Below are 72,089 nucleotides of genomic sequence, written 5' to 3' on the forward strand. Positions count from 1 at the left end.
CTCTCTCTCTCTCTCTCTCTCTCTCTCTCTCTCTCTCTTTCTCTCTATCTCTCAATCTAACTCACTAACTGTCTCACTCATTCTCTCACTCTCTAATTTAAATTAATCTGCAATTTTACTTAATTAGAAGCTACTTCAGATTTTAATTTTGTAATATATGATTTACTACATTCACATACATAAATACATGTACGAAACATAAACGTACATACATTAATTTATTACCTAATTTTCTATAAATTTTCTACCTTATTCGTTTCTCTCATACGTAACTTTTTTCGTTTTTACGTTTTTCCAATAAAAAAAAAATTTTCCCCGAATATAAAACAAACTTAACCTAATTTCAATATTACTTCAAACAATTCATCAACTCTTAGAATAGTAATCATACATGTACAAATAATAAATAAGTAACTAATTACCGTCCTTTATTCTTCTAAAAACGTTTTTCTCTTTTAATTCTTTTTACCTTTCTCCAAAAACAAAAAGAATCTTCCTTCAAAATTCAATCGCGCTGACAGCCTGTCAAAAATAAACTACCCTCTTTTATCGTTTTGGCTTCAAAATCAAAAAGAATCTTCTTTTAAAATTCAATCGCGCTGACAGTCTATCAAAAATAAATTACACTCTTTTATCGTCTCTTAGAATAGTAATCATACATGTACAAACAATAAATAACTAATTACCAACCTTAATTCTTCTAAAAATGTTTCTTTCTTTCAATTCTTTTTATCTTTCTTCAAAATAAAAAAAATCTTCCTTCAAAATTTAATCGCGCTGATAGCCTGTCAAAAAATAAACTACACTTTTTTATCATTTTGGCTCCAAAATCCAAAAGAATCTTCTTTCAAAATTTAATTGAGCTGACAGCCTGTCAAAAATTAATTACACTCTTTTATCTTTTCTTAGAATAGTAATCATACATGTATAAACAATAAATAAGTAACTAATTACCGACCTTTAAAAAACCTCTCTCTTTCAATTCTTTCTTCAAAATCAAAAAGAATCTGTTTGAGGATTTCCTCTCACACTGGGAATAGCTTAGGGAGGAATTAATCTCGCCTGGTTATTATGACGAGAGTAAACGTAAGATAAGGGGCGTGAAAAACTGAGGACAGGATTCTGGCAGGGAAAAGAATAATATAGTCACCGCACTTCTTTGGCACCAATATATATATTTCCGAACACTCTTAACAACGTGACGAACACGATCAACGCTTGTGCATGGAATTCGTATCCCTAACTCTCTTCCTTCCGCTTCACGCACGTTCGTTCCCCTCACTCCCTCAACTACTGCTACTTCCTGCCGCCGGGGGGTCTCCCGGTGGCAGCACATGCGTTCCTCAAACCAACCGCTTGAGGCCTTAGGCCGCTATCGCTAGCGCCGTATCGCGCAGGCGCTCCCTTGGTCGGGAGCTTATGGCCGCATCCTCTTATTGGGGCTTACAGCTCGGCCCGCCTGAAACTCGCATTCGTCCCGAGTGCTCGTCGGTTGCAAGCGAAACAATAGTAATTCTTTCTCTTTTGCTTTTAAATATAAACTATTCTTAACCTAATATTGATTAGAAATCTTAACGCTAACGAGTAACATAACCAATGAGATCTTTCGAGTATATATATATATATATATATATATATATATATATTTATTTATTTATTTTTACATACTATGACAAAGAAATAGGATATAATTAAATTAAACAAGGGTATATAAGTTTTTACATGGCTAGTTAATTTGTAATGTTCTCGTTTACCTGAAGAACTAGTTTTATCCAAGGTTTAATGCGGTCCGGCGAGAGGATCGAATTATAGGAACGCGAACTCACATTATAGCCTGGGATATCCTTAATCACGTACCGATTTTTATTCAGAACTTTGTCTATCAAGTATGGACCTCTATACGGGGGCTTGAGCTTTTTACTTTCTCCTGGCTTAATGGACGAATCACGAATAAGGACTAGATCCCCTTGTTTGTACCTAGTAGGTTTTAAATGCTTCTTATCATAATATATTTTGTTATAATTCTTCAATTTCTGAGTAGCTTCAATTGCAGCATTCCGTTCCTTCTGACGACTTTCATCTGTATACAGTTTGACTCTGGCGATTTGCTCCAACGATTTTACCAATAGCGCATCCGCGTGGCGCCTTTGGTCAAATCTTAACAAGAGCTTCGAGGGGGATGATCTGACTGAGGAATGAAACGAATTGTTTATTATGTACTGAACTGTATCCAGCACCGACACCCACGAGTGCTGATCATCTACCAATTTCCTGAGGGTTGATTTTAAGAATCTATTCACCCTCTCAACCAAGCCATTCGCCCAAGGAGCTGCGACCGCAATTTGTCGATGCTGAATGTTTTTTTCCTTAAGAAATTCGGCGAACTCTCGAGAGGTAAAAGCGGTACCACGGTCTGAAACTATCTCTACAGAGTCTCCGAACAATTTAAATAGTTCTGTAAGATGTTTGATTGTTTCTTTAGAACTTGTAGACTTAACGGCATACAACCAGGTAAACCTCGTAAATGAGTCAATCACGAGTAGGATATACTTAAACCCCTTTTTTGCTTCGATGATGGGGCCAAAATGGTCCGTATGCAAAACTTGGAATGGAATTGTTGGAGTTTCGGTTACCTGCATCTCGCCCTCTCGTGAGTTAGTTCCGTAATTAGCCATAAGACAGATTAAACAATCATTAATATACTCTTGTGTTTTCTTCCGCAACGATGGGTACCAATAATTTGCGCTGATGCCTTGCACAGTTTTCTCGACGCCTACGTGACCCATATTATCGTGATAGATGCGTATCACTTGATTAATCATAGCTTCGGGAAGCACGAATCGAGGCTTGTCTGGGCCTTTTCTAAAAACCAACCCGTCGATGAGTTCGAACTTTTCGTTATCGTTAAACTCTAATTCTTTTGCAATAGACTCCAAACGTGCATCCCTAAGCTGACGAATCTCTAGCTCCCGCTCTAACGGTAGAGCTTTTATTAGCGCTACTATGCGACTGAGCGCATCTACATAAGCCATTTTGCGTCCAGCGCGATGTGACACTTTAAATTCATAATTCTGGAGCCGTAGTGTCCATCGAGCTATTCTGGGGTTTAAATGAGCTTTATTGATTGCGTACACTAGTGCATGACAATCTGTAATCACCGTAAAATTTATTCCATACAGGTATATGTGGAATCTTTCCACCGCTTTTACCACCGCCAGCATCTCGAGCTCGAAGCTGTGGTAATTGGCTTCGGACTTATTTGTTACTTGACTGTAATAAGCCACTGGTGACCACAAACCGGATGCCTATTTTTGAAGCAAAATTGCAGCTAAAGCTGTGGCACTAGCGTCCGTGTGTAGTTCTGTATCAAGGTTAGGGTTATATAAACTCAACACTGGACGAGAAGTTAACTCCAATTTGAGTGATTCGAACGCTTTTCGACAGTCTTCATTAAAACAAAAGCTAACATTCTTTCTAAGCATATTGTGAAGCGGCTTAGCCTTCTCGGCGTAACCTTTGAACTTTCTAAAGTAATTTGTTAGCCCCAAGTATCGCTGAATTTCGACTACGTTCCTTGGTTGCGGAAAATTTCGCACTGCCTGCACGTGTCTATCGCTAAGCGTAATGCCGTCCGCGGAGATGATATACCCTAAGTATTCTACCGTGCTGCGCAAGAACATACTTTTCTTAAGGTTAAGGTTAAAAGCATACCGTTTGAGCAACAATAGGACTTCTTTGAGCGCTTGCAAATTTTCCTCTACTGTTGAGGATGCCACCAAAATGTCATCCATGTACACGATGACCTTATCATTTTTTATCAGGGGCTGAAGCACCTGGACTAGCCTACGCTGAAATTCAGCGGGCGCCTCGCAGTAACCAAAGGGTAAACGTGTGAACTCATATTGCCCATCGGGCGTGGCGAATGAGAAAAAGTGAGTATGCTCAGGATGGATTTTGATGTGATAGAACCCATCCCGTAAATCGAGAAGTGAAAAAACTCTCTTGTTGCTCAGACGCGCCAAGCAGTCTTCAATAAGCGGGAACGGGTATTTCTGTTTTTGCACCCTATCGTTAAGCGGGCGAAGATCTACGCAAAGTCGCAGGGACCCGTTTTTTTTTTCGAACCGGAACGACTCTCGCACAATAAGGTGAGGTGCTATTCTTTATTATACCTCGCGTGAGAAAGTCATCAATGATTTCGCGTATTTGCAGACGCTCACCCCACGCAAACCTACGCGGCGCAAATGCATAAACCGATTCGTCCTTCAAGAATACCTTTACGCAATGATCATCCTGGACCGGGTCAACCTCCGCATCCTCTACTTCCTTGAACACGGCTATTAATTGGTGCTTGTATTGATTACCGAAGTCCGTTTCCGCATCCTCCAAAGGAGAGATTGAGACATTTGCTACCGCCTCCATAATGTTCGGCGATACTACTAAAGATAAAAGCTTAAGCTTATTTGGTTTTACCTCTGGATCATACAATAATTTAATGCAGTGCTCATTCAGAAAATCGCGTCCAATAATCATATCAGCTGTTATCGCGTCGGAAGTGAATATATGGAATCGAATTTTCGCGTAAAGTTCTGGAATAGGCTCTACAACAATGTCCGCTAAAATAGTACCCGATATGGGAATCGGTGTATCGTTTATGGCCTTATATGAATGATTGGCGGTTACTATTTCCGTGCCCGAGTCGGCAAAGTAACTCTGAAAGACTGATGCTTTAATGAGAGAAATGGGGCTGCCCGTGTCCAAGAGACCAAATAAATTACAACAAATTCCGTTTATGCTTACAACCTTAACCGTAGAGTCGTTTGTATCTATCGTTCTGTTGTCTACTGCGTTGACCAGGGCCACTGTAGAATCTGTCTCCGATGGCTTCTCCTCTACTGCTGCCACAGATGACGATAAGCCCGTTGCAGCGGGTTGAGACCCTTGCTCCTTTCTCTTCAGCTTAAAGCAGTTTGCCTTAACGTGTCCTTTAATTTTACAGTACACGCAGAAATCGTCCTTCCTTGATTGCGGTTGACTCTGACCCTCCGTAGCAGCTGAGCCGGTTACTCCATTCCTAGTGGAAAACTTGTGACGTGGTGGTGGGCTTCTTTTGTTTGAGTCGTTGAAAGCCTGAGTGATATCATGCATCTCCTCGAGAAATTGGTCAACGGACTCAGCATGTAACGCAACGGCCGTGCCTCGGAGAGAATTGCTGCTTATGCCAGCAATAATATAAGAGATTGCATCTCTGTCTGGAAGTCTAAGTCTTTGCATCAACGCCAGCTTCTCCATCGCATAGTCTTGAAACGATTTTTTCATATGGTTCCAGCGGCGAGCTTCTAACTTCTTCATGACTGACTGGAAAGAAACCGCTCTCTTAAAGCGTCTTGACAATGCGTCTTTGAACACAGGCCACGACACGTTTATAGCGCCCGTACTCAGGTCGAACCACTTTCGCGCTACTTTCGATAGTTTACTTGTAGCCGCTAGAAGAGTGACATCTTCCGAAACTGCGTGGATGCGTGACACGCATTCAACTTTCTCGATCCACAATTGCACATCACTGTCCTCCGAACCGGTAAAATCCGGTAGTTGACTGGCGAGCAGCTTGACCGCCTGAGCCGGCGACACCGTAGACATCGACGTGACGCCCGGGGTTCGAGAGCGATGCGGTGGAATATCTGTGTTCATTCTATTCAACTGCGCGGGCCCTGTAACTGTCCCTGCAGGTGAGAGCAGCACTTGTGCTGCGGCGCCATCTCCATTTAGGCGGGAGAGCAATTGCGCAAGCATACCACAAAGCTGCGTTAATTCGGTCGGCACGCTATTCACTGCGTTTGCTGAAGCGGAGGGGAGGCCGGTATCTGTTGAGCTCGCTCCCGCGACGCCGTCTCCTGGGGAGCCCAAGCCGGAAAAGGCGGGAAGGGCCGCGCTGCCACCCTGGGTGACGCTCGTGCTGGCTACAAGTCCGTTGTTTTCTAGATGTAGTAATATCGCGTCAACACACCCCACGCGCGAATTAGGCACCGAAGTAACGCCGTAGCGACGTGCTTCCTCTCTAAGCTCTTTGAGCGAGAGAGACTCTAGATGCTGCCGATCCATTGCAGTAACTTCCACGTGCGTTCGCGTAACGATGATGGCGGACACCGCAAGGCGGGAACGCCACGCGACACTGCCGGTGAACGAGGAACTCGCGTAACGATAATGGCGGACACCGCAAGGCGGGAACGCCACGCGACACTGCCGGTGAACGAGGAACTCGCGTAACGATGAGTTGGATCCCACTTCTGATATGGCTGTAAGAGGATTTCCTCTCACACTGGGAATAGCTTAGGGAAGAATTAATCTCGCCTGGTTATTATGACGAGAGTAAACGTAAGATAAAGGGCGTGAAAAGCTGAGGACAGGATTCTGGCAGGGAAAAGAATAATATAGTCACCGCACTTCTTTGGCACCAATATATATATTTCCGAACACTCTTAACAACGTGACGAACACGATCAACGCTTGTGCATGGAATTCGTATCCCTAACTCTCTTCCTTCCGCTTCACGCACGTTCGTTCCCCTCACTCCCTCAACTCTTACTGCTACTTCCTGCCGCCGGGGGGTCTCCCGGTGGCAGCACATGCGTTCCTCAAACCAACCGCTTGAGGCCTTAGGCCGCTATCGCTAGCGCCGTATCGCGCAGGCGCACTTAAATTAATTTTACATAAAACAAAAATACTTTTTTAAATGCAATTTTGTTGTTTTATGTAAAATTAATTTAGGAACTTGACTTCCTGGAAATTGTAAGTGCTAAAATTACAAAGCATAGATATAATTATGAAGGAAAACGATAATATTAAAACGTATATAGTCTTTTTAAACTTCTTAATATATTTATAAATCATACTTATTAATAAATCAATCATATTTATCAAAACAAAGAATACATAATACTTTATATATAATAAACCATATAAACATTTTTTAACGTGTCATGCATATATATGTAATTATCAGTAAATATATAATATTTTAAAAATAATTTTTTAAAATATAACAAACAAGGTAAGATGAGAAAAAAGTATAAAAAATTGATAGGAATGAAACCCGTTAAGACATATATAATGTCAGAAATATAAATTGTAAATTACAATATCAGTCTACTTAAATTCAGATAATACATTTTCCTTGTATCACATCTTCAGGTACATTTTCCTTGTATCAGTCTAAATATCTTCAGGTACATTTTCTTTATATCAGTCTACATATCTTCAGGTATATTTTCCTTGTTATCTCTTTGTTGTCGTTGTTTTGCGAAACGTAAACTTACATTCTGCCATAACGTTTTCTAATTCTGCCTGTGTGAATGTTACGTGACGTGAAGTAACTTCTCCTAAAAAAGAAAAATAAAAATAAATTAATATAAGAATATTTCGACATTTTTAAAATTTAATAACATTTCAAAACATACCTTTTATTATTTTTATTAATTTTAAATCACAGATTCAAAAATTGTCTTTTCTTCCTTTCCAGGAACAACTTATAGCACATTTATTTGTAAAAGTGTTTTTTATAATTCGTTGGATATTATCTCTCGGATTGTTTCCATCAATTTTCGATACAAATTTTTTCTGTAAAAGAATATTTTTTGTTTGTTTATACATTTTATGTACTAATACTAAAATTAAAATTTTAAGATAAAGATAATACATTAATTATATGTAAAAGAATTGTTTAAACTCATATAAAAACCCTACTTTAGATAGAAAATTGCAATTTAGATGTTATAATTCAATTAGAACGAAATCGATAAAAATCAGTCGTAGTTTTTAGAATGTATTTTTAAAAACTTTTTTATAACTTTTTAGCCAAATATTTTTTATAAAGTACGAAAAAATTGCAATTATTAAATTTAACATTATTGTATACATTACAAATATAAAAACTAAACTTACAAATTGCGTCAACGCTTTTTCATTAGTCTTTAAAATATCTTCAATTTTTTAAATATCTTCTATTGTCTTGAGAGGAAAAAATTGCTCAATAAAGCTATTATCGTTTTCCATCGATTGTTGTAATACATTGCTTCTGATTGCATCCTCGGGTTTTTTTAATTGTTCAGTATTATTTTTTAATATGTTATATTAAATATTGCCATTATACGTTTTATCTCTTTTCTATAATACAATTTTTTGTAAATATATATAAAAGATAAAAATGTACAAATAAAAATTTAGAAAAATTGTGTACCTTGAAAATTGTAGTTTTGATGTGCACGACGAGTTGACTAAGAAGCAGAATCTAAAATATTTATGTGTTAGAATCTAAAGTATTTATGTATACTATTTTTAAGATCAAGTTTATTTTAAATACGTACAATGTAGTGGACTTGTACTCTTTTTACTTGTGCTAGTCTTTACTTGTGCTACTTTTACTGTCTATCATTTCGTACGTCTTCTGTACTTTTATAAAATCCCAAATTGTCAGGACATAGTAGCATGGGTAAAAGATCTTTTGTTTGAGTTCGGTTTTCTGTACAAAAAGTAATAAATATAAATATTATATGACGCTCACTAATACACTAGCAATAAACTTTCATTTTAATGATAATTTTTTATTATTTTAACTTAATTTCTGACCATATAGTTTTATTGAAGTAAATCACTTAGGAAATATTATTATATTGCTTACTTTAATGTAATCAAACTAGTAAAAAATTACAATTAAAATAGAAGTTTAAATATTACATATTATCTTAATAAAAATAAAATATGATAGAGCATATACATATATATTATACACATACTCTTGATTTTTTAATGTTTATATTTTCAAGTTCATCGTCAGAACTATAGGGCTGATAAGGAACATATGGTCTTTTTCCTCGAACCAATCGTTCCTTATCTGCTGTACTATAATTCGAATCTGCTGCACTTCTTCGCGCAGATTTAAGAGAGTCTATAATAAAAATATGAAAAACAATTTTTTAAGTTAAAGAGAGAGAGAGAGAGAGAGAGAGAGAGAGAGAGAGAGAGAGAAAGCGCAAAGTATAGGGTAAAGGCGGCCATTATGGCCATAGTTTTTATTTAAAGTCATAATTTTCAAACCGCTAGTTTTTTTATTTTGTAACTTTCTAAAATTCTAGTGTATTTAATAAGCTTTGATGACAAAATCAATATCTTGATCAATTAAAATCTATCCATATTCGAAGAAAAAAAAAATCTAAAAGCATGCGTTTTTGCCATATTAAACATGGGGTGGGTAATATGGCCAACTATAAGAAAAGTGTACAAAACAGTAATATTTTGCAAAAGTGAGGTAATTTTTGATCGTACAGAACATAAATATTTAAACATTTGAAATATACATATTTGAAAATAAACATTTAATAAAAAAAACATTGAAAAATAAAATTTGTTGGAATCATTTATTCAGAATGTTAAATCTGTGCACCCGCTATTTTTGCACGCTGTCGTGCTCTCACAATCACTATTTTCTTGCTTCGCTGTTATTGTCACTCTCAGCACTGGCGTACTCTACACTCTGTTATACTCGCTGCTCTCTCGTTGCACTCGCTGGCCATATTAGCCGCCGAGCATAGATTTAATAATGTGCATTATAATTACAAAAATATTGGGCAAAGCATAATAAATTTATTATAAAAATATAGCCAAGGTTCAGGTTTTGAAATGTGTAATGAGAAAAGCCAAAATTATTTTATTTTAATTTGAAAATCTTACTTAGTTGGAAGGACGATTTCTGACTTTGACGTATATATTTTGATGGTTATGGAGAACAATGAAGCACACTAAACCAGAAATAACAACAAAATGGAGACGTTCTTGTTACCAAACTTCAAGAATAGTTACAATAATTGGTTTTTATACATTATCAACGTTTATCAATGTTTAGAATGTTTAATACGGACATCGTGGCCATATTACCCGCCTGGCCATAACGCCCGCTTTTACCCTATAAGTAATGAAAAGGAATATTTGATAATTGTTGTATGCATCGGATTCACTTGCATATTCGCGAGCTATTGTAAAAAATATTTTAACTGTTAACGTTCACATTTTTTAAAAATCTTATAACGTTCACAGTGGGGTATAAACCCCGACCACTTAACTGCTGACTGTAATAAAGGTATTGTTTTAAGTTGAAAAAAGTACTGAATGATCTTTGAGTATCCTTTTTTAAGATGTAATAGATTTTTGAAACTTGAAGTATAAAGAAAAAAATTGAGAAGCAAAGAAACTGAAAAAAAAAAAACGACTTATTATTTAAAAAATTCATAATTTTTACCATTTTTGATATTGTAAGCTAACAATTTAATAAGATATTTTTTAGATATTACGCTTTAAGGACAAAAATGATTTAATTCTCCGTTTTAAGTAAGATATTTTATTTTGAAAATTAAAGTGGTCAATTTTGGGTTAAAAATACGAACAACTTTTACAAAGTATATACAATTGTATATTTAATTATTTATTTCTAAAAAAAAAAACGTTTTTATTAATATCAGTATATACAAAAGTGTATAGGATGAACTTCTTGGAGTCTTTTAAACTTAAGTAAGTGAACGTTAAGAATTAAATAAGTTTTTAAAAATAAAATGGAAATAATTAATTTTTAATTTTATTTTAAAAATGGATAGTTCAGTAAATATAACTGTATCAAAGTTTATAAAAAATTCCTTATTTCAAAACAAATAAAATATATTAAATAAGTATAGAATACTTACTGCAATACTTTATAACTTCTATTTCAAAATTGTTCCACAAATCATGCTTTAGTTTTGCACAATTTGCAATTAATGTTGCATTGTTTGATGATCGTGGTGGCCACCAGCAACGGTAAACATCATTATGTTTTGTAATCCAATTTGTTGGGACTTCTGAGAATGTTGAATCCGATAAAAATTTGACCACTGCATATCTTTTTGTATGCATACTAGACATTTTTCTTTTTTTTTACGTAAAAATTTATATGGATTGGCTCTGGAAAAAAAGACAGATAATTTATATAGATTGCCATTAAATTTTAGATATACTAGAACACAACATTGCGCGCGCTTCGCGCGCGCCACTTAGCATTTTTATATTGAACATTGCACTTATTCTTCTTCTGTAATATTACTCTCACATACTTTATCATATTTAATGCCCTTCTCTATCTCACGCTCCCTCATTCTCCCTTTCCCCCTCTCTAAATTATTAATTATATTATTAATTATATTAATTATATTATTTTCATATTGTTCAATATTACTCTTACACACTTTATTTTCTTATTTAATCCTCTTCTATATCTCTCACGCTCTCTCATTCTCCCCCCTCCTCCCCACCTCTCTCTCTCTCTCTCTCTCTCTCTCTCTCTCTAAACACAAATTATTAATTATATTATATTTGCATGTTTCTTAATATCACTCTTACACACTTTACCTCCATACTTAATCCCCTTTAAATAAATTAAAAATTATAATATATTATATGTAACGTTACCTGTTAATTTTCAATAAAATTTCAAAACTTTCACTTTCTGGCTTTCTTGTTTAATCTCTCTCAATTATAATTTCCTTTCATCTAATCTCTTTCCTTTTCTAATCTCTTTCGATAAAACTCACTATCGCTCTCTGACCATTTCAACAACTTCTGACAACAGGCATCCAACAACTTTAAAATTAAATTTTTTAAATCTTATGCCTTAATAATACAACATTAAATTTAAATTTTTAAATAAATTAAAATTTATAATATTATACGTAATGTTACCTGATAATTTTCAATCAAATTTCAACACTTTCACTTTCTGGATTTCTTTTTTAAACTCTCTCGATCTCAATTCTTTCTCTTTAATCTCATTCCTTTTCTTCTATTAAAATACACAAAATGTCAAAATAATTAAAACGCAAATGATATTTAATGAGAATAATAATATTTAATAAAAATTGATAATTATTGAAAATGATAATTAATAAGAAGTGAGAATTAAGAGTTTAAGATTCCTTTTTTTCAAAATATTTAAAACGCAAATGTTACCTTCCCGAAATCTCGCACTCTCTCTCTCTTTTTCTCTCTTAATAAGATCTTCAAATTTACTTAATTTCTCTCTCTCTCTCTCTCTTTCCTTCTCTCTCTCTCTCTCTCTCTCTCTCTCTCTCTCTTTCCTTCTCTCTCTCTCTCTCTCTCTCTCTCTCTCTCTCTCTCTCTCTCCTTCTCTCTCTCTCTCTCTCTCTCTCTCTCTCTCTCTCTCTCTTTCTCTTCTTCTTCTACCTATCACTTAATTCTTGCAATTTTTTTAAACTTTTTATTTTTTATAAATATCTATATAAACACTGGCGCAAAAGAAAACGAGACAAAAGTTTTGACCGATTTTTAGGCAATCTTCAAAGTGATGCAACTTTGCGAAAAATCATCTAAATTACATGTACTTTTTTTAAATTAAAGGGCAAAGACTCTACTTTGAGAATCCCTAGGTGAAAGTTTGATTTGTTAAGTGCTAATATAACATATAGTATTGCATTCAGTAGGCAGTCCTCAACTACATATCTCATTGGATACATTACATTTTTTTGCAGTGTATATATGGTTTTACGTCCGTATCAGCTATATTAATTGATTTTGAAACAGCTATAAGAAAATCAATATATCTACCAGTTTAGAGTCAATGTTAATTACAACCAAATGATATATTGATTTTCTACCCCTGACATTCATTAATATTATGTAAATTTTTATTTCTATTTTATGTATATACCTCTTTAATATTTCTTTTTTTCTTTTCTTACTCTCTGCTTCCTCTATTTCTTTTTTTAATATAATGTTTATTTTCTTTAACCTTAAATAAAAACATTTATATATGTTAAAAATAAAAACGCAATTAAGTCATTAAAAATTCAAAATTTTGACAAAACAAGCTTTACAGCTTTTTAAACAATTATTAAATACCTATCTCGTCTTTCTTCCTTTTTTCTCTCCGCTTTTTTATGAAATGTCTTAATGTTTATTAATTTAAAAGAATTGTGCTTTTTGAATCTTTTCTCTCTTTTCTTTTTTTCTCTCCTTTCTTTATCTTTTTCTCTTTCTTTAATCCTCTATCCTTTATCTTCTGCAATTTTGAATAAAAAACGTGTAAGTATAATTTTATAAATAATTACATAATATTAGATAAAAACATTTTTATAAAAAATTATTATTTACTTAATTATTTTAAATTTTATTTTTTATTTTTTTTTATCTCACGCTCTCTCACTCTCCTTTTCTCCCTCTCTCTCTTTCTCTCTTTCTCTCTCAACACAAATTATTAATCATATTTTTATGTTGTCTATATCTATCCTCTATCTTCTGCAATTTTGAATAAAAAACGTGTAAGCGTAAGTTTATAAATAATTACATAATATTATATAAAAACATATTTTAATAAAAATTATTTACTTATTTTTTTTAAACTTTTTTTTTATAAATACACACACACACACACATATGTATGTATTTATTTAAAAAAAGTTAAAAGAATTAAGTAAATAATAATTTTTAATAAAATATATTTTTATATAATATTGTGTAATTATTTATAAATTTACATAATTTTACACACACACACGCGCGCGCGCATACACAAATATACACACACAAAAAAAAAATTAGCCAATAATATATGTAATTGCGAGCTGCTAACTACATAAAATACTCAATACAATAATATTTACTGTTAATGCTCTAACACTTTTCTTTTTCTTCTTTCTTACACTCTCTTTCTCTCTCTCTCTTTTTCCGCTCCTTTCTATAGAAGTCGCTGTTTCACCTTCTGTTTTCTTTTCTGCTTCTTCTTTCTACAAAAGTCGAAACTCTCTCTTTCTCCTACCAATCTATTTCCTTTCCTTCTTTTTTTCTAAAAGATTATAAAATTTTAAAGATATTATTGTTATTTCCGAGAGAGAGAGATTATATTATTACTTAATATATCTCTTTATTACTTACCTTATTACTTACACACTTTTGATATAACCAATTTTGATTTGAAAACACAACTGTCAAACACAACTGTCAAACACTACGAAGCATGCGGCTCAATGATCAGCGAAAGAACCAATCAGCATCGCGGATTAAAGGCAACAACTCTTCGAGACTTTCGAGATGACTTCGATACATTCGATAAATAAATAACATATCTTTTTTAGAAAAGGAAACAAAACAATTTTTGAAAATATTGTGTAATAAATATTGCTTCAAAGAATATACATATTATTAAATATGTTTTAAAATGGTATTTTTTTAAAATAAAATAAAATAAAGAATATTAATAACTTGATATAACATAAATAAAAAAATTAATAAATAAAAAACAAATATTATTTCTTCCTCACCTTCTGAACATTTCCCATCTTTTGACATCAAGAAATACAATATTTATCATAAAGACAAGTGATCAATTATATAGTTAGAAATTTGTACTTGAAATCAATTATTATGTATTCACAATTAATCTAATCATTACTATGTAACATAGGTATTATCACATATGAATTAACTTCGATATTACTCTTGATTTTTAAACATTTTTTCTTGATTTGTGTTATTGGAAGTTGAATAATATCTGAAGTAGTACTATTTAATATGACATATATATCAAGTTTTTCTAAGGCAAATGGAACAGCAAACAAAGATTTTGGATTTAAAAACCGTTGTGCACCAATAACTATTATATCATTCTTTTCAAATATATGTGTAATAAAAACTATAGATTTATTATAAAACAAAACACAATTGTCAATTGTGTTATTGGAAATTTTAAAGGTTTTAAATTGCAAGTGAGAAATATCCTTATTCATTGATCGTTGTTTATAAATAGCGATCGAATATTGTTCCATACGACATTGTTGAATTGGAATCTGTAAATTTTCAAATACGCGATTAGACAGTTCTTGTAAGGGTTTTCCGGATTTACATGAAATTTGTTTAATTTTTTGCATATAATTTTCAAATTTAAAACAGCTAAAGTTTTCTAAACAATCAAATGTTTCAACATCACTGGCAAGATGAATGAGATTGTGAAGATTGTATGACAGATACTCAAAACCATAAATATCTTCATAGTTTGACACAAACCATAATAATAACAAATTCGCATAAGCATGAAATGTTATACATACATAATTGTAGATCAACTAATATTCTTATAGCAATACTTAAAGAAAGAAAATGATTACAAATCGTAGGTGCTATTACAGACGTCAAAATGACAATGCCAATATACAGTAAAAATTGGCGAAACTCCATCGCTTTCCTGTCAATATCATGTAAATGTCTAGGTTTTCTTGCAAATTCTGATGGTATACAAGGCTTAATTGCAATTAAGTAACGTGAAATTGTATCAATATTTTCTGCTGGTAATCTAATATTTTTGTTACCTCTAACCCATATGTGTAATAATCGTTTTATAACACCTAAACAAACAAGATGCATGTAATCTAACGGTACACTGAAAAAAAAAATACTAGATACAAATAAATATTTTTCTGAATAGTGCAAAGAAAATATTTTATAAAAAATCAATAATATTTATTTAAAACAAGTACTAGTTTTCTATAATTTAAAAAATATTACTTGTTTGAAATAACTGTTATTGATTTTTTATAAAATATTTTCTTGTCGCTATTCAGAAAAATATTTATTTGTATCTAGCAATTTTTTTTCAGTGCATTTGTGATACCATACCAATATAAAGCTTTTCTAGTATAGAATTACCTTTATGATGTTCAATTTGAGAACACGATTTTTGAAAGTGTTATTTGAACGTAAAGTGCAGCGAATTTCAGAATAAGTTACTCTATTACACACAAAATCGTCTTCTTGTATACATTTTGTACACGCAAAGTATCCAGTATGTTTAGTGTATGTGATATATGATCTGGCTGGAGCATCACAAACTATTGCATTAATACTGCAGTATATTTTTTGTTAGAAACAATTAAACCATATTGAGAAAGATAAAGAAACTCATTTACAAAGTCAGTTAAAAATTCATTTGCATTATGAGGTTTAGACGTACCATGATATATACCAATAACGAATGGCGATGTGTAAATGTCAATATTTTCAATAGACGCCATAATAGGCCAAAACTGACTGCTAGAACTTTTAGAAAGAGATAAACCATCTACATTAATATTTATTTTTATATCATTACATTTTATAAATGCAGCATACATTTGTATACATCGCTTTAAACCAGAAAAAATACCGAAATGTACATACTGACCATTACGCACAGATTTTATATTTACGGATGCAATTCTTGTTCTCATTAAAACCCGAACATCAGAAGGTAATTCAAAATGACTGTGTTTTTTTTTTAAATTGTAAGTATTGCATTTACAGTATTATGTGGAATATTGTGTTCAATAACCAATGTTTGCAAATCTTGTCTTAAATTGTTTTCATCGGTATTGTCAGTATCTGTTAATTCAACAATATCTTTTTGCAATTTAAAATTATGATGTTCTTCATGGCTTTGTATATCAGATTGCAATGTTCTGTATCAGATTCTGTATCAGAATCTAATACTTCCTTTGCTTCAAGTGTAACTTTCTTTAATGTATTGCTTGGACCAAAAAATGCATTGGATGTTTCAAAAGTAATTGCTGTTTGTTTTATTGTACTAGGTGTTATAGATTGCAAAGAAAAAGAATCAATAGAATTTAATTCATTTTGAATTAATTGATTAAATCTTCTTTTAGATAAATATCGTAGTTCCTTAGGCATAATAAATTTTTCTAAACAATGCTAAAAAAATATATATGTACATATGTATATTTGCATATTGTAAATTGTATTTTTTTAAATAACCGCTTGTATTTCTTACATTAATTGATCAATCGCAATTACTTATTATTATACTACATATTCTAAAAGTATAAAGAATATATAATAAGAAATAGTTTATGAGATATTATATTTTATTTTTAATGTCAACATATATTATACTAAAGTATAAAATAAGTTATATATCTCGAATTTTCAACTAATACTTTTATATGCATAATATAATAAGAGGAATGTTATGTAATCATTTAATATTTTATATATGTATTTAGTGGCGCGTAACTAAAAGAAGATTATGAGGACTCAGGCCAAAGATTTTAAATCAATGACTAAGTCCCAAAAGAAAATAAATTATTTTATTATAATGGTAATAATTTATCCTTATTTGTTCTAGTTTTTATAAAAAATCCTTATAACAGAATAATTTGTACGGCAAAATTGGCAATATATATTGGCAGAAATCCTGTAACATAAAATTATTTTTTATATGATACGTTTTTATAATTTATATTTATAAGTTCATAGCCACCTTTACATATTGCTTGATTTACACATGTGCTATGTGACTTTCGCAACTAAGAAAAATAGATATAACGTAGAACTAGTAACCCAAATAATGAATTTATTAATTTACTTGAGAAATATAACATGATTTAAATATGAAAATATGCAGTTGTGTGCACCAAATAGGGAACATATTCCTATGAATTTCAACAGTATAAAGCGTGGTCTACAAAACATGAAGTATGCAGGGAGTAAAAAGTAACAGTAGGCGTAAGCGGAGTAAATTAATTTTATTTCTTACTTCTACTTTTTTACGGTTATGCTCGACCAATTAGAGCACAGAAATAGTTGCAAACAATGCCGTTAGTTTTATAAAATTGTAGAAAATTATATTGCAAATTGTTACTTAATTCTACTCTTACTCCTTACTTTACATTTACTTCATGTATTGTAGACCAGGCTTAACAAGTTTGATAATCTAAATAGTTTTAACTTTTAACAATTAATTTCTTACTTTGCGGGATAGTGATACTTTTTTCTTCCAAATTTATTTTGTACAAAAATTAATCGAATAAGCGTAATTTTATCAAAATTGTATATGATGGATCTAAATTAATTGTACAATTACTGATGTATGTCAATTTCACAATTTTTAATAACAATTAATAATATACACTAGCACAAAAAAAAACAAGACAAAAATTTTGACCAATTTTTAGACAATCTTCAAAGTAATGCAACTTTGCAAAAAATCATCCAAATTACACGTTCTTTTTTTAAATTAAAGGGCAAAAACTCTACTTTGAGAATCCCTAGGCGAAAGTTTGATTTGTTAAGTGCAAACCTTTTGTATCGCATGAAAACCAAACATGTTTTTTTTAATTAAAAAAAGTAAAAGTTTGTTATCATTTTTCACAAGTTTCTCGTTAAAATCTGGCTAATATTAATCCAGATTCTGAAAGTTAATTCTTTTCTAAGTAATTTCAAAAAAAATACATGTCGATACAATGTTTTTTGTTGATTTCACACGAGTTTGAAATTTGCACTGTATTTTAGGGCATTTTAGCGAATAAATACGATATTTTTTAAATATCATGAATTTTAAGTATCAATATGATATTGCACATTGATTTTATTTGTGTTTAACTAATACCGCCATCATTAAAGTGACCAGATATGCACCACATGGAGAATGACAATCGGATTTTGTACATTGTGTGGCTCTGAAATTTATCAGTAGAAATTTGTACTTACTGATCTGAATATAACGGATAACTGACGCACCAATTTCACTGAAGTCAACAGAAGATTACATTCCTTTATACTCATAAACTCACACATACACGTAAACATACATATACACATACTCATACATAAAAAATAAAAGTTCAAATTTTATTTTAAAAAATCAGCCTTTTCAGGGCCACATGATGTACAAAATCCGACCGTCATTCTCCACGTGGTGCACATCGGGTCACTTTGATGACGGAGGTATAATTTAGTTAAACACCAATAAAATCAGTGTGCAATATTATATTAATACTCAAAATTCATGATATTCAAAAAATACTGTATTTATTCACTAAAATGCCCTAAAATGCAGTGCAAATTTCAAACTCGTGTGCAATCAACAAAAAACATCGTATCAACATGTATTTTTTTTAATTGCTTAGAAAAAAATAAACTTTAAGAATCTGGATTAATATTAGCCAGATTTTAACGAGAAACTTGTAAAAAATAATAACAAACTTTACTTTTTTCAATTAAAAAAAACATGTTTGGTTTTCATGCGATACAAAAGATTTGCACTTAACAAATCAAACTTTTGTCTAAGGATACTCAAAGTAAAGTCTTTGCCCTTTAATTTAAAAAAAAATACGTGTAATTTGAATAATTTTTCGCAAAGTTGCATTACTTTGAAGATGGCCTAAAAATTGGTCAAAATTTTTGTCTTGTTTTTTTTGCGCCAGTGTAATATATAATGTATCAAATTAACATGCAATGTCAAAATCAAAAATATCCTACACGGCATGTCGGCATGTAATATTACTGAAATATTATAATGGTCGGAAATGGTACAGAAATATTTCATCAACATTTTAATTGTAACTTGCATGTGAAATATTTTTGAAATGTTCGGTTTTATAATTTTTGTAATATTGCATGTGCTATATTTCTGAAATCTTTTAGAAAGAAAAAAAAAGTTTGATTTTATATTTGTATGTTTCTGCAATATTACAAAAAAATGTTTTAGAATATTTCAAGAATATTTCCAAAACATGATAAAAGTAATATCACATTAACAATGCAAGAATAATATTTTTGCAACATGTCAATCGCAATATTGCATTTGAAATATTTTTGTAAGATTGCGTAAGTAATAAAAAATTAAATTGTATGCACGCACGCACGCACGCACGCACGCACGCACGCACGCACGCACGCACGCACACACGCACGCACGCACACACGCACGCACGCACGCACACACACACACACACACACACACACACACACACACACACACACACACACGCACGCACGCGTACATAATTGCTTCAAGTTGTATAGAAATGCACATCATTCTTTTATCGTTTTTTAACCATATAAAATTGATATAAAAACATGGTTCTTCATATTTAGTACAAAATGATAAAATTAAAATGTTACTGAAATCGAGAATAAAACTGTAATTTTATAATATACATATTTTATTGTACTTTATATTTGATACAAAAAAATTATAAATTTTATTTATAAAAGGTAAATCTTATATCATCAGGTCATTAATTATAGTATGAAGAATAGAATAAACCACAACGGAATCCGCTTTTTTATCAAAAGGTAATTTTAGTAATTTGGTTCTTATAGATGAACATACCCATAAAAAAAAATTATACAAAAATTACTGCACAAAAAATTGCATATTTTTGTACATGAATTTCTGCAGTTTTTACAGATTTTTGTACAAAGTTTTCGCCTTTAGAATTTTTCTGCAGAGTATTTTGCAGAATTTTATGTAATGTTTTCTGAAGTTTTTTGCCTTTAAAAAAAATTACAAAAATTTTACAGAATATTCTGCAGAAAAATTCTGAAGGCGAAAACTTTGTACAAAAATCTGTAAAAGCTGCAGAAATTTATGCACAAAAGTATGCAATTTTTTGTGTAGTAATTTTTGTATAACTTTTTCTTATGGGTATGTCTAATACAGTAACATTGATTATATAAATCGCAATATTTCTATAGACATTTACATCTAGACTGCTGACTCCCCTATTTACCGTGCATAAAAATTGGTTCCAAAACCTATGTATTATATAGCGTGACGTAAGTGGGACAAACGTGATTACGTGATGTATTAGCAGCCGTATTCATGTGCCTACAAGATACGTCAATATGTCATTTCAAAAGCTAAAAAATCGCGATGCCAATATCGCGTTGTGTAAAAAAATACATATATCTTATTTTATATAAAAATGTAATTTTTTATTAAAACTACATTTTCTTTTACTTCCCTATTAAAAAATTACATTTTTATCTAAAATAAGATATATTTAATTATTTGTTTACAATAATATTATTTTCTATTAAACAATATTTATTTATATTGTCAGTATATATACATATATATACATTCATATTATATATATCTTGCACGCTTGTCCTCCTTGCTTCACGCATGCGTGATGGCGTGTCCCACTTGCGTCACGCATGCGCATGAGTTTGGTACATAAGTTTTGAAATCATATACTTGAGTCAAATCAGCAGTCTAGATATAAATGTCTATGAATATTTTTGAAATGTATCTACAATTTTTCGGATGAAATATACCTGAAATATTTTTGAAATATTACATAGATATCTTTCAGAAATATTTAATAATATTGTTGATATATTGCTGAAATCTATCAGCAATATTGCAATTAAAACGATAGCGGACATTGAAACATTTCAGAAATGTTGGGGAAATATTTTAGCAATATTGTTGAAAAGAGTAATATTTCAAATGAAATATTGCAACAATGTTTCAGAAATATTACATGCCGTGTGGGATATAAAGGTGGTTATAAACTTGTAAATTTGTATAATTGTCATCGTTTTTGTAACTGAACATAACCTACAAAACATGTAGGAAAAATTATGATAAATTATCTATATCATACATAAAAAAATATAATACGTTAATTAAATATAGCAATATTTTATACGCCTCTTTATAGTAATGTTTAATAAATATTTATATTTATTTACAAAACATAAAGAATTACCTGATTAAAAAGTCACGTTGCGAGAAAAGTCAGGTTGCATCTTCTTTCTTTGGTCACTAGCCATCACTAGCGGAAAGACGATCGGAAATGTACATTGAGTGCGTTCCAAAGTAGGGCAGTAATCATGTAACTTTTTCCTTAAGGCGGAAACGTGAAAAGTGAAAAGTTTCATGTAACTATCTCTTTCTATTGTGTTGAATAGAAAGAGATAGTAACTTGAAATTTTTCACTTTTCACGTTTCCGCTCTAGGGGAAAAATTACATGATCGATACCCAGAACAGAGAGCGCTCATGTAGCGGTGGAACTGTCATAAAATTCTAATTTCTAACACGATTGGTTCTTGCCCTTAGTTCCTGTTAGATCTAAATGTATAAACCAATTATATAAAATAATTTTATCAAAATTTCACCGCTACATTCCCCGCTGAACGCAGCAATATAATTATTGGTTTTTACTTTTAATTTTTCAATAAATGTAAAATTAGAACCCATACAGCACATGTAGATGCTAAGAATGTTCGAAGAATATTGCAGCAGTACATTGCGTAAGTTCTGAGAACATTCGAGATACGTACTGAGAATATACTGAGTACATTCCTATTTCCGTCTTCTTCTGCTTCGTAGAATATACTGAGAATATTTTGCAGTAAATACCAAGAATATCACTAGTATTAACGTAGAACCAATGATAAAATGTGCACGGTATATTATAACTGGGCATCGGGTGATAACGACGATGACAATACCCGCGTGGAAATTTCGCCTTGCATATAGCTAGGTTCTGAATAATTTTTCTAGATTCTGTCTAGCATCTATCTAGAGAAAATGGCTAGTACCAAGCTGTATATGTAACTTTCTGAATCTTAGCCTCTAAGGCCCGGTTCCACAACTCACGGTTAAATTAACTGGCCGATTATTCCATTGGAATTGACCAATATTTGTCGTTAAACAAAATTGACAAATACGATTAGTCAATTCCAATGGAATAATCGGCCAGTTAATTTAACCGTGAGTTGTGGAACCGGGCCTAAACATAATATATAATCTATCTAGAAAGTAGCTATAGTATTTCTCGCTCCTTCCTGGCCATTGCATAAGACCAAAGATCAAGGGTTAAAATTTTATTTTTATATTTTCTCAATTTTCTGAAGCTCTATTCAAGGCCCAACCCAGTGAGAAACGATAATGAATTCGACATCAATTTGACGTCGAATCGACATCGAAATGATGATTTCGACGTCGAATCGATGTCGATTCGATGATTTCGACGTCGAATCGATGTCGATTCGATGTACTATTTCTCACTGGGAAGGAACTCTCTTCGAGTGGTAAAAATGATACTACACTTTGCTGTTAGATAAACCTATTAAGCTCACTATACACATCGAGAGATAACTTGTTGCAGTGGGTGATTTTCTTTCATAAGCCTTTTGGTGTAAATTTTCTCACGAGAAGGAGAAGCGCCGTGCCCTCGCCTAGCAGCGATCTCGCAAACTACTCGCGGCTGCTGCGGAATAATGATATACATATATATATATATAAAATAGAAGATCTTATTACAATATTCTCACTATATTATGTACGGTATATATATTTACAGTACAGTAATCAAAATAAAAAAATTATTTCGTCATTTTTGGTAACGTTACATTTTGACACTAAAAATAAACTTTAAACATTAAAAGATATTTAGATTGCAAAAGTAAATTCTAAGAATGTACGAGAAATAATATACTAATTTAGATATAACAGATCCGTTCTAATAATATACGAATAATTAATGATATATTATAGAAAATATTATAAAAATATTCTCAGTACATCCCCCCATACAGCACAAAAGCTTGCAGCAACATTGCTGCAACGTTGCAACATTGCATATTGCGATGTAATGTTTCAGAGATATTGCAAAGACATTATTTTACAATATTACTTCAGCAATGATGCAGCAACATTTTAAAATATTATTAAAATAGTGAAAACAGATAAAATTAATATTCAATACAGTTTGAATAAATATATTACAGTAACTTTTCAAAAATAATGTAAAAGTGATCGTTCTATATTATTTAAAATTTTTCATCTATAGAGATACATGCATTCTGGAGTAGTTTTAATTTGTGTGTAAAACTATTATTATGTAGATTTGTGTATAACAGAGTACAAGGTTATTCAAAATTATTTTAAATAACTGTATTTTTTAATTTAACAAATACAGAGTGATTATAGTGACATCAACCAAACGATCATCCGATCAATTCATTCAGTTTTAAATAACTATATTTTGAATTTAACAGCAGAGTGATTACGTCAAACAAAAAATAAATTTTGTAAGTTTTGTCTCTCTCATCTTATAATGTACTTATATAAGATAAAAGACAAACCTTGCAAAGTTTATCTTTTGGTTGAAGTTTCACTAATCACTCTGTATTTGTTAAATTCAAAATAGTTATTTAAAATCAGATGAATTATTTTGAATAATCTTTTTCTAAATAATATTGCATACATATTTTACTGCAATATTGCTACAATATTACGTAACAATATTTCTAAAAGCGGACATTTTACCATTGCTGCAATCTTGCAGCAACCTTGCAGCAACATTTTACAACGTTTATGCAATATTGCAATCTTGCGTTGAAATGTTGCCACAATGTTGCTGCAATCTTTCTGTGCTGTATGGGCCATACAGCACAGAAAGATTGCAGCAACATTGTGGCAACATTTCAACGCAAGATTGCAATATTGCATAAACGTTGTAAAATGTTGCTGCAAGGTTGCTGCAAGATTGCAGCAATGGTAAAATGTCCGCTTTTAGAAATATTGTTACGTAATATTGTAGCAATATTGCAGTAAAATATGTATGCAATATTATTTAGAAAAAGATTATTCAAAATAATTCATCTGATTTTAAATAACTATTTTGAATTTAACAAATACAGAGTGATTAGTGAAACTTCAACCAAAAGATAAACTTTGCAAGGTTTGTCTTTTATCTTATATAAGTACATTATAAGATGAGAGAGACAAAACTTACAAAATTTATTTTTTGTTTGACGTAATCACTCTGCTGTTAAATTCAAAATATAGTTATTTAAAACTGAATGAATTGATCGGATGATCGTTTGGTTGATGTCACTATAATCACTCTGTATTTGTTAAATTAAAAAATACAGTTATTTAAAATAATTTTGAATAACCTTGTACTCTGTTATACACAAATCTACATAATAATAGTTTTACACACAAATTAAAACTACTCCAGAATGCATGTATCTCTATAGATGAAAAATTTTAAATAATATAGAACGATCACTTTTACATTATTTTTGAAAAGTTACTGTAATATATTTATTCAAACTGTATTGAATATTAATTTTATCTGTTTTCACTATTTTAATAATATTTTAAAATGTTGCTGCATCATTGCTGAAGTAATATTGTAAAATAATGTCTTTGCAATATCTCTGAAACATTCCCACATAGCACATGATATTATACGAATATTATGTACTCATACTGAAAGTACTGTAGTCGTACGTACCATTCCTAACATTCTAAGTATATTCGTATAACATATTGATCAGTATATCATTTTTCATATGTTCTTAAGTTCATACTCAGAATGTACGAACAAACTACGATGCTTATACTGATTATCCGTATACTGTGATTATCCGTAATATATGAGAACATAAATAAGAACCTTGCGGTTATCTCATGTATAAAAATTTACATCGATCGCGCACTGATTCACACCCAAAGCGCTATCATTACCTTATTCTCCCTTGTAAACATTAGTCTGAGCGTAAAACTGTCAACGTATATTCTGCAGAACATATTCAGTTTAAGCGCTACCTACGGCAGTGTCGGCGGTTCCCACAGTGTCCCCAGCTGTTTTGTCTTTCCGATGAGTTTACGTTTGCTGGGTTGCACGATTTCGCAAGAGATTCTTTATCCAAGGTAATCTTTCCCTTATGTCACGCAATATTGATGTTTATATTGAATACATTACTACAAATACTTACAAAACTAAATTATGTAATATTTTTTTATATATGTAATGATTTTCTATAAGTCTTGTTAATAAATTTGAGGTTATCTTGGTTGCTGCTAAGATCTCAGAAAGAACTTATACGATGAATAATATTGTCATTACCTACTAACAAATATTGATAACATAAATCGTAAGCGGTTAATGTTTGTGCATTAATGAACAACAGGGCTGACAAAGCATGTCTCGCAAATTAATTATTTCTATATCTTATAATCAAAGATGGAGTGAGGAGGGAAAGAGAGATAAAGAGAAAAGGTTGCAAGCCACGCTCCATCAGCTCTGTTGTTTATTAATGCACAAACATTAACCGCTTACGATTTATGTTATCAATATTTGTTAGTTATGACAATATTATTCACCATATAAGTTCTTTCTGAGATCTCAGCGGCAACAAAGATAATCTCGAATTTATTAACAAGACTTATGAAAAATTATTACATAATTTAGTTTTATAAGTATTCTAACTGTACGTTATCAGAATTATGTTCTATTATTCGTAGGAAGCAGCCAAAGAACTGCCGAGGTGTCTCAAATTAGTTTTATATCCGGACGATGTAAAACCGGATAAAAATATTAAGGACCAGTTAAGGAAATATTTGATTTTTTCAGCATAATTGATTGTAATATTGTTTTGTAATATGGTTGGTTGCAATATTGTTTTGTAGACTAAAATGAAATAATAAATTTATTTCAAAGTTGCATAAAAAAATTCTTTTTTAATAAAATTCCACGGATACGCCTACCTAATCTATAAATCTGATTCGATGTGAGCGCGCGCGCATAGGCGTGTAAATGTATGCGTGCATATACATGATCGACCATTCCCTGACGATTCACATACTATACAGATACTGCGGGATATTCGCAGGTACGTACTATGCCGTAGGAGAAGCGAGACATAGGAAGATACTTAGTTTGTAATGTAGTATATCTCAGTACGTATCTCGATTGTTCCCAGTATCTACGCAATCTACTGTTCCGATATCCTGCGGAACGTTCTCAGAATCCACGTGTGCTATGTGGGATTACATCGCAATATGCAATGTTGCAACGTTGCAGCAATGTTGCTGCAAGCTTTTGTGCTGTATGGAATTATATACGGTACGTATGTTCACAGTATGAGTACAGGATATTCTAATGATATCATGTGCTATGTGGAAAGCTATAAACGCGCCTAATAGCACGAGTTATTATGCGATTGAGGTTAGAGTCCTACAAAATTCAAAATTTATAATATCCGTTAACATAAACAAAACAATTGTTGTGTAACACGCAACATATTGTAGTTACATCACTGTTCAGTTATGGTAGCATACAAATAACGGAGTAATATTATAGCTTCATAACTTTGTTATATTACATATATAAAGTAAAGTTTCGTAACTATAATATAACTAGAGTGTAACATCTGTTATATTACATGTTACTCCCACGTTATATTGCATTTATATTCGGTGTTTGCTAGGTATTAACTAACTTTAATGATTATTATCAAGTAATAATAATATAACCGGTTTGATAGATACAGATTGTTTATTAATATTTATTAAATTGTTTAGTAATTATTATATTATCAAACTTTGTGTCACAGTTATCAAATTATTTAATAAATATTACAAAATTATTTGATAATTATAACAAAATAATTTATTCAAAGAATTGTTCAGTAATATATATTAAACTATATAGTAGAAGAGAAGGTGGTAACCCCTACAGCATAAAATATTGCTGCAACATTGCAGAAATATTGCAATAGTGCATAATATAACAAATATTGCAGGAATATTGTAGCAATATTACAAATGTAATATTTCATAGCAAATGTTGCACAATATTGCAGTAATGTTACAAATGTAATATTCTATAAAAAAATAAAATTTTCATTTTATTTTTTAATTTCTAGTTGCAGTTTAAAGATATCCGATTTAAGAAATCTTTTAGATATTAGTTTCATGATATCTTTCTGTTCTCAAAAAACGACGCATTGGTTAACATTCTGACATTATACAGTGGAACCCCGCGTTAGCGTACTCCGCGTTAGCGGAAACTATCCCCTCCATATGCACTCGGTCCACATGAGTAGCGTGTGTGAGGATAGCAATGCAATCACGTGTAGCGTGTGTGAGGATAGCAATGCAATCACGTAATATGTAAGCAGTTACGACGTATTCTTAAAGATTTGTGCAAGATTTTAATGTGTAATTAATTCATTTAAGACTAAGAAATGGCTAATATTTTTTTAAATTTAAGAATTTATTATTTTGTCTACATGGTCATTAAAAATTGTCTCAAAAATATGTTTCAAAATATTATTCGTGTAATATAAATAAAAATATATTTTTATATAAATTTTTATTTAAAAAATTCACGCACATGTAAATAAAATAGCCAACACTAATTTAAAATAAATTGTTTAAATGTAATCACATAAAAAAGGAACACCGATTGCAATCAAAGCTGGATTTCTAATTTGATAATATTTTATTTATAAATTATAAGTTAGAAAATAATAATAAATTAGAAGTGTAGGGAATATAAAATATTCGGGAATATAATTTAGAGGTACGAGATGTGAATTTTTCGGACGGCTATAGATACGATTGACTTAATCTGAGACGCTCTGCTTGCAATTTTATGATCGAATACATTTAGTCTTAAGCGTAAACATTAACTGGTTACATGGCAATACCGTTACGTCCCTGAATTTCACGGAGTGAGAGTGAAACCAAGCAATAGGAGATAACCCCGCGTTAGCGGACCAAAGCCCCGAACAGTCCGCTAACGCGGGGTTCCACTGTATGTTATCTTTTAAAAGTCTCTTTATGTTATCATTTTCAGAAACAGAATATCTTTTAAAGATCTTTTTGACAACATATTGTTCACGTCATTCTATGACGTCAAAGTACGGTACATTTCATGACATCAGGAATTTGTGACATTCGACCGTCATTTTAACGTCATAAGGGCGTCTGTTCGCGCGTGCGTAGAGTAAACGCGATCGCACGGGGAGAATTGCCGGGATCCGTCCCGATAGAGACGCGAAGTGAGTGGTCAGGAATGCGGGAGGTTCACGGGAGGTGATAGGAATAAGGAGGAGGCATAGATATCACTCACACTTAATTTCTTTATTCCACAAACGAACGCTCGAAGCGAAGGGCGAACCGTATCTTTTACACTGTGTCGGATATCTTGATACGCCCTGATATTGCGCTGCCTAATCGACGCAGAAATCTTGCAGAGCCACGAGATCGAGGCCCTCGCGAATTCGGAAATCTTGCGCGCGATCCGACGGAGATCTTGTGCGCGAGGCAGCGGACGTTCGCGTGAAAGATACGGTCACCTGCGCACGGACGTAATACACTCACAACATTCACGCGGATATGAAAATTAAGAATTGCTTAACCGGAGCGGATTAATTAATAATGCACTCGTACTATCACGGCGCGAATGATAGGGAAGAGCGGAAGTGAATCCCCGCAGCTAGGATCGGCGGAAGACGGGAGAGATCGGTTGGACGATCTGATTTCGGTGCCGGGCTGCGAGAGACTGAAGAATTATGCATCGTAAAACAATTACGATCGGAGGCGAGAAAAGGGGCGGTAGGGAACCAATATCGAGACTTATTTGGGCATGGATTTGGACGTGCCCTTTTTTGGGCATGTTTATTTGCATAGCGACCGAGATGCATAGTTACCGGTGCTGATAGCAAACGAAAATCGCGCGTGTGAGGAGCTAGTGACAGCGCCGCGCGACTCGGTGCATCGAAGAAATGAACTATCAGAAGCTCGATGGCTGTCAGGAGCCCTCACTACTCGCGGATAAAACAGAGCAAATAAAAGGACAATGTCAAAACTTTAAAATAATTGTTATAGTCTCGAACAGCGTCATTTTGTGACGTCAAGAATAGTCAGTAAATGACCATTTTGGGACGTCAAAATGACGTGAGTTTGCTACCTGGGCATCTTCTGGACTTGCTTTGCTCAATCTAGTATGGGACGCAACGCTGTCCGTGATTACAGAATTTGCTGCACAATTAATCTATGTATCTTTTAGCTCTAATCTTAACATAAAAATTTAAAATAAAAATATTCTGCTTAATTTTTTTATTTGTCCCTTAAAGCTATATAAAATATTACTTAACTCTAGATTAAAAAATATAGATTATAAAGAAATAAATTTTGCAAGGTTGCAATATAATATTACCACAATATTGCAATATCTGCTAGAGAATATTACATTTGTAATATTGCTACGATATTGCACAACATCTGCTAAAAAATATTACATTTGTAATATTGCTGCAATATTGTGCAACATTTGCTGAGGAATATTATATTTGTAATATTGCTATAATATTTCTACAATATTGGTTATATTATGCATTATTGCAATATTTCTGCAACGTTGCAGCAATATTTCATGCTGTAGGGGTAGAGTCATTCATGCACATCATTAATGAGATTTCATATGTATTTCTTGCATAAATTAAAAAATTTTTTTCCAGAATTAAAATACACATATTAATATCAATTTATGAATTAAATTTTATATTGAGAATAACAATTTTTTTTATTTATAAGAACAAATCGTACGTCGCCCCCTTCATTTCTGTGCGTGCTTTAAGGATTTTGAATTCTGTTATTCCAATTTGAAAATCCAAGTTCCCCCAAAAATGTCGGTAACTCTAGCTGTCATTCCCGAATCCCCTTAATAATGAATGTTTTGAGTTGAAATTTTATGATTGTATAATTCATCAAAGTTGTTCATTAGATTTTCAATTTAAAGTTATAAAATATTTATTATATTATATATTATTTACAAAAATGTAACGATACTGCATAATGGGCCGTAGAAGAATAGAAAGGGTAATATAGCTACCACAAAAATAAATATAAAAAAATTGATTTTGTTTAAAAAGGTCACAGTATTTTATAAGAAACATATAAATTTATATAAAATAAGTTGTTATATATCGAAACGGGTGATTTTTATTTACTATAATAAAAATTAAATAAAAATAACCTAAAATCTAAAGAACCTTATGCATATAAAAGATTTAAAAAACTTAACAGCCTTAAATTAAGCCTTTAATCGAGGAATTTTGTCGATATGAAGATCTCAAAAGTGATCATATTACTGGCACACTTAGAGGGCCATATTGACAACATCGAATATCATCGTTCAATTTTGTATAACTCGAAATATATACAGTCGAATAAAGAGTAAAATAATAAGAAAGTACTCAAGTACATATACATTTAAGTGATAATGCGATTAATAAGAATGCGAAAGTATTTATTAACATTAAAATATTGTGTGTCAAAGAAATTCATAGCTTTGCTACTAAATAAGAACTTTTTAATGTTCGCTTCGTAGGGCAGTACGTTCTTACCCGATTGCTCTCTTACTTACTTTCTCTCTCTCTCTCTTTCTCTCTCTCTCTCTCTCTCTCTCTCTCTCTCTCTCTCTCTCTCTCTCTGTCTCTCTCTCTCTCTCTCTCGTTCTTAGCTTTTTTAATATTCTGTTAAAACCTTGTTCGCAGGGGAACATATTTAAAGGTGCATAATATGGTGATAATACAGGCTATAGCTAGAAGAAACGAAACATACGAATAAACAGAATTTATAATATGTCGCTATACGTTTTAAAAGCTTTGAAGTTACCTGGTATTATTATTTCATGTTTTCGGTGTGCGCGACTCAGAACGTATCGATTAGTGTTAAATGTCTCTCGTTTCTTCGAAAAACTCAATGTTGAACGCCAAACGTATAAGTTATTGATAAAAGATAACATATTCTTATAATGTGTGTATTAATTTATTCTAAAATTATGAACATTTTTTGCAACAACAATTGTACAACTCAGTCCTTATAATAGTTTTTTTCCAGCTATAGTGTATTCTCCATTGATTGTCATATGCCTTTAACTTTTTAAAGCATGATGGTACATATATATACGTGTTATATATACTTTTGCAATTGAACATATTTGCCTCATTCTAATTTAATTCAAATGTAAAATGTATCCTTTAGTTCCTAAGGTTAATAAATCTAAATTTTTGGACTTGCAAATTTGATACATCTAATTCAATGACAAGCTTAAAATTAACAAATTTTCTATTTTTAGAAAAAAAATTTTGGGAAATTTTAAACAACGCAAACAGATGTAATATTTGCTCTCTCTATGAGGAAAGATGTAAAAAGCTAGTTTGTGATACACAAAAAGTGTAGAGGGACAGTAAATAATTATTATGATAATTCCAGACAGAAACGTTTCAATTTTATATTAAAAGATTGTTTAATCAATTGAAGAGAGCACTACCTTTGCTTCATAATGACTTGCTACACGTCACGTAAGAGAATTACGTAGGAAAAAAAATTATGTAAGATACATTAAAATTATGAATCTTTTACAAAGCAAACCAAAGTAGTAAACACAATAAATGCATACATCAAGAAAAATATCTACAATATCTAAACCTTGCTGTAATTTTTAAATTTATGCTAGAAAAAATTTTTTTCTGTCTTTTTCACAAAATTTCGGATATAGATTACATACTTTTTATGTCAGATATCATATCGCCTAGTTATAATAATTACAATCATATTTAATATAATACAATGAGTTTTAATTCTCTAACGACTTTTTTAAATATGATAATTTTAAAAAGAAGTATACATAATTGCAATAGCTTCTTTAACGCATGGATAAAAAAGTTGTAAAATATGACATGGCAGTTCGTATCATCTTAAAAGATTAAAATGTTATGTTACAATATGTAAATTATGTTATGTAAAACTGTAAAAAATATTTTATATGTACATAAGTTGAACGCATGTAATTAAATTTTAGTACGCACCGTATTTAACATAGACATAGACATAACAAACGATTTTCCAGCCGTGAGTTTGCATGGAACAAGACTTCTGTAAAGAAGCATTATCAACAATTTTCTGGTTTTTGTAGAGAATGTATACCACCTTAAATTGTATCTAACAGAAAAAATACGTATAATTTATGTTTTATTAACAGTGTGAATCATTTATATTAGGTGTACAAATAAGATTCCGCCGTTTTTTATCAAAAATTGGGCATTTATTGTGAAAGAACAGAACCTTATGTTTTATTCGAAGTATTGTTCATCGCTTGCCACTACTTTTTCCCATCTTTCTGGCAGCATACGGCAATTCCGCCGTATGCTTCGTACACTTTCGGCCTTTCGCTACGTTCTTTGTTTTTGATGTCAAATTCACCGTTCTTAAAGTTTTGAAACCACTCACGACAACTTCTCTCACTTAAGGCAGCCTCACCATATGCTTCTACAAACAATCGATGCACCTCAGCTGCAGATTTCTTTCAATTGAAGAAGTAAATCAAAAGTTCCCGCAAATGACGCTTATTCGGTTCAAAACTTGACATTTTTGCACATAAAATTAAAAATATATTATACTAATAAAAATTCACTAATATTTCAAGATTATGTTGTTGACAGATGTCTAACCTTAAGATAATGGCGTTTTACATCTGACAATTTTAACCATAACTTACTGGTGGCGCCAACTTTTGTCAAACGGCGGAAACTTATTTGTACATTTAATAATTATAAGTACATATAACTTATTTATTCATACCCAGTGAGCAAAATGTTATCAAAAAGAGTTCTTTAAGTGCTCAGGTTTGAGAGTTGGACATCCAACAATGCTATCTGGAAGACAACATAATGATGACAATAAGTTCTCTAATGCGTCGATTTTAGAGGGAAAAAAGATGTCATGTATATGATATCTAAAAGAATACTGCAATCTAACTTCTTATAAATGTCATCTAAAAGAACACTACCATCTGACTTCTCATAAATGTTATTTAAAAGAACACTGCCATCTAATTTTTCATAAATGTTATCTAAAAGAGCACTATAATCTGACTTCTTATAAATATCAAAGAAATGTTAGTATTAAAAATTTCTTATTTATAATATTACATATTTACTTTAAAAAATAATTATTGAAAAAAATATGCACATAAACTTATATAAACTTTTTTTATTATAAATGTATAAAATTTCTATATTTTTGAAAATACATCACATACATATATTAGGTATGATAGTAACAAACCTAAAACATTTTGTTAAAAAGTAAAATAAAAAAATAATTAATATTTTAATTTATTGTTTTTTCATGACATTTTGTGTTGTAGTTAATTCGATCTCCAGCGTGTTGTAACCAATTTTTAATTAATAGTCTGAATAGAGTGAGAAGAAATTTTCCCACTAATGCTGATAATTACTTCTGAAAAAAATATATAATTTTATAAAAAATTGAAAATACGAAAATTATAAATTTTTTAATAAATATTTATTATTTTTTATAATTAATGTATGAAAAGATATTATCTAAAAATTATTAATTACTTTCTAAACTTAAAATGAAAATACTGCCACTTTACACAATACAATTTTTCGAGTCAATTTTCAACTCAATAAGAGTTAAAATTCATTTTAATAGAGTAAATTTTTAACTTCTGTTAGAATGGAAAATTACTCAAAAAATAACTTTTATGGAGTGGAAAATCACTTGAAAAATAAAGTACGTGGCAGTATTTTCACTCTAAGAAATTTAGATAGAAAGAAAATTAAAAATATAATGCACAATATTTGATTGTAACACTATGTAATACTTATCAATTGAATTATTCCTCGATCTTCTATAATTATTCTAATTTCTAATTGACTCCCACAAATCCTTTCTCCACGACAATGTTAAAATTATTATTAAGTATTATTCTCTGTTTGGGGCACTTTAGCTCTTTAGCATTGAGGTTATGTTTTTAGAGAAACATCTTGCAAAAAGAACACTTATTGATATCATTTTCAAGAGAAATTAATGAGATCTTTTAAAAGTCTTCTTTAAAGAGCTCTTTTTTAAGATTCTATGGAGACATCTATAAATATATAGATATCATAAAGAGCTCTTTTGAAAGATATCTTACAAAAAGATAACTTATTGATATCATTTTCAAGAAAAATTAATGAGATCTTAAAAAAGTCTTCTTAAAGAACTCATCCTCTCAATAATGCTCACTGGGTAGTTACATAGTCTATAGTCCACGTAATTATATAGATAAATTTATATAACAAAGAAAAAAACAATACAAAAAAGAGTGATATTGACACTAAAAAATTCATTGCTTCAAAAAAGCTTTTTCGCATATCGCACTTAACTTTTAAATTTTAATATTAACTTTTAATATTAATTATTTTTAGTTACTTATTGGCGTTGTAATTAAAATTAAAGCTTAGCAAAAATTAATCTTGATTACTGAAAGATTACTTTATTTTATAGCTTATTTACTAAAAGATTATTTTATAGCTTTCGCATTTAATAATAAATCATATATTGATTAATACAAAACTTAAATTCTTACGCCTCATCAAAAATGTTTGTGCTGTGGTTTATCAGAAATTGCCCAGGACTACACATACATGCAAGATGAACAAACACACCAAAAAGTATGAAAATGTATCTTATACTCTCTCCAGTATTCTTAATATTATTGATAAGCTGCAAAATTATTGCCTTATAAAGCGTACATTTCAATAGTAACATACTTTTATGCTCATGTAACATGTTTTCAAATTCTTACTTGTATTCCAATTACACTCAAAATCATCATATTCGTACATAAAAGAACAAGTGTCACATAAGTGAACATAGAGTTAAATATCTGAGCATATCTAAAAAGGAAATTAAATAAAAATAATTTAATATAACGATTGAATGAGTGTGACAGAATGGATGATTATATTAATCTATTAAAATTATTTGTAGCATTGGTTATCGTAAATAACGGAATTCTGCATAATACAGACTCTAATGCAATTTGATGTTTTTTCAAACATATCATCAATTCACGATGGTTATTCCCAATAGAATTATGTTTTTTCATGATTACATGATGAGATATCCTTATTTGAACGTTTTCATGATCGTCAGATTTTGTCTTGCCAGTTATATTTTTAAGTCGCCGGCTTCAAAATAAAACATTGTTAATTAGTGCACAAAAAGACATAATAATAGCTAAATTTGTGATCAAGATTTATGTTTCCTTTATTGTTAATAGTTAACCCTTCGAGGTCACACTGGGTGGTTACCACCATCGCTTAAATTCAACACATTATATCTTTCTGATTTAACAAAAAATGAGACTAGTAACGCCATTTAATGGTAATTCAAGGTTTCATCTATGCTCTTGTACTATTCTTTAACTAAAAGTCGCGTTGGTTTGTTTTTGGCAGTCGTCCAAAGACAAGGTAGGGTGGTAGCCACCCCATGTGTGACCTCCGTGTAAGTTTTTTGTGTTTTTTAGTGGTTCGAATTTTTGTGTTTTTTGTGATCTAAAAAGTGTAAAAGTATGATATAATACAGATTCTTATGCCTAGAATTTTTAAAAAATTTTTATGTCAATTTATTCTTCGAAAATATGCAGCATAATGGCCTATAATTTACGGCAGCGACCGATGTAAGATATTTTACAAAATGATGGACGTAATGATTTCAACGATGTTAATTCGGATGTCGAGGAAAATCATATTTAAAGAATCATATTCAAGCGATTCAGAGTAATCTGTAGACGAGATGGACGGTGATCTTGAAAATGTAACGTTAGATTAACGCATTCTAACATTGCGTGCACGCGGTAGACCGCAATCTATTTTTCGAGGAAAAAATGATTTTGCGTGACATACAAAAAAGTGACGCTCAAGTAAATACTATCGTAACATGACTTTTCTATAAAAATACCTGTTTTTCAGTATACTAAAATACTCCATGTTCAGTATGCAAAATAAATACTCTTTTTGGAAAAATGGTCAAAGTCATATTTTTTTCCTTGAAATGCAAGACTTGAACAATAAAAGTCTAAATTTTTAGCTAAAAATATTTAAAATTAAAAAAATTATAATTTATTTTGTAAAAACTCTTTTTTTCTAATGTTGGAAGATTCAAAATTTTTTTAGGTACTAACGGTTTTAGATTTTTGTCTAAATACCCAGGTAGCAAGCCCACGTCGTTTTGACCCAAAATGGTCATATCTGGTCATATGTCGTCAAAATGACCATTTTTTTACATGACCTAAAATTGACATCATGATGTGACGTCATTTCGAAGTCATATTTCAGTCATGATCTGACGATTATTTTCCCAGACAGCACGCATCCAAAATCGGGACATAAAGACGTCATTAAGACGTATTTTAGACACGGTCTAAAGCAGTGTCTACAATGAGATTTAAGGCGTAAGGCATAAACATATTATATTTAACTTTAAGAGAACTTTTTTAAGAAAACATTTAGATATCTTGGAAATGGTGTCAAAATGGTAACATTTATCAGAGACGTCTACTAAGAGCGGTCTTTGAGATATCTCATTGAAGAGTTTCATTTAAGTTTCTTGAAAATGTTATCCTTTATTATTAAGGTCATGGAAAAAAATAAATTTAACAATAAAATTAATAAGTAAATAAATTAATGCTATTTATTTTTAATGTTTTGCAAAATTTAATTGCTTTTATAAAAAATAATATATTTTTAGTTTATAACATATAGGTATATGTAAACAATAACATGTACCCATATTGATGAGTCAAATTGGCGTAGCAGATAGAGTGCAAGGTTCGTAATCCTAAGGTCCCGGGTTCAAACCTACCAGCGGCAAGTAAGAATAAAATAAAATAATATAAATATAAAATAATTTAAATTTAATTAATTAATAAAAATTGTCCTAAATTTAGTATGTGCTGTTGATAAAAATAATTTTTAAAAAATAAAATTTTTATTTTATTTTATTTTATTTTTCTCTAGTTGCAGTTTAAAGATATCCGATTTAAGAAATCTTTTAGATATCAGTAGGAATACAAGACCGGTTCTAACCCGGGAGCTCCGAGGGGGATGCGGGTGTGCGGGGGGACTTGTGGGTGCGGGGGGGTGTTACGGCGGGGAGGGGTGACGTCACTCGGGGCTCCGGGAAGAACCGCTTATCAGAAGTAAACTGATATCAGACGTAAACTATTTTGCGGTGCCTTTGAAAAACTTGATATGTTTTTGAAAACTTGATATGTTTTTATAAGGGGTATTGATATAAAAAAATGCTACTTTTTACCCCCTCCCTGTTTTGGGTGTTAAGGGGGGGGGGCAACGTTGCATTAAACATGTTGCAACATGTTTCGCGATAACGTGATTGGCTCTCGATGATCACGTGATTTAAACGTCGGCAACGCTGTAATTTTATAAACGTCGGCAACGCTGTAATTTTATTGGGTGTGATGAGTGCTCCAGTTGAGACAAAGGATTAAAAAATTTGTGGAGGTGTGTACAATATAAGAAGAGTTCTGACAATGGTACCGCATCACTCGCGTGTTACAAGACGGACAGCAAAACTTCTCGTTTGCTCCTCAGTCGGTGGAAGACAGACTTTAAAAAGCTTCCCGAAACGTACAGCATGAACTATTACGTTCCGATCTAACAGAACAAAGCGTGTGATAAACCGTAAGTATTTTTTTATAATTTTTAAAATTTTCTTTGTTTTAATATCTTATATTTTTCTATAGCGAGCTATATTCTTTTTTTACAGAGCATTATCGCAGCCGCGTTATACTTCACGCATCTTGGGTAGGAGATACGCCTTGACTGCCACAGCATACAAATACTTGGATATTGCAATCGGCGTGGGACCTATATCTTATATGGAAATACTGCTTGGTGACAACAGGGGCAATCAAATAATTTTGCCATACGCAACATGGAAAACGTTTATAGATCGACGGGTGGATATTGAACGATTTGTGCGGTCAACTTATTTTGACTGCACAACGATTTGTGCAGTATCTTCAAGATTTGCAGTTTGCGATCTGATTATAAAACTTGTAAAAATGCGCGATGAAAATATTATAAAGTTGGTGTTGCATGATAATTGCATGTACATAAAGCCGTCAACCTTACTGTTCTTATATGAACTTGAAGATTGTGTTGATTATGTATGTCATCAATTAGATCAACATACGTACAGCTTGAGCGATAAATATAAGAAGTTTATTACTATTTTGCGTCAAAATCATATTACTAATCAAAGCGACGCTGCAAAGTTATTACGCGAAAAATATGATAAAACATGTCTCGTAGAGTGTGAGCTAATTGCCTACGCTTTCGATAATATTGTATATGATGCTTTATATGACAAGTAAAAAATGGGTAAAGAAAACCAGTCTTGTAAACTGTAAGCTAATTACGTTGTGAATCATATTGTACGTTATGCTTTATATAACAAAATAAATGTATAAAAAAATGATATTGTTTGAATTATTTTTTCCTGCATATAGTTTTAAGTTAAAAAATTATTGTATAAATAAAAAACGAGATGGGGGAAAAAAGGGAAATATGTGAGGAAGAAAGAATGTAAAAAATGGATACGATATATATTTTTTATTCTTAGACCACCAATTAAACAGCTTAAATACATTTTGTAAAGCGCAGTTGTTCACATGATTCTGACATCGTGTACATAATGTCCAACTTGTTTAGAGGTTCTATGTCTTCGTAATGCGTCTCAATATTCTCGACGTAAGCTTCCTGTCTCGCCTCGTCCAGAAGCAAATCACGCAACCATTCTCGTTTCTCACATCCCTTGACGTACACGAGAATTTCATCATCGGTTGCAGTTGTACCCATCACCGCCTTTGTAATCAAACTCCTAGCCATGCTGTGTGGAATTAATCCATCCTCCCATGATATTCCATGATGATTCACTTTCAACCATGCCACCTGACATCTTTCTGCCTTGGTAAGGTATTCCCATGGATAAGTGGGTGTAAACAAATAGTGGGTGAGTTCAAATCCATCTTTGAGAGAGGCAAATTCCTTAACGATAAATTTTCCTCCAACGATGAAACCTTGCAGGTCTACGAACGTTGATGCAGACATGACTGTTGTTATCAAGAAGACTGTGATTAACTTCGATGCGTCGTAGAGTTATATATTGTCTTATCTCCCTCTCCTTTAATGTACAACGTTGTTAGGTGATTTTGCGCACAACGTTTGTCAACGGGTTTTATTGAACCACGCGGTCGTGTATGATGAGGCAGTACGCGGTGGTATTCATCGACACATTCTCTTTGCATTCAAATTCTATGCGCACGTCCACGGTTGCGCTCTTGACCGATTCATTTTATCAAGAGCAATCGATGATTACGAATGGACCGTTAAGTAGAAAAGTTGAAGTGGTGAGGTTCGTCTCGAGATACTCGTATCCATAATAACTCTTGCAGAAACGCGCGTACATGTCGTACAGAATCGCCCATTTATTTTTATCAAAATCCAAGTTCATATCGTCGTATGGATAACATTCCGAGTTCAGATACAGTTTCACGTTTGTCAATTTGCAATGATCGAATCGGCTTGGATCCTCGGACACAATGTTCTTTCGACCCGTCTACAGAGCAAAGATAACATATCGTGGCTTCTCGAGCTGAGTAGCGGTCTTGATGGCCCACGAATGCTTAGTTGTTTGCTGCAATAGTGGAAACTCGTACAGATCCCACGAACGAAAAGCCATGCTCAGGTACCGTCCGCTCTCCAGAGTACGCAGCATCGATAACTTATGTATCTCGTTCAGCAGTACGTGAGGCATGCGTCATTGTATCTTGAATATATTAATCGTGGATTCCAACTCTGAACTTCCCATCAGACTGTTGTTATCGTTACGCGCGCGTATTAAAATTAACTCGTGACGAGCGTTGATCACCACGCGTCTGTAATCCTTGCAAAACCCCAACAACATGTTGAGTGGTACGCAATAATTAAAGTATCCATTCACGTCCCAACCCGAAATCCATCCGGCGTTTCTCAGAATCACGTTTTTGTCTGACGACACCGTTGCATAGTTTTTCAGTGTGCTAGTTATTCCAACATTTCTGTTGCGATCAATTTCTACACCGTCGAGTTCGTATCGAATCTCATCGAACATGAACGCGACACAATTATTTCCCAGTACCACCGAAAATCCCTCGGCTGGTTTCTTTATTGTTACTTTTCCCTCGATGTATAGAAAACTTTCGAACGGCAATGTGTACAGATCCTGTTGGTGTATGGGTATTCGTATCTCGTCGCTGTACCCAAACGTTGTGTTGGCAAACGGATTGTACGTATGAGTCTCGATCTTGACGATACGATCATCGAAGATCGGCTCGTCTCCGATGTTTAGAATGTCAGTCATCGTTATCAGACGTTTCGCACCGCGAATCCCAGAGATTGTAAAAATTTAACGTTTGACGCGTTGAGCTTCTTTTTCTCGGGACAACAGGATGATTGAATATTATTAAACGTTGTCGCAAGAGTATCGGGTGGCTGTTGGAATGTTGGCACTGGTGTGGGGATAACGTTATCTTTCGCGCGCTGCGATGTGTTTAGCACGAGCATCTCACGTTCGCGTTATTGTTGCAACCGTCGTCGCACGTGCAGTCTGACGGTGATTTCTTTTCCTCGAAAATCAAGTAATTGTCCGTTCTGATCGACGGCGCGTATTGTCAGATCCGTAATGCACCGCACGATGATTGGCAGATAAATGATTTGTGTGGGCCTTTCCGATATCTTATATCCTGGTGGCACTCTCGGTGAAAACTCATGTATCGTGTGTACACTCTTATTGTTGCTGTACGCGCCCGCGGTCACGTTGCATTCCACGCGAATAATGTTCACGTTCATTATGTTGATCGACACGTCCGATTCGTGCCATTTTCGCGGTAGCAGTACACCACGCTTCGGTGAGAATCCTAGCAGCGATCCTATGTTGTTGGGTTTACCAAAATGTATACTGTAGGCGCATTTGATCTCACATCTTATTGTATTGTAGTTGGCGCGAAGCGTTATCGGATACTCCCCATCATTATCATCATCGTTGCCCACGCGTAACGTCACCGGAATGAGTTCCGTCGTGTTGCGGACGTTTTCGTAAAATTGTGCGTTTCAAAAATTCGTTTATAGCTCGCAGTTCGTACGATCCCTCGGGAATTGTAATCTCCGTGTTATCCTTGTCAAAGTAAAACGTATTGTTTGAGGCATTCACGTTCGGTATCGTGTTATAGGTTTCAAAAATCGCTAGACCAAGCTCGTAATCATCGTCGCTCAAATATATAGCCGGAGAATAGTGTGCCGCGAGAACGCTGCTCTTGCCGCTCAGGGTAAACGTCAGCGACATGATGGTGGTGAAATACTGAGTCTTTGCGGTACTAGTTCAGCTTTTTAAATTTACACGCGTTGAAGAAACTGCAGGCAGAGTTGTCTACAAATGCTTTGATCATACGTTTGATAGGATGTTCGATTATACTCAATCGTTGTCACTCCGTCCCCAAAGTATCGTACTAGTTCTCTAGGCGGTCGAAGATTGCCGAAACTATCGAAATACGCGACGTGGTTACCCCTCTTTGCGTACGCCACCCAGTGAGTACCGAGGCCCGTCGTATCGTCCAAATTTACGATACCACTCTCGTTTAGACGCGCACCACTCGTCGGTAACGCGTTACGCATAAAAACACCTCTGAAATATGGAATACGCGCGCGTTTTGCCAGTTGCGTCAATTGTACGTTCGTCGTCACACCTGTGGGTAGTGTTAATGTTTTTTCGGCGTTTTTTTTTCTTCTGTACACCTTTTCCATGTTTGTACGGGGCGAGATATAGTCCTCGTCCGCGTTTGTACGGGGCGAGATATAAGCTGTGACCTTCCATCGCGCGATTGTGACGCTGTAACTCCTCGAGCTGACGTCGCGCGGCTTTGTTGTCGTTCACCGCCTTTGCCACACCAGCCGCTTCACCAATCAAGAATTCGAGTGCACCCAATATTGGTAAAATCGGTAATGCACCGCCTCGTTTTGCAGCCTGAAGTATACGTTTCTTTTTCGTCGATTTTTTCGTTGAATTCTTCTTCATACCCATATCGATTTTCGTCTTGGCTTTCATGGCTGCCCAGACAGCAGCAGCTGCTGCTCTTTCCCCAACAGGTGAATCTTTTGCGATTACTCGTTTTAGCGCTTTGTCCGCGAGTATCTTGTCCGCCGCGTGTCTGTTGGTGAGCTCGTTGCTCTGGGAGTACGCAATGTCGTGTTCGCGACACGCCGCGTCGAGCGGATTTATACCTTGGTCACCTCTGGCCAATCGCTTTTTCAGCCGAGTACCCGGACCGCAAAACTGGTAACCGGGAATATGTAATTCGAAAGGAAGAGCGTTTATCGCGCGATTTAGCAGTTGACCACAGCCGCGTTTTACCGTTGCGACAGTTGGCATTCGACACAATTTTTGATTAACGGCGCGGGTCCGTCAATGTGCGTCCGCTGCCACGGTTGATTGTAATGCTCGTAGCAACGACGATAACTTCGAATCTCTGGATCAGCCCTTATATGTTCCGGAAGCCTGTCCCACACGTGTTCGATGTAGTTGCCACACACGCGTAGCAAAATAGGTTTTGGCACGAATTGTAACTGCTCGGCGCTCAATTTGAGTATATCAGAGGAGTGTGACAGTATGAGATACATGTTTGATACTGAACAATGCGCGATGTTACGTGCCTATTGTTGTAAGCCGATTACAACTATATCTATTAAAATTGCGACACGCATCTTTCGAAAGACGTTGCAAGAAGCACCTCTTTCGAAAGACGCACAAGAATCCGCCGCGCTCACGGAAGTCCCAATTAACTTCCGTGAGATTACAACAGCGCATTCGGAAGCAGTTCGTATCGCCCTAGAAATAGGCCCTACGCTGCAAAATCAAACCGCAAGGCTACCGCGTTCCGATGTCAAAACGCTTAGCCTCGCGGAAGCTATCGACGCCCGGTCACTGGCCCCCGAAATTGTGCCAGATATCATAATATATAAACGCGACCACGCCGTGACCGAGCGGAGAGTATCATAACAGCGACCGAGCATCGTCGCATACCGTAAACCTTATCGCGAGTGTTACGTGACATCAACACAGCTGATTGTAAGCGCAAGAAACAGAAATAAAGACAACGAACAAGCACGTAAGAAGCGTCTTCTTTTCTCTTATACACCGAGCCGAACCTTCACCCTTTGGGTCCCAACCCTTCAGGCAGAACGATCCCAACTAGCGACGGAAAAGAATTCCCAAAACGAGCAAACGCTCACAACACTATAAATAGTCCCATATCGCGACATGTTTTGTTCTGAATAAAGCAAAAATATAAGAGAGATGTTAAACATATGTAAAATGGTTATACATATGTACATAAAAACGGTTATACATATACGTAAAGATGTTTAAAACAAACGTGAAATGAACGTGAAAGGTGTGTGAACGAACGTGAAACGAACTTGAGAAGTACGTAAACGAACGTGGAAAGTACGTGAACGAACGTGAAACGAACATAAGAAGTACGTAAAACGAACATGGAAAGTACATGAACGAACTTGAGAAGTACGTAAACGAACGTGAAAAGTACGTAAACGAACGTGAAACGAACATAAGAAGTACGTAAACGAACGTGGGAAGTACGTGAATGAACGTAAGAAGTATGTGAACGAACGTAAGAAGTATGTGAACAAACGTTAAAAGTATGTAAATGAATGTGAGAAGTATGTGAACGAACGTAAAAATATTAATTCTATATTAATTTAGCAGTCATCTTCAACAGGATCACCCATTAGTACGCACGGTGATAAGTTGTGTCACGCCCGACTATTGATAAACACAGGCGATCACGCCCAGCCATTGCGGGGTATAGCGTCACGCCCGCGCAACCATTGATACACGCTGCGACGAGCTTATCTTCCTTCTTCGCGCGGCCATTGATACGCGCCGTAATGAGCTTATCTTCTTCCTTTACGCTTTCTCTATCCGTACGCTGCATTCACACACGCACACATACTCATATACAGCATACGCTGCACTCACTCGCCTATAAATAGGTCGTTCAATTCCACTATATAATCAGATTCCGAAAACATGAGATTCGTGCGACAGCCGTTGGCGATATGCGTTACGAATTACGATGACAAGTTACGACTAATGGGGGATGACGGAGAGAGGCGCAAGCATGGCGCGATGCTGCCTACTACCATACGTGCGATTATTTGCGGCCCATCGAATTGCGGTAAAACCAACATTATGATAAACTTGTTGCAATGTCCGCACGGTGTACGTTTCGAGAACGTGTACGTATACTCGAAATCTTTGCAACAGCCAAAATATCGGTATTTGGAAAATTTGTTAAGATCGATGAATGAAATTAACTATTTTACGTTCTCCAATAACTGTGACATCATTCCGCCGAATGAAGCGCGTCCAAACTCAATTTTCATTTTTGACGATATTGCGTGCGACAAGCAGGATGCCGTGAGAGAGTATTTTGCGATGGGTCGGCACTCGAACGTCGACTGCTTTTATCTTTGTCAGTCGTACGCGAGAATACCTAAACATCTTATACGCGACAACGCAAACCTGCTGATCCTGTTTAAACAGGATGGTACCAACCTGAAGCATGTGTACAACGATCATGTTAACACCGATATGTCATACGATGATTTTTGTGCGTTATGTCGTGATTGTTGGCGGCGTGATTATGGATTCCTAGTAATAGACAAGGATAGTTCACTTACTAACGGACGATATAGAAGAGGATTTAACGAGTTTGCGATGCTGCGGAGCGATTAGTCGTCATCGATACTTCGTTGGGGATGAAACGTGATTGGGAACAACGATACGCGTGAGCGCAAGAAAATCGCGAAGGAAATTGAGAAAACGAGCGAATCGATTCGTAAGAAACATCGCGCTTTGAAGACCGGTAGGATCGAGGAGAATATCGCGGCGAAGAGACACTTCGAGCCGCTCATCGAGCCACTGCAAAAGATCGTCGATAATTCCGGCGTCCGCGTGATAAAGGAAGAACCGTGTGTCGATGACGTAGGCATCGAAACATCGTTCATCCAGAAGGATGTGATAAAAAATAAGAGAAAACGAAAAGACAGTTCAGTGGACCATGCATTAAGTGAATCGAACAAATGGATGCGATATATGTCAAACGATGCAATGAATTTACCGTCGCCATTGGTGCAGCATACGTCAAACGATGCAATGAATATACCGTCACCGTCGGTGCAGCGTACGTCCAACGATGCGATAAATCCGTCAGCGATAACGTCCACACCGCGTACGGTAGCTGTACAATCAACGATTAAAGCTCCAAAACCGTTAAATAAGGCTCTCGAGACTGTTTTTGAATCCGCCGACGATTCGTTTGCGACAACCATTCGAAATCGATTACAAACGTCAGAAGGTCTAGAAACGTTATCTCAGCACTTGGGGCCGCTGGGTCAAAAGTACATCGGAGATTTTCTCAGCGGTCGTAGTGAAAAAGAGAAAATTATGGATACCGTGTACGGCGTTTGTTTAGACAAGGATGGTATGATGTTGGGTAATAAAACGTTCGACGTCAACAGTAGTGATCACATAATTATTGGTGATGTAAAATACGTTGGTATACACGGTCTTTACGAACTGATCTTTAAACGATATCCCAACGATTCAGTCTACACGGAAAACGATAAACGAAAGTACAAAGATATATTGTTGGCTACAAACGCGCATAAACGTAATTACGTTACACACGGCCGATTATTAGCCAATAAGGGATACAAGTATAAATATATAATTGCACCGTTATTAAAATATGATTTTACGAGCGGAATGGGATTACCTCGCGCTATGACACCAAACGATGATGCAATCGGAAAGGAATTACCTCGCGCTATGACACTAAACGACAACGTGATCGATTACGTGCATTGGGACGATCCTAACGAACTGGTGGATCGTCTACGGTTGCTCGAAGCCTCGCATCGGGCTGGTCATAACGCTCATGACAACGAGATGCTGTCCATCATCGAAGAACTTCGCGAGGCAGGCCTTATTATAAATTAACTTGCGTATCGTCAAAACAAATCAGTTGATCGACGTCATCCCATACACCAAACATGAAATTACCGAAATCTAATGTTAGTTCCGAAAAACGGCGACTCGTCGAGGAACTGCATGCTTCAGCGAGAAAAAATTTTCCACGGAGACATGTCATAGTTCGAGGATACGATGATCTGTGGCAGGCCGATATCGTCGAGATGATTCCGTACTCACGTTTCAACAAAGGTTACCACTACATACTCACCGTCATCGATGTGTTGAGCAAGTACGCGTGGGCTATACCGCTCAAGAGCAAAGGTGGAAGCAAGACAGCTGACGCTATCGCTGAGATAATTCGAAAGAGCGGCAGACGTTCGAAAAATTTACAAACCGATATGGGGAAGGAGTTTTACAACGCCGACGTGCAGAAACTATTGCAAAAACATGACATTAACCATTATTCCACGTACTCGGTAATGAAGGCGTCGGTCGTCGAACGCTTTAATCGCACGCTAAAGAACGATATGTGGAAGCAGTTTACGCTCAACGGTAATTACAAGTGGATCGACCTGTTATCACGTCTCGTGTCGAATTACAACGTTCGAAAGCACCGAACAATCGGTGTGCGACCCGTTGACGTAACTCCCGCAATGGCTGAAAGACTCTTGGATACGGTATACAGCGCTATAAAGATTGCTAATCCAGCGAAATTCAAAGTAGGCGACTCTGTACGCGTGAGCAAGTACAAGACAATTTTCGAGAAAGGTTACACACCAAATTTGACAACCGAGGTGTTAAAGATCGTTAAAGTGCAGCGTACCAACCCCATAACTTATTTACTCAAGGATTATCGCAGAACATCTATCGCTGGAGCGTTCTACGAGCATGAGTTGCATCGCGCGACTCACCCGGACGTATTTCTGGTAGAGAAAGTATTGCGCAGGAAAGGAAACGAGGTTTATGTCAAGTGGTTGGGATTCGATGGATCACACAATTCGTGGATACACAAAGACAATGTTATTTAATCAGTATAAAAAAATTGTTTTTATTATAAACATATAAAAGTGCATACATTATATAAAAAATATAATTTTTTTGTGACATATATGAAGCATCTTTATTATCCTTCCATCGTCCATTTCTAACGTTACACATAAATTATCAAATAATTTTTAAAAATACATATAACATAAAATACACAATATGTGTAACACGTAAAATATATGAAGTGTTAAATGTAAAATTATAAAATAAATGTAAAACGTAAAATACATAAAATATAAACTATAAAATATGCAAAACGTGAACATTAAAATATAAATGTAAGGTATAAAATACATAAAAACGCAAATATAAAAATGGCTGTACAATACAAAAATATTATAAAGGTATTTGATAATGCCCCCACGGCAACGTCTTTACCGAATCAGGTACGAGATACCGCTTGTCGTCGTATGGACTTAGAGCGATTTTTGTTTCACGTACCGTGTATACCTCATGCAATTTAGATCATATACACGTCTGATGACGCGTCATCTCTATCTCATCTCGCAGACACCGCATGTAGTCGTCGAATGTTATCGTTCTTGCGACAACGTTACACTTTACACCCTTTGCCTTTTTACCCAGTGAGAAACGATAATGAATTCGACATCAATTTGACGTCGAATCGACATCGAAATGATGATTTCGACGTCGAATCGATGTCGATTCGATGATTTCGACGTCGAATCGATGTCGATTCGATGATTTCGACGTCGAATCGATGTCGATTCGATGTACTATTTCTCACTGGGTAGCGTCATTCTTTCCATCCACTTTTAACGCGCACATTTTCGCTCTGAGTCCAACGAACTCGGTCATTATCGCACTGTTGTTTTCGTCCTTCATTAGCCCGGGAACTTTCTTGTTCGCAAGAGGCATACCGTACGCGTTACCAGTCGGATAATCGCTCGTGTCGAACCTTGCGATATCACGTTTTATATTTTCATATACGTCGTCGCACTCGATGTGATACACGAGACTATCAGTATCTGTGTACATCACTCTAGATTTGTCATGGTACAAAGGTAGCATGTACTCGTGGTGAAATTCGTACAAGCAAATTTTCGATATGTCTAGTATACACATACCTACATAAATCGGCTTGTTGAATTTCACTTCAAGTTTTCGGAGTTCGACTGCAATTAAATTTTCTGCAAAAATACTGCGACTATGGAAATTTGGTTTAGCAATCATTGCCTCCGCACCGTATCGTCCTGTCCATTTTGTCAAAAGTTTTACATCTACGTGATTGCGCACATTTTCCATAGTTTTTCCGAATACGGCGTTATTCATCAATTTATATAAATTTTTCTCAAAATCGTTTTTTGCGAGGGTACAAAATTGTGTGTTTAACTCGATATAATCGCGAAGCCAGGCGGATTGAACGAATTGTAATACACGGTGTATCTGTGTTATACGGAGACCATGACGAGTGCATTGCTGCAAGTTGCGATAATGTATGACGTACCGCTTTTTATCATGCAAGGTCGCTAAAAGTTTACGTTCTCGCTTGCCAGGCGGCTTATCGCGCGTTGGGCAGAACGGTAGGTCAGTGTGTCGATCGTGCAGATGTTGTGAATACTCCAGATCGACTTCGAGAATGTACCCTGTGGGCGAATCAACAGCGATCGCGTTTATGTCAAAATTTGAGACGTCTTCGATCCATCAAAATTCTCCATAGGGCAGCGGCTGGCACATCGCCCATCCGTACAAATTATTCACATCGAAATACATGAGGTACGACGATGGTTTCGATGGGTCGTACGTCTGCATGTACTTGTTGTTAGCCTGCGCGTATCTGCCGGAACATTGACTCAGACCTCCACGTATACCGCGCTCGATAAACATTACCATATCGATGTCGGTGAGCAACTCGAAATTGACGCGTGTATATTTAAGCATAGCGTCCCACGTGAATCCCGCTAATGTATAGTAATGTGCGGGGTTGAGACCATAACTTTCGACACATTTGTCACGAAAATTTTCAAAAACGTCGGCTAACAACAATACATCTGTTTTCAAATACAGATCGCTGTATTCGCCCAGCGTTCGAATAGAGAATCGATCCCATACGTTCTTGGCGTGCGCGTAATCGCTCTCGGACACGGTATCGCCCGTCAACGAACTAAAGAATAATTCGCGCGATGGCAAACGCGTTTCCTTCAATTTTGCAACACAGTCAACATACTCGTATGGGAATATGCCTTTACGAGTCAATAAATCGAATTCTTTGTCAGATAAATTCGAAAATTCCTTACGTACAATTTTTAGTTTTTCTTTACCGAGAAATGATGCCAATTTTTCAAGACTAGAATTAAGAAATTTATACGAATCTATGAATCGTAATTTTATGTGATTGTGTGGGTCTAATTCATCGGCGATACCTATGACATGCTTCGAAAAGAAATATATTTTTCTTTTGTAACGGGAAGCACATCGATATTCCCTTTGAATGTTGTGGCTATTTCTCTAATAATGAAGTGTGAATTGTATCCGGATAAATTATGAAAAATTACCGGTATGTACAACACATTTTGATAACACAAGTTACAAAACGAATGCGCGGGACCGCGATAACGACCGGTGAGATGACAATGATCTCGCACTCGTGTATCATCCGGTGCGAACGGCTTATCACAAATATGACACTGCTTTGCGTTACGATATACCTCCCATTGCTTTTTCGATAGAGTTTCCATAGGGATCTTAGCAGATAAAATTGATTTTACGCGATGCGCTAATTTCTCTAGTTGTTTAGCGAACCACGTGATACAATCCTTATCGCGATGAAACCAATACCCCGATAATGTGTCATCGTACGAACAATGTACATAATATCCCAAACTAAATACTTGATGATGCTGGTACGATATTTCCATATCCTCCTTCTCCGTCTTCTCCAATGTACACTCCAGGTCAGCATAGACGACAAACGGCACGCGCTCCTTATTGTTGATGTTGCGGAAGCTCAGCCATTTCTCGTCTTCAGTAGGTAGTTGGATAGCGCAGTCGTTCATTTTCTAGCAATCTAGGCTGTGGACATCCAACTTTTCCACAGAACTAAAGTAATGTAAACATCTGTAAAAAAATAGCGTAAATTTTATTTTCCAACTATGCAATTAATACAACATTTATAAAATTATTACTCACCGGTCACAAATATATTTTTTGTGTTCCTCTTTACTGAGTTGTGAGCTCACTAGACGAGACAAATCCTTGATGCATGCAAAGTGCCCCACGTTGTCTTCGCGTGGATCTTGCACGTATAGCAGATTAACATGCTTCTCCTTCTTGTCGTTGGAGAGTCTTAGCGGGAGAATTTTATAGGTTTCAGTTTGATCCTTTCGGATCTCATAGACGTTGACCGAAATGTTATTTAGTCTCTCGAATTTTTTAATGTCCTTTAACGCGAATGGAAACTCAATGTCATCAAAATTCAGAACATTTGTATAATGAGGGTACGATGACTCCCTATCACTATGTCTTTGTGTGGGATATAAAGCGGCTATCACAGACCACGCGAAGCAAGCATTGTCCATCGATTTCACGTTAACAACCGCACGCTTCGTCATTATTTCCCGCGGTAATATCACGTGACATTCTGCACGCATAGAATTGTACTTATTCACATTTACAGTCAAATTCTGTATACGCGACAACGCCCACCCACTATCGCGTTCTTGGAATTCCTCGAGCGATGCTAACGTGGGCTCGATAACGCACCGCTCGTACCACTCATCCAAGTCTGATGTTCTAAAGAGATCACTGTTTTTCGTGGTAATACTTTTATTGGCGCGTTTGTCGCCTGTTACAAATACGCCATTGAATGCGGTGTTTCACAGAGTTGTGTCTTTCGATAGCGTCCCGCACCAGCGTCTTCTAAAAACTTTCGCGGTTCAATGTAGTTCCCATTGATAACCGCTCCTGTCAGAACGCGATTCTCAAACGCGGTGTCAATTTCTCGCCACACGAGTCTGTCCGCGTTGTCACACGAGTCACTCGCGTAATTACCACCGACGTGCACAAAACGTCTTTGCAGTCGCGTCTTTTCACCCGCGAGTCGCGCGATTCTCGCCACCAAAAATTGTCTTTGTCCAACGTTGAGTCGAGGACGCTTGACGCGGCTATGTTCCTCGAGTCGTTCGATACATTCGTCGCACCGCTGTAACCACTCGAAACACTTGCCCAAGGACCCTGTCAATTTGGTCCAACAGCTTGCGCTCAAAATGTTCCATTTTTTAATACTATTTTTTTCAATAATTAATAAGTCTTTACACTGTGCAAACCGGACACAAGTTACTGGGAATCATTACAAACATGGGCTGTCTACAATTTGAGCAATATTTTCCATCCAGCCTACCGAACGCATTAGTAATATGTTTACTAAAAGCATGCATTATTCCGAAATCAGTGTCCGCTATTCGCATAATGCATTCGGCACATACTGAATATGTACCACCCGTGGTGTAATAAAAGTATATACCGCAATGTTTCGATCTTGCGGTTATGGCACGCACTTCCGCAGGTGTCAAATGTTTCTTAACGACATCGATATAATCCTCGCTGTCCTCGCTGCAATCAACTAATGTAGTTACTATCTTCCGATGCTACGCTCTCTTCATCCATTATATACTCAAAATTAATGTCATTCACAACGTCTATTATCTGGACATCGTCCATTTGTTGTATATTGTCCACAACATTAAAGTTTTCCAGATGATTATCCACAATGTTTATCACATTATTTGCACCATCCACAATATCTATCACTTCGTTTTCATCGTCTGCAATGTCTATCATTTCAACATCATCATCGTCCGTAATGTCTATCACTTCGACATCATCGTCCGCAATGTCTATCACTTCGACATCATCGTCCGCAATGTCTATTACTTCGACATCATCGTCCGCAATGTCTACAAGTTCCACTATCACTTTATTCGAAGTCATTTTTTCACGTCACACTGATTCGCTCACATGAACTTCTCACATCTTGAACTTCAAGTTGACTGTGCGATCGTGCATTTTCTGACCATTTATATACTTCCTATAACCCTTTGTCTTCCTTTGTCTCAACCAGAACATAGGCATCGCCATTTTTGTTTATATAATTTCAAAGAAAGCTCCTAATTCTGCGAACAGCTGGATATCGGTGCTAAACCGCGAATCGCATTCCTCGTAGCGATTGAGGTGTCGGTGCGACAAACGTCTTTTATTTCTCCATCCTATACCACTTCTCAAGTTTTCACATTATTTTGTCTTTGATGAATTTCAAGAGTATCTTCTCCCATGACTACGCGTCTCATAAGTTAGCAGCCGACAAAAAATTATAACATTGTTGTTTACAAATTTTAGTCGTTTGAACAATACATTTCGTCTATCGCTGATAGCGGAGAATTTCAAAGATCTTTTTTCCAACGATTTCCCCTCTCCGCATCTACTCTTTATATATTTCATCTTTTATTCCCTTTGTCTCAACCGAAGCATTCGTCACTTTATTTTATATATTTTAATCTTTTATCTCAATCAAAGCATTTGTCATTTTTTGTTTTTAACTATACAATTTCACAGTGAGCCGCTGTTTTTACAAGCAACTATCAGGTATTGGTATTAAACCATGAATCACATCCCTTCCACGAATCGCATCCCTTTACAAATCGTAACAGTTGAAACGTCAGTCGGCACGACAAACGTTTCTTATTTTGAATCATACACCACTTCTCAGATTTTTTGTATTATTTTGTTTTCGGTAGGTTTCAAAGGTATCTTCTTCCGCGACTACGCGCATTGTTCCCCCTCATAAGTCGGTGTCGACAGAGAAAATTATAACGTTCCTATTTACAAAATTTTAACCGTTGTGGCGACACATTTTGTCTATCACTGATAGCAAAGAGTGTGATTATTCCCATGACTTCCCCTCCCTGCGTCTTCTCTTATTAATATCATGAGCTTGGTGTGAGTAAAAACGTGCAAAAATATATATGCGGTGAATAAGAGTAAGAGCGCGCGAGAAAACGCTAGACCGCATCCCTTATTTACAAGTTGTATCGATCGAAGCGTTGGCGCTATCTTATCTAACGTCTAAATAATAACTTCCGACTGATGAAAGATTCCGCTACGTACGCAGCATCTCGCACATAAGAAAGGTGTACTTACTTATTGTCAGTCAGTCAGTCTCGAGTCGTCCACCCGTCGAGATGGACATTTCCGCGTCGGGACGGGCATATCCGCGTTGAGACGGGCGTTTCCGCGAATTCAGTTTTTTACGCGTGTGAAAATAATACATGCGATCGGTTGCATGATGGTCAACAGCACTTCGCCTTCGGAGTCCGAGTCGTTCACGCGTAGCTTTTTTCCCAATTGACAATTTATCAATTGGGGAAACAGTTACGACGTGAATGCATCGAACTCCGAAGGCGGGGTGCTTTTGTTTATCACGTGGCCCATCGCCACGTCAACTGTGAAAAAAGTGCTATTAGTGGCGAGTCGCCTGGTGGATGGGCACGCTTCGCATTTGTCACTCGAAAACCATTCGCGTCATATCGCAAAACATGCAATTATGATTATAAAATATTAAAAACAATTTGCTGAAGATGATACGTGGGGACTGCAATATTTGTCAATTAAATGACAGTGATCACGTACCCACGTATCATCTTGATGTGCAAGTGCGCGGTCACTGCCATCTAATCGGCAAATATCGCAGTCCCCACGCGTCAGCTTCGACAATTTGTTTTTAATATTTTATAATCATAATTGCATGTTACGCTATTGACGCGATTAGTTTTTGTTGGCGAATGCGAGGTGTTTTTATGCACCGATCGACTCGCCACTATATCATCGTAATTAATTTCATTTGTGTGTGGTGATTTCAAAAACGGTGAGGAGGAGGGGAAAGATCTCTTGGACTCAGTACGATATTAGAAAAATTTAAAAATCTAATATTGCTCAGGGTCCATTAGATCTCTTTGCTCCCAATTCAATACACAAGTGACATGGATTACGTGAAAAAAAATATCTCCCAACACGACGAAAGTATTGTATCGTAATGTAAGTCTAAAAACTATACGTTTCTAATATCTTGGGGGGAATCTTTTGAAGTCGGCTCATCGTTAGAAAAATTAAAAAATCTAATGGTGGCTTGATTCCAAAAAGATATCTTCATTCCCAGTACATGACAGACATGCCAGGCCGGTCTAACGGAAGTCAACCCAACTCGACGTGGTCGTTGGAATCCTCTTGTCGCGAACCGTCGGCTGACGCGCCATCGCGGTTTCGCATATCAATCGTATTAAAAGAAGGAGGGGGGAAATCTTTTGAAATCGGTGCATCGTTAGAAAAATTAAAAAATCTAATGATGGATTGATTCCGAAAAATCTCTTCATTCCCAGTACAACATGGTATACAGTGACATATGGAGTATGTGAAAAATCGGGGGGGGGGGGGGTATTGGTTCAAAAAAACTCCTGAGCTCCGAGGGGAGTGTGGAGGTGCGGGGGTCTCTTGCTGTTAAAGGAGAAAAGGGTGTCACGTTGGTGGGGAGAAAATGACGCCTCCCCCTCCCCTTTACCAGCAAAAAATCCCCCGCACCCCCGCACCCCCTCGGAGCTCCCGGGTTAGAACCGGTCTTGTATTCCTACTGATATCGGTTTCATGATATCTTTCTGTTCTCAAAAAACGACGCATTGGTTAACATTCTGACATTATATGTTACCTTTTAGAAGTCTCTTTATGTTATTATTTCCAGAAACAGGATATCTTTTAGAGATCTTTTTGACAACATATTGTTCACGTCATTCCATGACGTCAAAATACGGTACATTTCATGACGTCAGGAATTTGTGACATTCGACCCTCATTTTAACGTCATAAGGGCGTCATTTCGTGACGTCAAGAATAGTCAGTAAATGACTATTTTGGGACGTCAAAATAACGTGAGCTTGCTACCTGGGTAATATCAGAATACATTTTCCAAACATTCAAATTTATCCATAAATTTTTTTGTTACTATATCTTTGATAATTTCATAAATACAGCACTTTAAAAATGACGATGGGTGGTAACCACGACGTTAGAAAAAAGAAGTGTGATCTCGAAGGGTTAAAAGAGAGTTAAAAATAAATTATAATACAAATAATGAAATAATCCAAACAAAATATATTAATCATTGGAACAGACTCATTTTAAAATAAGTTTAAACACTTTCCTACGAATTTAGACAAATAAAACAAATTCAGCGATTTAAAAATTAAAATTATGTCCATAGTATAGTCTACATTTTTAGACCAAAATAATTCTATTTTATTCATTGTTTTTCGTACCGATTAGAATCTTTTAGTTTATTTTTTAAGAATAAATAAATTGTCACTTTGAAATTTATTTGTGAAATTGTACATTTGTTTAATTCTACTTACCTGACAGCTGCAAATAAGCCGCAAGCATGCAATACACACATTATATACGTGGTATCGACGGTGAACAAAATTATTGCTGTAATGGAAGTTGCAACACAAGAATGGAAGAAAATTAGGTTATAATACTTTTCTTTCTCCACTCTGTATTCCGCCTGATACACATACATTAATGGCCTCGACTCATTCAATGGAATTATGACGTTCAAGATCTTTGGTACCAACGGCATTGACAAATACAATGTCAAGGTCACAATAACATATACTGCAAAAAAGAACATATATACAGCTTATTAAGTATATAAAATAAAGGAATGTATTTTTTACAAAATTTTATTTTATAATTCTGTAAAAATTTTGTAAAAACATATGATAAAACCTTTAAAATTTGTAAAAATTAAAACTAATTACAAATACATTATCTTTATTTACACCAGAAAACCAAATATTCTAGTGATTATAATAGTTAGAATGGATGACAGCACATCATGGTTTTTTTTTTAACATTTAAAGACTAACTATTCTGTACCTCCATAATAGCGTCTTATTGTTTGACCAATATTAGCATAACGTCTCAAAATATGCTGCTCGAATTCGCTATTAAAAAGTTCCCAATGTTCAATCATATGTTGCAACAGTTGTCGAAACTGGTCAACAATGCAAAAAAGAATAATAACAGCAAATGTACATTACCGGTATAAATTTGATAACTCACTTTGTTATTATTTACAACAATATTAGTTAATTTTATGGTACCAGCAATAATAATAACAAAATTAACTAGACAATTCACGGCAATGTCCATGTCACCCCAAGTGTCGTATAATACTAGCACCTAAAAATCAAAGATTATATCGGAAACATTAAAATGCAAGTATACTAATATTTTTTTATTAGAAAACGAAAATAAAATTACGCCAATTATATTTATCAATTGCTCATTTCTTGATACATTCATACTATTATTTGCATATATACATGTATATATTACCTGAGGTACGATGGCAGAAAATTGTATACTTGCGAAAAAACACAGTTTCAATATTTTCAGTGTTTTCTGTTGATATGGCCAACCACCGATTAGTGACAAAAATAATTTATTTGTCGCATAATACATTTCCATTTCTCGATTCATATCGTAGGTTGTTGTGCAAATGTGCTCAAAAGGTAACTACTCTTGTCAAATAAATGAGAAAAGAGTGACAGAAGAACGATGAAGAATGATTACAGTAATACTGTATTATCAGATCGACAATATCGGATTGTTAAACGTGTTGTAAACGACATCCAAACCAAGTTACCCTGCTCAAAAAATCCGATAGAATCAGATAAGAAAAAGTTCTATCTAATTGAATCGTGTTTTTGGTTCGTAAATATTAAATCGGTTATCTGAAATATACGATAGGCTTTCTATATTTCTGTATCGTATTTTTCATATAGTTATCTATCGTTTTTAATCAATTTCTATCGTCATTTTTTATATAAATTAATCGTGTTCTATTGTGTTTTTGGTTCGTAAATATTAGATCGGTTATCTGAAATATACGATAGGCTTTCTATATTTCTGTATCGTATTTTTTATATAGTTACCTATCGGTTTTAATCAATTTCTATCGTCATGTTTTATATAAATTAATCGTATTCTATCGTGTTTTTGGTTCGTAAATATTAGATTGGTTATCTGAAATATACGATAGGCTTTCTATATTTCTGTATCGTATTTTTCATATAGTTACCTATCGTTTTTAATCAATTTCTATCGTCATTTTTTATATAAATTAATCGTGTTCTATTGTGTTTTTGGTTCGTAAATATTAGATTGGTTATACGATAGGCTTTCTATATTTCTGTATCGTATTTTTCATATAGTTATCTATCGTTTTTAATCAATTTCTATCGTCATGTTTTATATAAATTAATTGTATTCTATCGTGTTTTTGGTTCGTAAATATTAGATTGGTTATCTGAAATATACGATAGGCTTTCTATATTTCTGTATCGTATTTTTCATATAGATTACCCATCGTAAATCTAGTTCAAAAAATGTAAACGTTTTACTTTTCTTGTACAAAATCGTTTACTCAATTAGAATGAGTAAATTATAAAAGTAATGTGGCAGTCGTCTTCCACATCGTCCTCTCGTAGCTGAAAGAAACTGATTATTGCTTGCTTAATCGTGTTGCGGGTGGTCTTTATATAGCGGCTGCATTTGACTCACGAGAGAGTAATCGTCTACCAGCCTATCGGCGGCGCCGCGTACTAACTAAAAAGTTGGATAGAAAATGATAGAAACATATAGAAATTTGATAGAAAATTTATAAAATTCTATCGTTCTTTATCGTATCTCAATTAAACGATTAAAACTTTATCTGAATATGGATACTTTCCTATATGATCTTACCTAATTATCTTACTGAATAGAAAAATTACGATTTAAAGTCTATACAAATTAATCTGAAATTGTCCCTATATGTTTCTATCAAATATATGTTATGGAACAATAATCGTTTTTTATCGTTGTCTTTATAATAGGAGATATTTCAAGGAGGAACAATTATTACAGGCACACAAAAAAAGTGATCCGGCCGACCAGACTAGTCAATCCTTATGTATTTTGACTCACTGAATCCGAATTCAAGGTCAGAATTGTAAAGTTAGCATTTTCTAATCTCAAAAAAAATTTTTTTTTAATGTTGATCTGGCGGACTATATCAGTCAATCCTTATGTATTTTGATCCGCTGAATCTAAATCCAAGGTCAGAATTACTAAATTTGCTCATTTTTTCTAACCTCAAAACAACTTTTTTTAAATGTTGGTCCGGCGGACCAAAGTAGTCTATCCTTATGTATTTTGACCCGCTAAATCCAAATCCAAGGTCAAAATTATTAAATTTGCTCATTTTTTCTAACCTCAAAAAAAATTTTTTTTAATGTTAGTCCGGCGGACCAAAGTAGTCTATCCTTATGTATTTTGACCCGCTGAATCCAAATCCAAGGTCAAAATTATTAAATTTGCTCATTTTTTCTAACCTCAAAAAAAATTTTTTTTAATGTTGGTCCGGCGGACCAAAGTAGTCTATCTTTATGTATTTTGACCCGCTGAATCGAAATTCAAGGTCAGAATTGCTGAAATGGCTTATTTTTTTCTAACCTCAAAAAAACACCTTGTAAAAGCAGCTTGGATCTTAAATGTATAATTCGGAGCGTGCAAGCTTGCGTAAGCACATTATCCGGGGAAAATTTAATACTTATAACAAGTCTGCCCAGACAGCACATGTAGATTATGAGAACGATAATAGGATATTGCGAAAGTATATTGCAATATTCGTATAATATTAGAGATACGTCTGTGATATGGCGAGTATATACTCATAACGTACTATGTCCGCGTTGCCTTATGCTATAGAATTTCGCTGGCAGTTTATGAGAATATACCGAATATATCTTAAGAATGTTATACGTATGTCTAAAGTATATCTTCAGTATATTCACAATATGTCTACAGTATGTTCACATTATATGGGCTCATGCATAATGAGAGGAATAAGGAACAAGGAATTAAACATACAGAATTAGCAGGAAGAAATAAGAAGAGGAATTAATCATTTCGCACATCAGGAAGCTATCGCAAAAAATGAAGCGTAATATCTGTTGAATACGCTGGGGTGCTTTGGGAAATTATGCTCAGATAATTGTAGGTTATAACCTAAATAATATATGTATATATACAATATATATATATATTATTATAGTTTACGTTACTATATTATATCTTATGTACATACCAGAGTTATCTGGGCGTAATTCCTGAGAAAACCACGTTGTCCGTGAGTTCGTGTTCGCACGTTCACACCCTACACTTCACCACGTGTCTGCATCACACGGCAGACGAAAATGCGTAACGTTACAGATCATAGATAGCGTTGACATGATTCACTTTCGATATTACGCGGATATTTTGGAAATATGTGATAGATATACATGAGATATATCATAGGATATTTTACGGATGTTTTGAGTATATTAGATATAATCTCAGTATATTCAGTAGGAGTTGCGAAGTTCAGTCGCTATATTCTAAGTTTATCTTGAGGATATATCAAAATGACATTCTACTGAGACGTTATATGAATGTTTTACGTATATTCGGTATGATCACAGTACATTACGTATGAGAGTATAATATTCGTACGATATCTGGTGCTGTCTGGGTGAGCTTCTGTGAATGAATAGATTAGAAAATTCACTCCCTTTTCCTATTATATTTAACTCTTTTATTCTGACTTTGGATTTGGATTCAGCGGGTCAAAATACATAAGGATTGACTGATTATATAGTCTGGTCCGCCAAACCAACATTAAAAAAAAATTTTTTTTAAGGTTAGGAAATGCGAGCTAACTTTGCAATTTGGACTTTGGATTCGTATTTAGCGGATCAAAATACATAAGGATTGACTAGTCTAGTCCGCCGGACCAACCTTTTTTTTTGTGTGTCTGTGTTATTTTATAATTCTGCCGGACAGAACATTCTGTTGTTTTTTATGGTATCCGAATTAAACGATTAAAACTTTATCTGAATATGGATACTTTCCTATATTATCTTATCTGGTTATCTTATTGAATAAAAAAATTACGACTTAAAGTCTATATAAATTATTCAGATAATTCTATATTCAGATAAAGTTTTAATCGTTTGATTCAGACACGATAAAGAATGATAAAATGTTATGTTTGGCAAAATTGCGAAATAATTTTTCCCTGTTTAAAATATCTCCAATTATATAGACAATGATAAAAAACTATTATAGTATATAACATATTTTTAATAAAAACGTATGACAATTTCAGATTAATTTATATAGACTTTACGTCATAATTTTTATATTCAGTAAGATAGCCAGATAAATTGTATAGGAAAGTACTTATATTCAGATAAAGATTTAATCGTTTAATTTAGATACGATAAAATACGATAGAACTTTATGTCCGCCAAAATGGTAATATATTTGATAGAAACATATAGGAACAATGTCAGATTAATTCATATAGAGTTTTATAGACCTTGAATCGTAAATTTCATATTTAGTACAATAAGTAGATAAGATCAAATAGAAAAATAATCGTATTCAGATAAAGTTTTAATCGTTTATTTCAGATACGATAAGAAACGATAGAATTTTATAACTTTTCTATCTGGCAGGAAATTTAGTGTCCGATAGAAACGATAGATTCAGATAAAATCATATTAAATTTCTATCAAATTTCTATATGTTTCTATCAGTTTCTATCGTACTTTTTGAACAGGGTACTTTTTTAAAAAAGTATATAAATAGAGCGCGTCAAATGTGTGGTTTTTGTTTAAAGAAAAAAATCACGAAATTCAAGAATACTTTTGATAAATTCAACCTGATATTTTTTTATAACAAAAAAATCATAAATTTAAGATAAAACTTTTGATCAAATTCAACCTAAGTAATATATTCTTGAAGTGGTATAACTTTGATTATTAATGTGACAATTATTTTAAATATAAAATTATTGTATTTACACACACAAATTTCTACAAAAATAATTATATGTAAATATTTTGCGCCAATTAAGAAAGAGAAAGTGTATTATGCGTGCGTGTGTATAAATGTCTTTCCCACCCCTCCCCACCCTCTCTCACTTTCTCTCTCTCTCTCTCTTACTCTCTTACACAAACACAGCATACACACATATCGCGTATAGCAATCAGCTGATTGCAGCATCCGACGGCCGGCGGTCCGAAACAACTTTTGCTTATTACAGTGATTTTAAGGAACACGTATTTCTAACATAATTCCAAGACAATCTTTTCTTTGCCAAAATTTTATTTAAAACATAATTTTAAGTTATAAGATAAAATAATTAGTGACTTACGCGGTGGTAATCACTCGTCATCTAACGCGAATAGTTGCCGCGCCCGCGTTACGCTCGTGGCGCGCCGCTTCTGTCTGCCTTCTGTACTCGATGCGTGATTCGCTAACCAATTTGGCTTATAACTCAAAAACTACCCACATAGAAATTGGCATCCAGTGGATGTCCAATGGACATCCATTAAACCTCCATAGATCCATGGAACGTCTATGTCCATGGTGGAAGTCAGATGGACGTCCTGTTGTGAGCGTTTGCTCGTTTCGGGAATTCTTTCCCGTCGGTAGTTGGGATCGTTCTGCCTGAAGGGTTGGGACCCAAAGGGTGTAGGTTTGGCTCGGTGTATAGGAGAAAAGAAGACGCTTCTTACGTGCTTGTTCGTTGTCTTTATTTCTGTTTCTTGCGCTTACAATCAGCTGTGATGGTGTTAGGTATCACTCGCGATAAGGTGTATAGTACGCGACGCGGCTCGGACGTTGTTATGTTTTCTCTCCGCTCGGTCACGGCGTGGTCGCGTTTATATATTATGATATGTGGCACAATTTCGGGGGCCAGTGACCGGGCGTCGATAGCTTCCGCGAGGCTAAGCGTTTCGACATCGGAACGCGGTAGCCTTGCGGTTTGATTTTGCAGCGTAGGGCCTATTTCTAGGGCGATACGAACTGCTTCCGAGTGCGCTGTTGTAATCTCACGGAAGTTAATTGAGGCTTCCGTGAGCGCGGCGGATTCTTGTGCGTCTTTCGAAAGAGGTGCTTCTTGCAACGTCTTTCGAAAGATGCGTGTCGCAATTTTAATAGATATAGTTGTAATCGGCTTACAACATCCCTCCCCCGTTAGATAAGAAAACGAGGGTGCGATGTTTTCGCTTACAACTTTGTTCTCAGATGACAACCTGCTTTGTTAGGCCTTGGTGGTTTGCTAGTTTGTTTTGTATATATCATGTAAATCATGATGGCTATTATGATTAAAGCGGTAACGTCGCTGGTTGTCATTTTCGACGAAAAAAAGGCTCTTGGTTAATTTTCGGTTTTTTTTTTTTTTTACATGCACCCAAGAGCCTTTAGTTGTTTTTTTTTTCTCAGATTACACGCTCGCTTGGGAGATGATTCGTGTTACAATATTTGTTGTGGTTATGTATATACATATATTGCTTTTGTATCTATCTTATTTATTACATTTGTTTTACAGACGATAAAGTATTTTTATAATTCGCAATAGCGCTGGTACTTATTAGTGCTAACTATTCGAGAATCTCAGTCGCGTCTTGCTGTAAGTCGTTTTGTTAAGGCGTTTGTCAACTTCGTCTGTTGTGTATAGGTGTTTGGTTTTGGATTTTGTTTGTGATTTTTTTTTTTGTGTGTAAGTTTTATTAGTGTACCATTTTGTTGTGTTCTTTCTTTGGATTATTTTGGGATTATACTTGAATCTTTGCTTGGATCTGCTGCTTGGTGAGTCCTTTTACTTCTCTATAAATAATTTTAACCGGTTCGCGTGTACGCGTAAAGTCTTTTGTCCCATTTTTATTGTATAGTTGACGTCATTATTTTTCTCAATTATTTTGTACGGTCCGATCCATTTTGCGTCTAATTTTTTCGATCGGCCGCGTCTTACGGTTTCGTCGAAGAGTAGAACTTTTTCTCCGACCTTAAAAATTGCTGGCTTTGATTTTTTATCGTATTGCTTCTTCGCCTTTTGTTTTTCTTCTTGTGCCTTTTCTTTTGCTATTCTGCTTGAGGCTCGCAATTTTTCTCGTAGCTCCTGCGCATAGTCGTCGTAGGAATATGTCAGTCTAGGCGGTTGGTTTAGGGCTGTAGGTAAAGTCGCTCTATGTCCATATATCAATTCAAAGGGGGTGAGCCCGGTTACGGTATGTGGTGTCGTATTGTACGTGAACATAGCGTACGGTAGCCACTCGTCCCAATCTGTTTGATCGGTATTTATGTAGTGACGCAAATATTCTGCCAGAGTCCGGTGTGATCTTTCCACTGTTCCGTTACTCTCTGGGTGATATGCAGTAGTTTGCATTTTTTCGATCTTCAGCAATTTGCATACGTTCTTGAAAATTTCACTTGTAAAATTCGTACCTTGGTCTGTGAGTAGTTTCTCTGGTATTCCGTGTTCAAAAATTATTTTAGTGGCAAATGCTCGTGCCACTGTATTCGCATCCTGACTTTTTATCGGGATCGCCTTGCTGAATTTCGTAAGAATATCTTGGAAGGTCAAGATATATTTATTTCCTGTGGTCGTTATTGTTAATGGTCCCACAATATCCATAGCGCATTTTTCAAATGGTTTTTTGGGGGTATCCGTTATCACCATAGGCATCTTTGTTTTTGCTTTTAATTTGTTTTTCTGACAGTGTTCACATTTTGCGATGTAGTCTTCCACATCTTTCGTGATTCCTCGCCAATTATGGTCCAATCGTATCCTTTTTAGCGTACGTGCGATTCCTTGATGCCCTCCTAGAGGAGCGTCGTGATATTCATATAATATCTGTTCCTTTTCTTTTTCCGTGTATTTCCGGTTTGTTGTTTCTTCTTCTTCTTCCTCTTCTTCCTGTCGGTTTTTATCTTCGGTATTTACGTGCTCCGTGTCTTCTATTACGGGGTGTCGGCTCAGTGCATCGGCATTGGTATTGCCTTTGCCTGCCTTGTGTATTATCTCGTAATCGTATTCGGCGAGCTTGAGTCTCCATCTTATCAGACGAGATCCTGGATCTGTCACATTAAATAGCCATACGAGTGGCTTGTGATCCGTAATTATCTTAAATTTTGTGCCGTATACATATGGTCGAAAATGTTTCACGGCCCATACGATCGCTAATAATTCTTTTTCGGTCGTATTATAATTCTGTTCTGCTCGATTCATTATTCTGCTTGCGTAAGCGATCGGGCGGTCTTGGCCGACGGTGCCTTGAGATAACACCGCTCCTACCGCGTAATCTGACGCGTCGGTAGTGACGAGAAATTCTTCACTGAAGTCCGGATATTTTAATACCGGTGCGGTAGTTAATTTTATTTTGAGTGTGTCAAACGCATTTTGTTGCGTGGTCGTCCATGCGAATTTTTCCCCTTTTTTTGTTAACATTGTTAAAGGTTTCGCTATTTTTGAAAAATTTTCAATAAATTTTCGGTAGTACCCCGCTAGTCCAATAAACGCTTGCACGTCCTTTACTTTTGTAGGGGTGGGAAATTTCTCCACGGCGTCCAGTTTTTTGGGATCGGGTAAAATTCCGTCCTCGGTGATTACGTGGCCTAGGTAGTTCACCTCCTTGCGCATGAACTCGCACTTCTCTGGCTGGAGTTTCAAGTTACTGTCTCTCAGCCGTGTTAACACAGCGGCTAGCCGTTTGTAATGCTCACTCAGGCTCGGCCCGTAAATAACAATATCGTCTAAATATACTAGACATTTGAGACCTTGTAAACCCGTTAAAACTGAGTTCATTAGGCGTTGGAACGTCGCGGGGGCATTCCTTAATCCGAACGGCATTCGATTGAACTCGTAATGCCCGTACGGTGTGGAGAATGCCGTCTTCCCCTTATCTTTTTCTGCTACTGATATCTGATGATATCCGGCAGCGAGATCGAGCGTGGTGAAATATTTTGCATTTCCGAGTTGATCCAATATATCTGTTATGTTTGGGATCGGGAAAGAGTCTCCGATTGTAATTTCGTTGAGTTTTCGGAAATCTACCACTACTCGGAATCTCGGTTTTCCTGTAGCGTCAGGTTTTTTCGGGACGACCAGTAATGGTGCGTTCCATTGGCTTTTGCTTTGGCGGATTATTCCTTGTTCTAGCATTTCATGGATTTGTTTATCTACTTCCGTTTTTTGTTTTTCGGGCAGTCTGTATGGTCGTACATTCACGCTCGCAGATTCTGTCCTGGTGTGTATCTCGTGTTCCACGAGAGTTGTGTATGTGAGCTTATCTCCTTCTAGATAGAAGACGTCGCTGAACTCTTCGCATAGTGCTTGAATCGCTTTCTTTTCCTCTTCGTTTAAATGTTTTAACTGAAGTAGTTTAATTATGCGCTCTGCGCGAGGTATCGGTATCTCATGTTTCCATGCGTCTCGGATTACGTTCGCCGTGTGGGTATCCGGTGCGTTGTTTATATTTATTTTTTCAATTTCGACACGAGGTAATTGTAGGTCGACCTTTTTGTCGTTTGTATTTATGATACTTATTGGGCACGTGTGATTTTCGGGTTCTACTAGGCAGCTTCCTAAGAATACTCCCGGTGCCATCTCCTCGGAGTTGATGACTCCTAGGGTGTTTACACTCGCTGTGACTTGCACTATCGTCTCGCTCCGTGGCTGCAGAGTGACTCGGCGGTACGGGTACAGTTTGAATTTGGTGTCGCCTAGTCTTACTGTTTTAGTCCCATAGTTGCATGTGACATTATTTTTTCTTGTAAAATCAGCTCCTAGTATGCCCTCATATTCTATTGGGGCATCGTCTCGTATGACGTACATCGGATGCTTGATTTTTTTGTCGTGCATTACCACGTTCACGGACGTTCTTCCTAGTGTCATAATAGAATGCCCGGTTATTCCGGTCAATTTGATGTGTTCATCACGGATTTTGGTTTGTCCCTTCAATGTTTTTAATTTTATTAATGACACGGTTGAGCCGGTGTCAAACAGGAACTCAATCTTGCCCCGCTCTGCTTCGCGTACGGGCAGTGTAATCATGTCGAGGCCAGTGTCGCTGCCCCGTGCATGCTTCACGTGTGTCACACGATACGCATCAGCTGTGCGCGAGGAGCTTGCGTCATCGCTCGAGCTCTCGTCGCTGCTCGCTGTCTCGGTATGCTTAATCATTCTTATTTCCTTGCTCGCTCGCTTGCCGTTTTCTATCCTTTTCATAGTTTTAGGCTTATCGCTCCGGCGGTCATCGTCCTTTTTCTTGGGTCGACCGTGAAGGGACCAACACTCTTTTCGGGTGTGGCCTGTCCTTTTGCAATGGTCACAGTATAGTTCCACTGTGTTTACGCGAGGCCGTCCCTCCGGTCGCGGTAACTCGAACCGGTTAGCGTATCGACTGCTGCGGCATTCTTGCCCGTCATGCCCATTCTTGCCGCACTTTCCGCATCGCAGAATATTTCGTGCGTACTTGGGGACGGTGCGAGGGTCTTCCTTCCGATTTCGGTTAGGTTCCCTTACTTTTTCTTCGGCACTGGCGCCGGATATTGCGTCCTGCAGCGTTCTGTATCGCTGGGCGCGTACCAGGAGTTTGATGTCTTCATGCAAACCGATCTGGTAGTTATACAGGGCCTGTTCCTTAATATTATCCAGGATGGCTCGCTGTTGTTCGATAGTGTGATTCTTGCCCTCCTCCATGGACTCATATAGTTCCATGGCGAGCAGGTCCACTCGCCGTCCGAATTCCTGCGCGCTTTCCGCGGGTTTCTGCTTGAGCGAGTTAAACTCTTGTTGCAGATGTGCGGTGCTCCGTTTGGAAAGGTACTCATTTTCGAGCTCTCTTTTCAATTGTTCGAAGCTGTATACATCGCGCGTGTAGAAGTCCATCATTGCCTTACCTTTAAATTTCGTGCATAGGACGGCTTCTAGCAGGGTATGTTCGTCGGCTGGGTGTATGTTTTTCATCGCGTATGTACCGGCGCTAATAAATTCGCGGACGCGGTTTCGCTGTGTGCCGTCGATGTCCGGTATCATATTTCGCGCTTTTTTCATACTCAAAAAATTTACTGTCGATCCGCGCTGATTTCTAATGTCGTTATTCGATCGTCCGTACGACAAATCTAAGGCGTGATCGTGAAAATTTTGGGGTCTCAGGGGTGCTTCCGTCCTTCTCTGATAACCCGGATCTCTTCTACTTAGACCTAATTGAAATTTCAGGTCGCGTAGTTCATGCATAACATCATGCAATAACATTGTTTCTCGTGGCGGGAGGTTCGGATTTATCCTCTGTGCCGGTCGTTCTTCTGCATGGTCATTTTCCTCATGCAGAGAATTATGAAGTCGCAATATTTCTGCTTCGACTTCATTTTGTGGTATATTTCCGGACGCTTCGGCGGGAGAGTGAGCCATTGTCGTGGGACTGGATGTCAGTCGATTGTCGGTCCGATTTCGTCCGTTTAAGTCACGCGTCGTATTAGGTTCGGCGCTTATCAAACTAAACTCGCGTGCGTCCGCTGTGGTTCCCCGTTCGGTGACGACGTGTGTTCCGCGGTCGCCTATAACACGTAGCGCGTGTTGCGTCGCGTCTCGTATATCGCGTAACGCGATTTCCGCTATGCCTACTGCCTCGTGTTCTGGAGATTCTATTATTTCTCCCGAGGGCTGCTGGCCTTCGTTTCGCGGGCTGTCTCCGTTTTGGGACATTAATCATTTGTTTGAATTATTCGAGACAGTGTGCAGCTCGCATGCTGTATGTCTCGCGGTCGTCTCCCGAGTATTATCGGTGGAGTCGGATTACGCACGGCTAAGCGTCTTATCGCGGTCGCGTGTGTACGTGCTAAAGCGTTGTACTCGAATCAAAGTTTTATTCGCTGATACTGTATTATTGATTGGCGCGTATATAAAATGAAATCTTTTTTTTTTTTTTTTTTACAGGCGTTTTCTTTTGCGGTTAAACTTCGCGTTGCCTCGTTTTTTCGCGCGGTGTCAATTTTCTGCTGAATTATTATTTCTCGATCGCGTTGCCCTTCGCACGGGACATTACAAAGAGTGCGCAAATATTTGTTACAATTCTGACTTACATTAGTAGAACGGCGCGCATGGCGGTTGTCGTAGGTCAGCTCGCTGGATGGACTGGCGCGTACGGCGTTGTAGTAGGATGTGTTGCTTTTCCTCGTAGTCTACAGTTGTCTAGTCGTCGCCCCTTGTTGTGGTCCACCTCTCGTTGACTAGTCGGCCGTTCCGTTCCCCGGCAGGGAAGCTCGTTCTTCAAGGACACTTAGCACCGTGTAGTGACGCGTTGGCACAGATCTTTGCACTCGCGCACTGAATAACACGATGGTGCTGTCTCAGCTCGTCTTACTGTCGGCTGGTCTTCTTCTCGCAGGATTGTGCTTCCTTCAAGTTTTTTGGATTTGCTGGTCCTTTGTTAGTTTCAGCTTCTTCTATCCGTTTTTTCTATGTTTTTTGCCCTTGACGGCTTCTTGGATCCCACCGCTGCCACCAATTTTGTTGTGAGCGTTTGCTCGTTTCGGGAATTCTTTCCCGTCGGTAGTTGGGATCGTTCTGCCTGAAGGGTTGGGACCCAAAGGGTGTAGGTTTGGCTCGGTGTATAGGAGAAAAGAAGACGCTTCTTACGTGCTTGTTCGTTGTCTTTATTTCTGTTTCTTGCGCTTACAATCAGCTGTGATGGTGTTAGGTATCACTCGCGATAAGGTGTATAGTACGCGACGCGGCTCGGACGTTGTTATGTTTTCTCTCCGCTCGGTCACGGCGTGGTCGCGTTTATATATTATGATATGTGGCACAATTTCGGGGGCCAGTGACCGGGCGTCGATAGCTTCCGCGAGGCTAAGCGTTTCGACATCGGAACGCGGTAGCCTTGCGGTTTGATTTTGCAGCGTAGGGCCTATTTCTAGGGCGATACGAACTGCTTCCGAGTGCGCTGTTGTAATCTCACGGAAGTTAATTGAGGCTTCCGTGAGCGCGGCGGATTCTTGTGCGTCTTTCGAAAGAGGTGCTTCTTGCAACGTCTTTCGAAAGATGCGTGTCGCAATTTTAATAGATATAGTTGTAATCGGCTTACAACAGTCCATTAAAGGTCTAGTAAACTTCCATAGCTCCATTGGAGGTTTACCTCCATGGCGGAAGTTAGGTAAACGTCCATTAGGGATCCAGTAAACTTCCATGGTTTTATTGAAGGTTTACCTCCATGGTGGAAGTTAGATAGACATCCATTAGGGATCCATTAAGCATCCATAGCTCCATTGGATGTTTTCTTCCATAGTGGAAGTTAGATGGACGTCTATTAGGGATCCACCAAACTTCCATAGCTTTATGGAACATTATTTTCATGATGGAAGTTAGACAGACGTCTATTAAGGATCCATTAAACTTCCATAACTGTATGGAACATTTATTTTCATGGTAGAAGTTACCCAGACAACACGCTTGTCAGAATGAAAACTTTAAAAGAACTTTTTTAAGAAAACATTTAGATATCTTAGAAATGATGTCCAAATGGTAACATTTATCAGAGACGTCTACTAAGAGAGGTCTTTGAGATATCTCATGGAAGAGTTTCATTTAAGTTTCTTGAAAATGTTATCCTTATGATATCACAGCTAAATGATATCAGCTTAATATCTCATAAAAGATATCACAATGCTGTCCGATTTTTGAGCCGTCCATGCGCGTCGTAGTTGACTCAAAAATCAGACAACACTATAACATCCTGAATGAGAGATCCATTTGATATTAAAAAAAATTATCACAAAGATAATGTTTCAAAAATAACGGTTTGTCTACAATTACTGCGCACAAAAAATGCACAAAATCGAAATTTATCATGTACTGAATACAAAAACAGAATAATAAATGTACTATTCAATTTTTCTTAGAATATATGTGATCTATATAGTTAAAATTATCTAATTAACCATTTGAACGCTTCAAAGTATTAATGCTAAATAGATCGCAATTTCCATCAAATTATTAAGGTTATGGAAAAAGATAAATTTAACAATGAAATTAATAAGTAAATAAATTAATGCTATTTATTTTTAATATGTTTTGCAAAATTTAATTGCTTTTATAAAAAATAATATAATTGCGTCAGTTTATAACATATATGTATATGTAGACAATAACAAGTACCCATATCGATGAGTCAAATTGGCATAGCAGATAGAGTACCAGGTTTGTAATCCTAAGGTCCCGGGTTCAAAACCAGAGGCAAGTAAGAATAAAATAATATAATTTAAATTTAATTAATTAATAAAAATTTGTCCTAAATTTAGTATGTACTGTTGATAAAAATAATTTAAAAGAAATAAAATTTTTATTTTAAATTTTTATTTTGTCAATCATCCATCGAGGCTCCGTGAAGCCTCTATTAATGATCCACGAAACGTCCGTAAGTCATCCATCGAGGCTCCGTGAAGCCTCTGTTAATGATCCACACAACGTCTAATAGACCTCTTTGACGACCTCTATTGAAGGTCTAATAGACGTCCACAGTGCGAAACTGTGGATTTCTAATGGCTTTATATTGGACGTCTAATGGACGTCCACTGGAAGTTTAAACTTCCATGGCAAACGTCCATTAGACGTCTACTGAAGGTTTCATTTCTATGTGGGTAAGTTTTAAATCAAATTTTGGTAAAGAAAAAATCGTCTTAGAATTGTATCAGGAATATGTCATTTTACGGACCTAAAGTTGTTCTGAATGACCCTGTATACAAATATAGTAAATTTTTAAATTCGATATTTTAATCTAACAATAAGCCGCACACTATATAACAATACAAGGTGCGTACGGTATTTGAGAACACTCATATATGTGGCTGTAATTTTGAGAGAACAATTTTTTTTTAGATCATCAATGGAGGATTATAAAGTAACGCAAGAAATGAAGAGACATGCAGTTATCGTCGCTATATGCGCGAAACACAATTTAGAAATCTGCAATTTTCTCAACTGCGCCCGATCATTCGTACATAAGGTTTGTCGTGAATTGAAAGCATCAGCTGGCGATGTAGAAACTGTTGCAAAACGCAAAAAACATGAGGAACGTTCGGACACTACTAGAAATACACAATTTGTCCAACAAGTGCAAGAGATCGTTGACGAAAGCCCTTCAAAGTTCCATGAAAGCCATTGCGAGGGACCTTAATGTCTCTAAGGGTCTAATCCGTCGAGTTGTCCACGAAGACCTCCGTTATAAGTCCTACGTTATGCGCAGAGGACAGTTTATGTCGGCACAAAGTTGGAATCAGAGACTTATTCGAGGAAAACGTCTCTTGAACAAGCTTAAGCACCCTGAAGTTTCCAATATGTTTTCCTGACGAAAAAAATTTTGATCAAAACCAAAAAACCAATCAAAGAAATGACAGGTGGTTATGCTCAAATTCTACAGAAGTTCCCCGTGTTATGCACACAAAGTTTCCCGCAACTGTCATGGTTTTAGGAGTTGTGAGCAACGAAGAACATGTTATGCCACC

General features: G+C 35.4%; 3 protein-coding genes across 8 annotated transcripts; all 3 read right to left on the reverse strand.

Moving 5' to 3' along the window:
• Positions 1 to 2,034: 2,034 nt before the first annotated feature.
• On the reverse strand, positions 2,035 to 14,211 carry LOC118648438. 6 transcript variants are annotated; one of them, XM_036294748.1, is made up of 9 exons: positions 13,698 to 14,211; positions 10,731 to 10,986; positions 8,793 to 8,944; positions 8,364 to 8,518; positions 8,237 to 8,287; positions 7,942 to 8,163; positions 7,458 to 7,617; positions 7,168 to 7,379; positions 2,035 to 6,796 (listed from the first exon to the last, which is right to left on the reverse strand). In XM_036294748.1, exon 9 carries the CDS (start codon positions 6,100 to 6,102, stop codon positions 4,072 to 4,074), a length of 2,031 nt encoding a protein of 676 aa, XP_036150641.1. In that variant the 5' UTR covers positions 6,103 to 6,796; positions 7,168 to 7,379; positions 7,458 to 7,617; positions 7,942 to 8,163; positions 8,237 to 8,287; positions 8,364 to 8,518; positions 8,793 to 8,944; positions 10,731 to 10,986; positions 13,698 to 14,211; the 3' UTR covers positions 2,035 to 4,071. The 6 variants fall into 6 exon arrangements, 5 of the variants coding, with proteins under 5 accessions (XP_036150641.1, XP_036150642.1, XP_036150640.1 ...); XM_036294749.1 differs by lacking the exon at positions 13,698 to 14,211 and having other exon boundaries at positions 2,035 to 6,780; positions 10,731 to 11,016; XM_036294747.1 differs by lacking the exon at positions 13,698 to 14,211 and having other exon boundaries at positions 10,731 to 11,016.
• Positions 14,212 to 31,142: 16,931 nt separating this feature from the next.
• Positions 31,143 to 57,455, reverse strand: LOC105832575. Its single transcript, XM_036294765.1, has 9 exons — positions 57,045 to 57,455; positions 56,769 to 56,888; positions 56,583 to 56,700; positions 56,057 to 56,318; positions 35,513 to 35,671; positions 35,287 to 35,377; positions 35,068 to 35,204; positions 32,501 to 32,633; positions 31,143 to 32,388 (listed from the first exon to the last, which is right to left on the reverse strand). Exons 1-9 carry the CDS (start codon positions 57,186 to 57,188, stop codon positions 32,338 to 32,340), a joined length of 1,215 nt encoding a protein of 404 aa, XP_036150658.1. The 5' UTR covers positions 57,189 to 57,455; the 3' UTR covers positions 31,143 to 32,337.
• LOC118648448 lies at positions 39,090 to 39,941 on the reverse strand. Its single transcript, XM_036294766.1, has one exon. The coding sequence runs from the start codon at positions 39,614 to 39,616 to the stop codon at positions 39,146 to 39,148; it is 471 nt and encodes a 156-aa protein (XP_036150659.1). The 5' UTR covers positions 39,617 to 39,941; the 3' UTR covers positions 39,090 to 39,145.
• Positions 57,456 to 72,089: the final 14,634 nt, after the last annotated feature.

The sequence above is a fragment of the Monomorium pharaonis genome, unplaced genomic scaffold (genome assembly GCF_013373865.1).
Source record: "Monomorium pharaonis isolate MP-MQ-018 unplaced genomic scaffold, ASM1337386v2 scaffold_439, whole genome shotgun sequence".
NCBI classification, from domain to species: Eukaryota; Metazoa; Arthropoda; class Insecta; order Hymenoptera; family Formicidae; genus Monomorium; species Monomorium pharaonis.

Bases quoted from the DNA above. Each gene is read 5' to 3' on its own strand.
- LOC118648438 (XM_036294748.1), bottom strand. From the start codon at position 6,102: ATGGATCGGCAGCATCTAGAGTCTCTCTCGCTCAAAGAGCTTAGAGAG.
- LOC118648448 (XM_036294766.1), bottom strand. From the start codon at position 39,616: ATGTCTGCATCAACGTTCGTAGACCTGCAAGGTTTCATCGTTGGAGGA.
- LOC105832575 (XM_036294765.1), bottom strand. From the start codon at position 57,188: ATGAATCGAGAAATGGAAATGTATTATGCGACAAATAAATTATTTTTG. The intron at 35,672-56,056 runs GTAAGTAGAATT...TTTATTTTGAAG, and splicing joins GGCTTATTTGCAGCTGTCAG to CCGGCGACTTAAAAATATAA. The intron at 32,634-35,067 runs GTAAGAATTTAA...TTTTTCTGTTAG, and splicing joins ACAAACATTTTTGATGAGGC to ATACAATTTAAGGTGGTATA.